General features: G+C 38.3%; 2 long non-coding RNA genes and 1 other non-coding gene across 7 annotated transcripts; all 3 read left to right on the top strand.

The window, feature by feature from the left end:
- The first annotated feature begins 18,858 nt into the window (after positions 1–18,858).
- Positions 18,859–21,705, top strand: LOC118492290. The gene is made up of 3 exons (XR_004893041.1): positions 18,859–19,245; positions 21,065–21,131; positions 21,666–21,705. It is a non-coding gene; the product is annotated as an uncharacterized LOC118492290 (long non-coding RNA).
- Positions 21,706–31,926: 10,221 nt separating this feature from the next.
- Positions 31,927–50,646, top strand: LOC118492289. Of its 5 annotated transcripts, none has more exons than XR_004893038.1 (4): positions 31,927–32,068; positions 33,226–38,237; positions 45,240–47,427; positions 50,190–50,646. It is a non-coding gene; the product is annotated as an uncharacterized LOC118492289 (long non-coding RNA). The 5 variants fall into 5 exon arrangements; XR_004893040.1 differs by lacking the exon at positions 50,190–50,646 and having other exon boundaries at positions 33,246–33,309; positions 34,688–38,237; positions 45,240–50,170; XR_004893039.1 differs by lacking the exon at positions 50,190–50,646 and having other exon boundaries at positions 33,226–33,309; positions 34,688–38,237; positions 45,240–50,170.
- A 13,186-nt stretch (positions 50,647–63,832) lies between these two features.
- On the top strand, positions 63,833–63,939 carry LOC118492838. The gene has a single exon (XR_004894839.1). It is a non-coding gene; the product is annotated as a small nucleolar RNA R71 (small nucleolar RNA).
- The last annotated feature ends 8,150 nt before the right edge of the window (positions 63,940–72,089 follow it).

The following is a 72,089-nucleotide window of genomic DNA, read 5'->3' as shown; positions in this document are numbered from 1 at the left end:
TCGGACCATGCTTATTCACAAAACTCGGACATTACATAATAACTAAAGCTCGGATCCAAACATCCTCATAAAGTTCGGACCATGTGTTACATTATCAAAAATTCGGACTATGTGTTTCTTTAACAAAAACCCGGACTTGTGCCTCACAAAACCCTGACACAATCCCCGGACTAACAATCATGCGAATATTCAAAACCAATTCACAGTTTTCAATGGAACAGTTACGTTTGCAGGTTACGATCAAAAACCCTAATCTTCATACTTTGGCAATGCTGTAATCTAATCAACAATCAAACAATTCTAACATATCAGGCATCCTATTGTCAGGCATTTGATTACACAACTATCCACAAACCGTTGCAAAAACAATCAGGATTTTCAATAAACATAGAGTCATTGTTTGGAGAACTAGGGTTTTGCATGAATCAAATAATCAAGGATTAGCAAAAAATAATCATTAAACGTTTACCTTAGATTGATTCTAGATGAAGAGAGAGATCAAAAGTGATGGTTGAGAGCTTGTGCCACCAAGAATGATGAAGAAGATGATTGTAGGAGATGATTGTAGAGAAAGGTTGAAAATGCGTATGATGATTTGTGAGAGAGGTTAGGGTTAAGAGTTATTAAGATTTCACTAACTACTCTACTCACCCCTAAGTATCATCTTTTACATAAAACACACACATCACAATATAATTTACAATCAAGGCACAAAGTTCTCACGTAAGTCAAATAATGCATAAAGTAATGTATAGTTCCATGCAATGCTAAAGATTGTGAAACTAACTTAATTGTGTTAAGTTAAAGCATTAACCTGAAGTTACGAGTTGTCACATTATCCCCAACTTGAAAGAAATTTCGTCCCGAAATTTAGCATGCGGTTACTGAGGAAGCTAGTTAAGTTGTATCGTTTACTGTTTTCCCTGGGGTGTCACATCATCCCCCCGTTGATATGGAATTTCGTCCCGAAATTCTGTAGTAGCTTCAGCCTCAGTAGTGGTTGCACGGTTTTTTAATAACTGGGGATACTTGAGTTTCATTTGGTCTTCTCGTTCCCAGGTGAACTCTGGGCCACGGCGGGAGTTCCAACGAACTCGTACAAGAGGTATTCTAGTGTGCTTGAGGACCTTAACATCCCGGTCTGTGATTTCTACTTGTTCCTCGACGAATCACAACTGCTCGTCGATAGTGAGCTCCTTCAAAGGAACTATGAGGGTCTCATCTGACAGACACTTCTTCAGATTCGACACGTGGAATACGTTGTGAATTGCACCGAGTTCAGCTGGTAGGTTTAGTCTGTAGGCTACTTTGCCTATTCTTTCAGTGATTTCGAACGGTCCAACATACCGCGGATTAAGTTTGCCCCGTTTACCAAAACGAACTACACCCTTCCAGGGTGAGACTTTGAGTAGCACTCGATCCCCAACTTGGAACTCGAGCGGTTTCCTGCGCTTATCAGCGTAACTTTTCTGATGGTCGCGAGCTGCCGCCATGCGTTGTCGTATCTGTGCAATTCGTTCAGTAGCATCAACTACAAGTTCTGGACCTGTTATGTGACTATCCCCCACCTCTGCCCAACAGAGAGGTGACCGGCGTTTACGTCCGTACAATGCCTCGAATGGAGCAGCTTGAATGCTGGTGTGGTAACTGTTATTGTACGAAAACTCCACTAAAGGGAGATGCTTTTCCCAGCTGTTGCCGAAATCAATAACGCATGCCCGAAGCATGTCTTCTAGAGTTTGAATCGTGCGCTCAGACTGCCCATCCGTCTGAGGATGATAAGCTGTGCTCATGTCTAGCCGTGAGCCAAAAGCTTTGTGCATTGCTTGCCATAGTTCTGAAGTAAATCGTGCATCACGATCCGAAATAATGGAGGTTGGCACTCCGTGCCTTGAGACAACTTCCTTGAGATATATGTCTGCTAGAGTGGAGAAATTATCCGTTTTCTTAATAGCCAGGAAGTGTGCAGACTTTGTGAGTCGATCCACGATCACCCAAATGGTATCGTTCCCACGCTGAGATCTAGGTAGGCCAGTGACAAAATCCATGGAAATTTCCTCCCATTTCCATTGCGGTATCTTTGGTTGCTGAAGTAGGCCCGATGGTTTCTGGTATTCTGTCTTGACCCTCGCGCAAGTCAAACATTTGCCGACGTAAGTTGCAATGTGGGCCTTCATACTAGGCCACCAATACATAGTTCTGATGTCGTGGTACATTTTATCCGAACCTGGATGTACAGAGTAGCAAGACTTGTGTGCTTCATCCATCACAAGTTCTCGTAAACCGCCATATAGTGGGACCCAAATACGCCTCGTTACATAGTAGGCACCGTCTTCCTTTTGTTCTAATCGCTGCCTTGAACCGAGTAAGGCTTCAGCCTTGACATTTTCTGGTTTCAATGCTTCTACCTGAGCATCTCGTATCTGAGCAGGAAGACTGGACTGGATAGTGAGCTGTAATGCTCGCACGCGTCTAGGTACAGTATCCTTTCGACTGAGAGCGTCAGCCACAACATTGGCTTTGCCTGGATGGTACTTGATAGCGCATTCGTAATCATTAAGTAGCTCGACTCATCGATGTTGCCGCATGTTCAATTCCTTCTGCTTGAATATATGCTCGAGACTCCTGTGATCGGTGTAGATAGTGCACTTGGTACCGTACAGGTAGTGTCGCCATATCTTGAGCGCGAAAACAACAGCTCCAAGCTCTAAATCATGTGTAGTGTAGTTCCGCTCGTGAACTTTAAGTTGCCGCGAAGCGTAGGCAATGACTTTATCTCTTTGCATCAATACACAACCAAGACCCTGAATCGACGAATTGCAGTAGACCACAAAATCGTCTGTGCCCTCTGGCAATGAAAGAATAGGTGCGCTGTATAACCTATCCTTTAAGTGTTGGAAAGCTGTTTCCTATGTACTACCCCAACGATAAGTAACACCTTTCTGTGTCAGTAATGTAAGCGGTTGCGCGATCTTTGAGAAGTCTTTGATGAATCGTTTGTAATAACCCGCCAAACCCAAGAATTGACGTATTTCCGTTGGTGTACGCGGTGCAGGCCAGTTCTTGATCGAATCTACCTTGGATGGATCAACATGGATCCCATCCTTGTTTACCACATGGCCTAGAAAGTGGACTTCACGAAGCCAGGAGTCGCATTTTGAATACTTGGCGTACAGTTGTTCCTTTCGAAGAAGTTCCAAGATAAGTCGTAGATGCTGCTCGTGTTCCTCCTGACTCTTGGAGTAGATCAGGATGTCGTCAATGAAAACAATCACAAACTTGTCTAAATAAGGCTTACACACCCCGTTCATAAGATCCATGAAAACTGCCGGTGCGTTCGTTAACCCGAATGGCATGACAAGAAACTCGTAGTGGCCATAACGAGTTCTAAATGCTGTTTTGGAGACGTCCTCATCCCGGACTCTCAGCTGATGGTAACCCGACCTCAGATCTATCTTGGAGTAGTAGCTCGACCCTTGCAGCTGGTCGAATAAGTCGTCAATACGAGGAAGAGGATAGCGGTTCTTCACTGTCACCTTGTTCAGTTCACGGTAATCAATGCACATCCTGAAAGTACCGTCCTTCTTCTTCACAAATAGTACTGGAGCTCCCCAAGGCGAAGAGCTTGGACGAATAAAGCCCTTATCCAAGAGCTCTTGTAGTTGCTTAGACAGTTCTTCTAGTTCTGTTGGAGCTAGTCGATACGGTGCGCGAGCTATGGGTGCTGCTCCAGGAGTTAGTTCGATCTGGAATTCGACTTGGCGATGAGGCGGTAGCCCAGGTAAATCTTCTGGAAACACTTGAGGAAAATCGCGTACAACTGGGATATCCTCTATTCTTTTCTCTTTCGTTGATGCATCAGTAACTAGTGCCAAAATGGCAGTGTGACCCTTTCATAAACATTTCTGAGCCTTCAGGAAGGAGATGATGCCAACCACAGCACCACTCTTGTCGCCTTGAACTTCGAGAGGTTCTTTGCCAGAACGGGGAATGCGAACTATATTTTCCTTGCATAAGATCTCTGCTTGCTGTTGGGATAACCAATCCATACCAATAACGATGTCGAAACTACCCAGAACTATAGGGATAAGATCGATAGAGAAAGTTTGACCAGCGAGGATAAGATTATAACCTTGAACTATGTGTGTGGCCTCTAAATTTTTACGGTTAGCTAACTCTACAACATGTTTGGTGTTTAAGGGAGTTGGTGCACGTTTCAACATTTGACTAACTTTCAAGGACATATAACTGGTATCCGCACCCGAATCAAACAATACAGTAACATAAAAGTCGTCAAGAAGAAACTTACCCATAACTACGTTGGGATCATTCCTGGCATCACCCTGCCCCAGCACAAATGCACGACCCCTAGCGCCGTTGTTCCCATCATTGTTGTTTCCCCCGTTGTTGTTTCCGTTGCTTTGGTTATTGTTGTTGTTGTTCTGGTTTCGGTTTAACTGAGGGCAGTGTCGCTTGAAGTGACCTTCCGCACCACAATGAAAACATCCTTTGTTGCCCTGTTGTTGGTTCTGCTGTGCTTGCTGTTGCTGCTGATTCTGAGTTACAGGTCGTGGGCTCCTACAATCCTTGGCCTCATGACCCATCTGGAGACACCTCTGACAACGACCCTTGTTGCACTGGCCACTGTGGTGTCTGTTACAGTTGTTGCACTTGGGGTGATTTCCGCGATAAACTCTCTGCCCGCGACTACCAGAAGACTGCTGACTAGGGCTCTGGTAGTGGTCAGTCTTTTGCTGCTGAACCTGAGACTGAACTGTAGCTGAACCCTTGCTGGAATCCCCCTCCCATTTTCTCTTGTTGTCATTGGGAGTAGCAGAAGTAGCTGAAGTGGTAGCGGTAGTACTAACACTGATGCGCTTAGGCAACCTGTTCTGATCCACTGCCTGATCCGTGAGGCGATGAGCAAGACGTTGAATATCCTGGATATTATCAAGGTTAGCCGATGTCACATGGCTTTGGATTTCTGGCGCTAGACCCTTGAGATACAACTCAATGCGCTTGATTGGAGGGTCCACCATAGTTGGACACAAGATGGCCAGCTCGTTTGACCGTTTAGTATAGGCTTCAATTTCTGATCCAGTCATTTTCAAATGGTAAAGCTCCACTTCCAACTTGTGGATGTCATCACGTGTGCAGTATTCCCGTTTGATGAGTTCCTTAAAATCATTCCAAGGGGTGGCGTTAGCAGCTGCCAGCCCTAAAACTGAACTTGCGCGTTCCACCAAGTCAGCGCAATTCCTTCTAAAGTACCAGTGGCGTATTTCACCCTGCGAGCCTCAGGGCATTCACACATCTCAAATACCAACTCGAGCTTTTCGAACCAATGGAGGAGTCTAACCGCTCCTTCAGTTTCACTAAACGTGCTAGGACGACAATCCATGAAGTTCTTGAAAGTGCAAATAGATTGCTGAGCGTGTTGACCTAGTGTGTAAGAATAGGACAAGGTTAAACACAAGAGTTGGTTTAGGAATGTAGGATCTAAAGATCCTAGTGTGAGTCACAACTGCAGGGTATACTACCTGCTTGTGCAGCTGCAAGTGCCGTAGCAACTTGTTCGTTGATGAGAGCCGTCAACTGGGCTTGTGTCAAGTTAATGCGTCCAGCCATGTTCTTCATAGCAAAGGTAATATAAGTGAGAGAGCGTTCGCGAATAGTGCGATGACAGAAGAGAGTAAGCACACAAGTGTTCTCAAGCGATAACGAATAGTAGGCAATGTAATCTAAGCATACCACGAGCAAAGTTCTACGTAATTCTAGCATGTAGGCAAGAAACATAAACCATATTACCTAGGATGTTGAGTCTTGCACGTGGAGCGAGGCGTCGTTGTGGATCGTTGAGCACTGTACTGGTTATAGTCTGGTTTTAATAAAAACGTTTTCCCCATATTAAAACCAAGTTCTCTATAACCAATGGCTCTGATACCAATCTGTCACACCCCAAAAATCCACACGCGGAGTACCACCGCTTGGAGGCGTGACATGACCAGGATCAAGCCACCAATAAAGTAAATGTAATTTAACCAAACCAATCCATATGAAAGGTGTTCAAAACATAAGTATAAATTCAACGTTTAGCGGAAGCATATGAGTAAAAGCCCAACATAAGTAAAGTACGAAATGTCAAATGTTTAATCAAAGCATTCACGATCCTTGTCCACAACGACCGCGCCTCCCAGTGCAAGCTCCATGAATACCTAACAACCTGCAAGGCATGTAACAGAGTGTCAACAACTAGTTGAGCGAGTTCACAGTAAGTAAGTTCGTAATAGTAAGTTTGTTTCGTAACATGTGGCTCTACTAGGCCGATAGTATGTTCTATTAGTGGGGGCTTCCCACAGTTGCATATACACTAGACTATTTGTAACCATAAGTGTTCTTCTTAACCCGAGAACAGTAGTACGTACAAGGTTTACGTAGGTTTTACGTAAGTGTCCTTCTCAACCCGAGGACAGTGGTACGCGGGGGTTTACGTAGGTTTTACGTAAGTGCCTGTCACAACCCGAGGCAGTAGTGAGTATAAGTTTACGTAGGTTTTACGTAAGTGTCCTTCGCAACCTGAGGACAGTGATGAGTACATGTATACGTAGGTTTTACGTATGTATCCTTCGCATCCGAGGACGATGGTAGATAGTCTAGTAACAGTGTAAGTACAATCCCATTCCTTCAATCCCATTCCCAACCCCGGGAATCCCATGCCTTGGTAAGAGTGTGAACTCACCTTGGTTTTCTCGGTTTGTTATTGTGCTTCTAGTGCTAATTAATGGTTAGGTCCGTACACACGACCTAAGGTACATTGCACATAAACTCAATGTGAGTGTTTAAGTTCAAATAAGGTTTACAATTCCTTGGTGTCCAAACAACTGTGTGCCATGTGATAATTGTTTACAGAATGACATGACATGGATTGCACATACATACAGTATCATACAGTAACATATACAGTAACATACAATAACATGCAGTGGCGTATAGTGATATATACAGTAACACTTATGAACCAAACAACAGCCTCGGACCCCTTTAATGATTGAAAACTCAGACCACGTGTGTTGTTTATAAAAACTCGGACCTTACAACATCATTAAAGTTCGGACCATGCATCATTACTAGAAATTCGGATCATGTGCTCAATCAAAAACTCAGACAATACATTATTCATGAAATTCGGACCTTATGGCATTCCATAAAACTCAGACATGTTGTGCATCAATAAAACTCAGACATGTTGTGCATCAATAAAACTCAGACCATACAAGCAACACAAAACTCGGATCACACATATTACTAAAATTCGGACCCAAACATCCTCTTAAAACTCGGACCCATATATCACCTCTTAAAAATTCGGACCACACATCACCTCTTAAAAATTCGGACCATGTTTCAACATAAAACTCAGACTAGAAAATCAACTAAAAACTCGGACCATGCTTATTCACAAAACTCGGACATTACATAATAACTAAAGCTCGGATCCAAACATCCTCATATAGTTCGGACCATGTGTTACATTATCAAAAATTCGGACTATGTGTTTCTTTAACAAAAACCCGGACTTGTGCCTTCACAAAACCCTGACACAATCCCCGGACTAACAATCATGCGAATATTCAAAACCAATTCACAGTTTTCAATGGAACAGTTACGTTTGCAGGTTACGATCAAAAACCCTAATTTTCATACTTTGGCAATGCTGTAATCTAATCAACAATCAAACAATTCTAACATATCAGGCATCCTATTGTCAGGCATTTGATTACACAACTATCCACAAACCGTTGCAAAAACAATCAGGATTTTCAATAAACATGTGACAACTGCCACTTTACGGTAACTTTTCACACTTAAAATACTCATTTTAGCTACATTTTTAGCTACATTTTTTATTCATTTTGAACATCCGAACTGCTTATTTCGTGACATACACATAGAATACTCAAGGAATCTTACTTAGGATGCATATGACTCATTTTTAATTAAGTACATTTGGAACAGTTTAAAACAATGCATCGAAACTAACTAGAAAAGCACCTAATAAACTAGTATTCTGACGAAAAAGCAGAATCCGCAGAAAATCATCTAAAACGACATCTTTAGGACTTAGACGAAAGTCCAACATCTTATATATATTAAACCCTAACTAGGAATACAAGGGTTTGATTTAAAATCCTTTCCGAAGTCCGATAACACTAAAAATTGCCCGAAAGCACTAAAAGCGACGAATTTCAACTTTTTTCCGCAGAAATTCTGGCTGAAATCAGCTTTCTAATATTTTTACGACATGTAAAAATATTATTTGACATATAATTCATGTGAGGATACATTCGGGTAATATCCGAGCCAATAACTACATCAATTCACACATGTTTCGCAACTTAGCGTTCAAATAACATCTAACCGAAACAATTCGAAACAAATGTCCGAACGATATCAAATCTTTTTTTTAATGGTCATCTAGTGTTAATCGGATCATTTTGGTCTAGTAATGATCATTTAACACCCTTTAAACACACTTAAACACTTATATTATATAAACTACCTAAAACATCTAACTAAGAACTCTAGCATTTTTACTAAGTAATTCAAGAAGGAAAAGCAAAGGGAACCCCCCCCCATTCACGGTTGCAACAGACCCCTTGTGGCCCCAACTTTTCTTTCACTTGTTACCGAATAATATCTAGATATTTACTTCATGTTGCAACTTGATACAAGTGGTGAAATGTGATCATTGTAGCAACTAGTTACCTTCTTTTTCTACCCTTTCATTCATGCATTTCAGCCTCCTATCTTCACAACACCAAAAAGCTCCCAACAACACCCCATTTTCGGTCAAGAAACACCCTCCCCCATCTTCATTTTCAAGCCACTTTCATGATGATCAAGATGCATTTTTCATGGAACTTAGGAGGATCTAAGACAACCACAAGTTGAAGCAAGCATTCCATTCATCTAAGAGCTTTCAACCATCAAATCTTCATCTTCTTTGCTTCTTATTTTCACCTAGATCATCCCTAGCCAAGAGCTAGAAGTGAGACTTCTAAATCCTTTATTTTTCATACTTGTTTATGTATTTATTGTTAAAAAAACAACTTATAACTAAAACAACAATACAAAACAAGATGAAAATATAAAGAAGCAAAATAATAATCATGATATAAAAAGTGTGTTTATGTTGTGAGTTAAAGATGATTACTTGCATATTTGATCTAGTTTTGATGATTAGCATAAAAATAACTTGTTTAGATGATGTTTAAAAACATAATCTAACAAGTGTACATGAAAATGTTTAAAGGTTTTGTTAAACATAAATGTTTAGATGGAGGATCATTATCTTTGATTTTGTTAAAGTATATAAGGTTGTTAACAAAAAAATAATGCTTTTACAAGTTATAAAAGAAAACATACAAGATGGGTTTTTATGAAAGCTTGTTAAACTAGAAGTAAAATATGATTTTTGGACTAGTAAACATATGTAAAGATCATACCAAAACCCTAAACATGATTATGAGTTCATCTTGATAAGTTATGTTATAAATCTCATATGTTTTTAATTAAGAAAAATATGAGAAGATTAGTGGTGATTTTATAAAGAAAAGATGTGTTTTTATTAAAACATGGCAAAGTCCATATTTCTAATAAAATATGGCCAAGTTTTTTCTTAAAATCATAAGTTACAAAAACTATTATTTTGACAAATCTTTATTAGATTAAAAGATTTTAAAAGAATAGTTTTTATAAAAGCAAAGTTTGATATAAATATATATTTTTGAGAAAATATATATTTAGTTAACTTAACAACTTATGTGCTATGTGTCATTTGTTTGTATTAGGTTAATATTTATGATAACTAGGAACTTGAATACAATGATACAAATGAACACAATGTACATTTCGACGTAAAGTCTTACAAGACTACATTTAAAATACATCTTATAAACACCTTACGGACATTCCGAGCTTTCAAACACAACTTATGGTCAAAACGGACGACGGGCGAATTATCCGAGGGCATTACCATGTTGGTAAAAGTCCTAAGGTTCATAAAAACCAAGTTTGGGGGTTTACGGGTCGAGAAAAGTAGCCGAAACGGCACGTTCAAGCTCAGGGACCAATTCTGTCAATACACGAAAGTTGTTTGGCTGAACCAGAGGCCAGGCGACCCGCCTGGGAAAGCCCAAGCGGGCCGCATGGGGCTGCCAGCGACCAGATTGTGAGATTGGGTCATTTTGAGTCCGATTCCAAGTGCATAACAGCTGGTCTTGCCTCCAATTAAGCCAATAAACTTTCATGCAAGCCTACCATCAACAGTAACCTCAAATCCCTGCTTTAAATCAGATTGAAGGGCCAATTCTTGATCATATTTCATAGTAACCAAAGTGCTCAAGAACACATTCTCTCAAGAACTCTCAAGGCAAGCTTTCTGGAGCATTTCTGAAGATCAAGGCCGACTCCTAGTTATCATATAACATCTATAGGACTATTGTAAGCCTTCAATTCGTTATTTAATCCATTCATGTTGTGTTAATTGCTAGAAGTCAAACTGGGGGTTCATAACCTTTGACTTTCTGATTAAACGAGTTTCTTTCAGTAATTTCTCGAATTGAAACTTGTTATAGATTAATATTTATGTGGGAAACAAACCCTCTAAAGGGTACTAACTGATTCCCACTACATGCATGCTTAATGTCGAGTCAAACATGGTTCTAAAAAGTCAACAGAAACGATTTTGGTGAAAAATAACATGATTAATGATATAGTTGACATGCAACCTGGTTGATCATTAAAAATGACTTGTAATAAATATAAGAATATGTTCTAAACATCATCCACTCGACAATCTATAGTATAGACACGAATCGGAACCGAAAGTCTTGTAAAACGATTAATTCGTGGACTATCGACTCGGATTCATACATGCATGTACAAGATCTGTATTGGGAAGTATTTTTGACTACTTTTATTATAGTTAAACTTTCTGGAATTTTCGTTGATTGAGTCTATGTTTAGCCTATTCGAATGCTTGTTTCCGGTTTATGCATAAAGTTGACTATTTTGCCCTTTTTGATTTAAAACGGGATTTTTGGAAAAGTGAAAGGATAGAAATCTTTATTTTTATTATATAAACTTGCACCGAAAGTTTCGGATCAGTTGGTGGTCCAGATTGTGAGTTATGGCCATTAGCGTAAACTATGTTATAAATTTACATAAACGGTCCTTTTTGCGTAGAACCCGTTTCTGGCCACGTTTTGGTACAAAACTTTTTACCAACTGATTATATATAATATTCTGGGAATTTTGATGATTTTTAAGTAATTTTTGGCTGAACGGATCCTCGATCACCTAGCCATTTCGGCTTATGTCGGTTTTGACCGTTTTCGCCATAAAATGAGTTTTACACATCCTTTTGACCCGAAACCTTTTTCTACTGATTTTGTATGATGAATAAATTATTATAAGACTTCTGGAAATATAAAAATCTCAGATTTATTGTGAAAACCCGAAAACGCCCTTAAAATCGTATTTTAGCGTTTTAAGCGCATAAGTAAGCGTTGTACTTGTTTTAAACCTACAAGACTTATACCTACTGATGTAAATCACATATTTTCATATAATAACAGTAAGTATGATATTTTGAACTCAGGTTTCCAGTTTTGGCATTTTTAGCCCTTGTGAAATTACTAAATTACCCCTATGGTGCATAGTTTGGTTTTAAATGATATATTTGACATATGGGTCATACCCTACTGATATAATATGTTATATTAAGTATATTTACTGTATGAACCAGACCCGAAACTCAGATTTCTAATTTTACCCTTTTATTATCTTTTAAATGACCAAAATGCCCTTCTAAGGCATAAATTGAGTTTAAAATTATCCCGGGCAATATAGGACATAACTTACTGATATAATATCATATTCTAAGCATATTAATTCAGGAAACTTGCATTTGAATCTTTTGGCTACCCGTATCGCCCTTATCGCGTTCGGTTCGGTTTACGTAACTAGTTTGCGTAAATTGACCGAAACGGGTCAAACGATATCATTTTTACTTCAAAATCCAGAATGTATTTAGTATACCCATATTATACAAGTATTCAAACTTGTCGGGTCTAAATCACATTCTATCCGGTCTTTCGCTTAATCGTGCGTAAACCGTATCACTCCTAAAACTAACCGGTCAAAGCTTAAGCTTAAATAAAAGGCCGTTAGGAATCTAATAGGTTAATTATAAACCTTTGTTCCAGATTAGGAAGCCCGGTAAAAGCTACCACCACTTATCGTTTGTGACTTATACTTGCTCAGGTAAATACATTTTGACTTATTTTCCCTATACGGGCTTGGGGTACGGTATTTAAAATACCGCTTGATCGGGCGCACAAGTCCTGCTCCCTATGGGTGTTCAGTCTTGAATAGCTTGTGTGATTTCGTTTAAACAGTCTTGTCTTACTTAAAGGCTTTGGGGGGTTATTGACCATGTCCCGGATATCCTTGGCATTATCTTACGAGATGGCCACGACCAGAGCACGGGGTGTAGGCGTACACCCGTCGTGTATAACTCTTTGATGTGGTGTGTCAATTAAATCTCTAGCCCGGACAGTAGATCCCGGGCCACCAGAGATATAAGTGCATGTAATTCGTTCACAAGTTCATATTAAATGATTATCCCAAGTTAATAAAATATTTATGCCTGGTGCATTTAAATAAATTTTAAATCATTTTCAAAATGAGTCAGTCGATTTGTATTTACCAGTGTAAACTGACGTATTTTTCTCAAAAGATTAAGTGCAGGTACTATACGGAAATAGGCTGGCTGTTTCCTAGAGAGCGTCCACAATAGTCTCGCAAACTCGGACGACATTTATCTGTTGAACTATTTATCTCTGTTTTATTGATCCGCCTGTGGATCCATTTCAACGACTGTGATATTTATTATTGCATTTTAATTAAAGTTGAAATGTTTCTATTCTGCTTCCGCTGTGCATTATTATTTGTGTTGATTGTCTATGACGATGCCAACTACGTCACTGTACCCCACACCGGGCCCACCGGTGACACGTGGAAATTCGGGGTGTGACAACAATAGTGTTCTCTCTCTTACTGATCGGCTGCTTCGTACGAGAGAACGCTAGGGTGACCATGCAAGGCAATTTATTATTACGGTGGCCAACGTAATAACAACTTGTAGTGCATGGGAATTCTGGTGGACTCTGCGGGCCAAGCTAATGATCACTATTCATTCAAAATTCTTAAGTTATTACTTGAGATTCAATTTTTCTTATCTATTAGAACACGAACTGAGGTGGTTAGTATAACACCCTACAATACAGTACAGTGCAGTACAATACAATACAATACAATACAATAGAGGAAGACGACACGTATTCGTTCACACCTAACATTCGATCTATATCACGATTCAGTTGAGACTAGTCATTTAAACAAACAAAACTTGTTAGCCACTCATGGAGGATTTTCCTCAACATTCTCGAAATTCTTGAACATGGGTTGGTTCCATGGTGTCTATGACACTTTACCCTACTTTACCTTATCTTACCTTATCATATTCCACCTTATCATATTTATTGGAAATGATACAATAAATTCCGTTGCTTGACATTTGTCTTTTCCTAAGGAAGGGTATGGCATGAAACATGCTGCAACTCCCTCATTGCATTCTATTCGACATTTTTGGAGATTCTAATAATCTTGCTAGAGCTCGTGAAACTCAAGCACTATTACCATAATTGTCACATGGACATGTAAGACAAAGGATTTTCTCTACTTAGGACGATCAAGGTCCATAGAGTAGGGAATACATATTATATGAACGAAGACCATTGGTTGGTTTCCCCTCCTCAACGAATTATTTTTTTTAGACATATGACCAATACACGCAAGAGGCATTAAACCTTTTGGTTATGGTTATCTACATTATCATTTATTCAAACATGTATGAACAATGTGGTCTTGAGGTTTCCATGACCGATTGATTGCATTCTTCATTCTTGGGCACATGATAGACAATATTTATCCAAATATATGTCTAGATTCTTTTAATAGTGTGTATTAAAAGGATCACGGCGCCAAAAGAATCAAATGTTTAAGTTAAAAGTTATGTGTTGAAAATCATTGCTTTTACACAAGATGTGGTTTATACATGACACTGTTAAGCAAGACATTATTACACATGACATTTGATGTTAGTATATACAAGACATTTTCGTAAATAACGAGACGTGTGTAATATGATAAAAGCATGGTGGATACGCCGCTGGTACTTCCTATATATAAGTGCTTATATTATATTGCATATCGTGGTGTTATTCAAACCTATTCGACAAAGACAAGACATGACATTTTGCATAAGACGCGACATCTTCTACACAAGACAAAATATTCTATTTCAAGACATGATATATTTATACACTACATTTCTGTTGGTTATTTATTTAACCATACATCATTCTTTTATATCATCTGATTTTCATATCTATTTTCATATGATTTTATAAAAGAACTCGATCATAACTGGAGCCAATATTGTTGGTTACACTTGATGCTTTCACGATCTCTCAAGGGTTGTTCCATACTGGGTAACACCCGAATTCAAACACACTGAGTGTTACATGTTGGGTTTAGCCTCGAAGATCCGAAGCATGACCGCATCATCCCACCCTACCTCAATCACTCAAACAATAGTTACTCGACACGTTTCCAATCAACCAACATTTCACATCCATGTTATTTGTTACTGGTGCCAATTTTAGCTTCATCTAAACATATGGTTGGGTTGTCCTACATCTAAACATATGGATTGGGTTATCCTACATCTAAACATATGGATTTGGGTTATCCTACATTTAAACATAGGGTTCCTAAAACTATACTGTGAAGTCCTCGCCACATAAAATTCAAAATGTACTTGGCCTAGAGTCAAGTAAGCTAGACATCCCCTCATGCTATAGAATTGGCATACGGTAAACTACCCTAGTCAGGGGAAGTTGTTAGAGGATGTTCCTAGGAACTTGGCGAGCGAAAATTCAGTATCGATCTCTTACCCATTGAGTTGGGTAGTTTCGATGTAGTGGTTGGCATGGATTGGTTGTCTGATAACCAAGTCGAAGTTTTTGTCATGAAAAGGTCATTCGCCTACCACTACTGAACAAAGGGACACTTATTAATCATGGAGAGAATCACGATACACCATTGTGGATTAACCAATTGCATGAAGGCAAAGAAGTGCTTACAGAAAGGTTGTGTTGCCTTTCTGGCACATGTTGTCGACAAGAAGGCCGTTGGGCCGAAGTTGACAGATAATCCAGTGGTAAAAGGGTTTCCCGAAGTCTTTCCTGAAGACTTGCCGGGACTATAACCATAACGACAAATCGAGTTACATATCGACTTGGTATCGTGAACCGCACCCATAGCCAAATCCCCATATCGATTAGCACCTTCTGAACCTTGTAGTTGACCGAACAAGGATATTGTGAATTCATAACCCCCACTCTTTACCAATATACATCTTTATAAAGGTTTTGGGGGTGGAAAGACATACAAGTTTGCAAAAGTGCACAACATTTCGATGAATGGAAATTCATATTTCTAAACCATGTTGCAAATGAATTTCCAACTAACTCAAATGGTTTATTAAAGGTTCAAGCTTCTACTCTAAGATAGACTTACGATCGGAGTATCATCAGTTACGAATTCAAGAGGAAAGCACACCGAAAGCGGCTTTTAAAAACTCGTTATGGTTATTACGAGTTTCTCATTATGATTTTGGTTTAACGAACGCACTAGCGGTCTTCATGGATTTAATGAACCACGTGTGCAAGTCGTATCTCGACAAATTCGTCATAGTGTTCATTGATGACATTTTGATATACTTGCGATCAGCAGCTGAGCATGGCAACATTTGAGGACCATTTTAGAACTACTCAAGAAGGAGACACAAATGTGAGTTTTGGATCCGTGAAGTACAATTTCTCGGGCAGATAGTGAACAAGAAAGGCATTCAAGTAGACACCTCCAAGATCGAAGCAATTAAGAACTGGGGAGCGCCCAAGACTCCAACTGAAGTCCGATAATTCTTGGGATTAGCAGGGTACTATCGGAGATTTATAGAGAATTTTTCTAAAGTTTTCTCAACCGCTAACCTCCCTCACCTAAATCGAGAAACAAGAAGAATCATGTCAACTTCTCAAGGATAAGTTGTGCGATGCACCAATCTTATCACTACCCGATGGTACCGATGACTTCGTAGTTTACTGTGATGCTTCGCATCAAGGATTGGGTTGCGTACTTATGCAACGGGATAAAGTTATCGCGTACGCATCACGTCAACTGAAAGTTCATGAAAATAACTATACCACTCACGACCTCGAGTTAGGTACGGTGGTATTCGCTTTCAAAATATGACGACATTATTTATATGGTACTCAATGCATTATTTTTCACGGATCATAAAAATCTTCAACACATATTCAACCAAAGAGAATTAAATATGCGTCAACGATATTGGGTTGAATTGTTGAACGACTACGATTGTGAAATAAAGTACCATCCGGGCAAGGCAAACGTTGTAGCTGACGCCTTGCGCCGCAAGGAGCGAGTTAGAACACTGAGAGTTCAAGCATTAGAGAAGATGATTCACAAGCGCTCAAGGAAGAGCATGTTCAAGCAGAAACACTTCAAGGCATGAAGGAACAATTAGTGCCGAAAGAAGATGGAACTTTATACCTTATGGGTCGAAATTGGGTTCCATTCTTTGGCAGCCTTCGAGATGATATGTTGAGGAAGCACATAGGCCTAAGTATTGAAAGAATACTATTGGTGGTCTAACCTCAAAAGTGATATCGCGACTTATGTCGGAGAATGCTTGACTTGCGCGAAAGTCAAAGTCGAATAGCAAAATCCCTCAGACTTGTTACAACAACCCGAGATTCCTGTTTGGTAATGGGAACAAATATCGATGGACTTCATTACGAAGTTATCCAGGACTTCATGCAGTCATGACATGATTGAGTAATCATCGATAGACTTTGTATCTCAAGGAAATAGTGGCTCGTCATAGAGTGCCTATTTCAATCATCTCAGACCGAGACGATCGCTTTGTGTCAAGAATTTGGAAGTCATTCCAACAGGCCTTTGGATCTCATTTAAATCTAAGTACGACTTTTCATCCACAAACTGACGGCCAGAGTGAACGGACAATCCAAACACTCGAAGATATGCTTCGTGCGTGTGTTATGGATTTGGGCGGCAATTGGGATACTAATTTTCCTTTGGTTGAGTTTTCCTACAACAACAGCTACCATACAAGTATACAAGCTGCACCGTTTGAAGCTCTCTATGGTCGAAAGTGTCGCTCTCCGCTATGTTGGGCGGAAGCGGGCGATAAACAACTAATCAGATCGGATTTAGTCCAAAAGACTACGGATAAAATCTTTAGATCAGAGACAGTATCAAGGCGGCTCGCGATCGATAAAAGAGCTACGCAGACAGGAGACAGAAGCCATTATCTTTCGAGGTCGGAGATAAGGCCTTGTTGAAAGTCTCACCTTGGAAGGGCGTAGCAAGTTTCGGCAAATGTGGAAAGCTTAACCCCCGTTATGTAGGACCCTTTGAAATCTTAGAAAAGATTGGCACCGTTTCCTACAAACTGAAGTTACTAGAAGAACTAAGTAGTGTACACGACATATTTCATGTGTTGAATCTTAAGTAGAGTCCAACACAAGAAACGGTTATCATCCCGGCGGATGAAGTTCACATTGATGACAAACTCCAATTCATAAAGCACCTGTTAAGGTCATGGACCGGGAGGTCCAGAAAATACGAAGGAGTCGTAACATATTAGTTAAAATTCGTTGGAACTCTCGACACGGACCCGTATATATTTGGGAACGTACAGATCAAATCAAAACCAAAATACCCCTGCCTGTTCGAGAATACTCCTGCAAAGGATGACTCAGCTTGAATTTCGGGACGAAATTCTTAATAACAGGGGGAGAATGTGACAACTGCCACTTTACGGTAACTTTTCACACTTAAAATACTCATTTTAGCTACATTTTTAGCTACATTTTTTATTCATTTTGAACATCCGAACTGCTTATTTCGTGACATACACATAGAATACTCAAGGAATACTTACTTAGGATGCATATGACTCATTTTTATTAAGTACATTTGGAACAGTTTAAACAATGCATCGAAACTACTAGAAAAGCACCTAATAAACTAGTATTCTGACGAAAAAGCAGAATCCGCAGAAAATCATCTAAACGACATCTTTAGGACTTAGACGAAAGTCCAACATCTTATATATATTAAACCCTAACTAGGAATACAAGGGTTTGATTTAAATCCTTTCCGAAGTCCGATAACACTAAAAATTGCCCGAAAAGCACTAAAAGCGATGATTTCAACATTTTTCCGCAGAAATTCTGCTGAAATCAGCTTTCTAATATTTTTACGACATGTAAAAATATTATTTGACATATAATTCATGTGAGGATACATTCGGGTAATATCCGAGCCAATAACTACATCAATTCACACATGTTTCGCAACTTAGCGTTCAAATAACATCTAACCGAAACAATTCGAAACAAATGTCCGAACGATATCAAATCTTTTTTTTAATGGTCATCTAGTGTTAATCGGATCATTTTGGTCTAGTAATGATCATTTAACACCCTTTAAACACTTAAACACTTATACTTATAAACTACCTAAAACATCTAACTAAGAACTCTAGCATTTTTACTAAGTAATTCAAGAAGGAAAAGCAAAGGGAACCCCCCCCCCATTCACGGTTGCAACACCCCTTGTGGGCCCCACTTTTCTTTCAACTTGTTACCAATAATATCTAGATATTTACTTCATGTTGCAACTTGATACAAGTGGTGAAATGTGATCATTGTAGCAACTAGTTACCTTCTTTTTCTAACCCTTTCATTCATGCATTTCACCTCCTATCTTCACAACACCAAAAGCTCCCAACAACACCCCATTTTCGGTCAAGAACACCCCTCCCCCATCTTCATTTTCAAGCCACTTTCATGATGATCAAGATGCATTTTCATGGAACTTAGGAGGATCTAAGACAACCACAAGTTGAAGCAAGCATTTCCATTCATCTAAGAGCTTTCAACCATCAAATCTTCATCTTCTTTGCTTCTTATTTTCACCTAGATCATCCCTAGCCAAGAGCTAGAAGTGAGACTTCTAAATCCTTTATTTTCATACTTGTTTATGTATTTATTGTTAAAAAAACAACTTATAACTAAAACAACAATACAAAACAAGATGAAAATATAAAGAAGCAAAATAATAATCATGATATAAAAGTGTGTTTATGTTGTGAGTTAAAGATGATTACTTGCATATTTGATCTAGTTTTGATGATTAGCATAAAAATAACTTGTTAGATGATGTTTAAAAACATAATCTAACAAGTGTACATGAAAATGTTTAAGGGTTTTGTTAAACATAAATGTTTAGATGGAGGATCATGATCTTTGATTTTGTTAAAGTATATAAGGTTGTTAACAAAAAAAATAATGCTTTTACAAGTTATAAAAAGAAAACATACAAGATGGGTTTTTATGAAAAGCTTGTTAAAACTAGAAGTAAAATATGATTTTTGGACTAGTAAACATATGTAAAGATCATACCAAAACCCTACATGATTATGAGTTCATCTTGATAAGTTATGTTATAAATCTCATATGTTTTTATTAAGAAAAATATGAGAAGATTAGTGGTGATTTTATAAGAAAAAGATGTGTTTTTATTAAACATGGCAAAGTCCATATTTCTAATAAAATATGGCCAAGTTTTTCTTAAAAATCATAAGTTACAAAAACTATTATTTTTGACAAAATCTTTATTAGATTAAAAAGATTTTAAAGAATAGTTTTTATAAAAGCAAAGTTTGATATAAATATATATTTTTGAGAAAATATATATTTAGTTAACTTAACAACTTATGTGCTATGTGTCATTTGTTTGTATTAGTTATATTTATGATAACTAGGAACTTGAATACAATGATACAAATGAACACAATGTACATTTCGACTAAAGTCTTACAAGACTACATTTAAATACATCTTATAAACACCTTACGGACATTCCGAGCTTTCAAACACAACTTATGGTCAAAACGGACGACGGGCGAATCTATGAACATCTCGCCATTCCGAGGAAGTTACTACGACGTTTAGGCGATCTTTCGACACGAATACATACACATCACCGAAAACAATATCCGAATGTTTTGAAACTTATAAAAACTATTGTGTATTCTTTTAACTAAAAAGCCTATACTTAGTAATTTTTATAAAAATGAAAGAATATATTTTTAACAAATGGGCTTCTCTTATAACAAATGGGCTATTTTACGAATGGGCTTATTTTTAACAAATGGGCTTATTTTATAACAAATGGGCAATTTTTACAAATGGGCTTATCATCCTAAATGGGCTTAACATAAATACATGGGCTAAGCCCAATACCAAAACTTATGGGCTAAGCCCAATACCCAACATATGGGCCAAGGCCCAATAACATAAAGCCCAATAACATTTGGGCCCAACACTATTGAGGCCCAACACTATTTAGGCCCAACACTATTGAGGCCCAACACTATTTAAGCCCAACACTATTGAGGCCCAACACTATTTAGGCCCAACACTATTTAGGCCCAACACTATTGAAGCCCAACACTATTTTGGCCCAACAACATGAATTCTTGGGCTAAGCCCAATGACATATAAATTGGTAAAAATACAATTATACAATTTATTCATACAAGACATGAAATCCAGAGGACAAGACCCGATGATACAACTCACGAGATACAAGAATATATATTTGGCGAAATATATACACTAAACAGTTATCAATTAATACATCTAAGACACAGTTCAATGAATAACAAAGACATACAATTCTTAACACATATTCAAGATAAAAGACTTGTACTCAAGTCATTACAAGACCGAAGTGTCTAACAAATATAGAACGTTTGTAGGTGGTGATACTATTCAGGACGACCGTACGTCAGATCACAGTTACTTACCATTCACGGACGCAATTCTGTGAGTTCATGTCCCCTGTTCATTTAAATGTTTTACAACTTTACAACTATCGGGGAAAATACATGTTCAACGTATGTTAAAGTTAGGGAATGAAACACCTTAGATCATGTGCGAATTAGGGTTATACATCTAAGCACCATTAATCCAGTTTGGACCTAGGTACAAGTGGTTAGATCTAATGGGTTTTGGCGAGCCCCACTCTTGGTCGTGGACCCACACGGAAGAGTGCTTTTGTGTCCCAGTCGATAGGAATCGGCATAAAATCGTCTAGGGTTGGATTGCTTCCTTTTTCGTCACACATATTAATGTCCTCGCGAAACATTAATGATCAACGATTTCATTGACTCTTTACATACTACATCATTACATACAGATACATTTTATACAACTCACATTTTATGGATACATTTTATACAACTCACATTTTATGGATACATTTTATACAACTCACATTTTACAGATACATCTCATCCAACTAAACTGCATGAACTCGCCAACTTTTGTTGATGTTTTCAAACTTAACATGTATTTCAGGGAATTAGTGGACCATGCAGACATTTCAGTCAAGGAAAGCAAGTATCAAGACTCCATGCCACCATTTAAAGGGTTTGCCCGTTATATACCGCCTCTTTGCGGTGATATAGTGGTCAAAGCCTTGACATTTTAAGACTTACATTTCGAAGTATAAAACAATGACAACTTATTTTCATTTGATGGTTTGTAACCAATACATTTAACTTATTTGCGTTCTTTTGAAACGATTATGACAATGGCATTGGAGCTTGTTTTTATTCATTTAGTATGTTCACTTATATTGTTATGCAATGAGAACCGATCAGATCACACCTCGCGCTTCCGCTACGAGCGGGTGTGACAAAACACAGAGTCATTGTTTGGAGAACTAGGGTTTTGCATGAATCAAATAATCAAGGATTAACAACAAATAATCATTAAACGTTTACCTTAGATTGATTCTAGATGAAGAGAGAGATCAAAAGTGATGGTTGAGAGCTTGTGCCACCAAGAATGATGAAGAAGATGATTGTAGGAGATGATTGTAGAGAAAGGTTGAAAATGCGTATGATGATTTGTGAGAGAGGTTAGGGTTAAGAGTTATTATGATTTCACTAACTACTCTACTCACCCCTAAGTATCATCTTTTACATAAAACACACACATCACAATATAATTTACAATCAAGGCACAAAGTTCTCACGTAAGTCAAATAATGCATAAAGTAATGTATAGTTCCATGCAATGCTAAAGATTGTGAAACTAACTTAATTGTGTTAAGTTAAAGCATTAACCTGAAGTTACGAGTTGTCACAGTGATTGTTTAGTTCAAGAGTATAATCACGGAGAACAGAACTAACGGTGACGGTTCTTCCGGTGGCAATTTCTACGTCGAACATCGTTGGGAGGTTAGCGTGTTTATGGTTTAGGAGTTTTTCGAATTCTAATGACACAAAACACTTATCAGCTCTAGTATCAAATAAACACGAAGCATATATACCGTTGACAAGAAACGTACCATTGACAACATTGTTGTAAGTTTGCGCCTGGCGGACATTGATGTTGAATGCTCTTCCGCGAGCTGCTTATTGAGCTGGCTGCTGATGCTGCTGTTGATGTTGTTGCTGCGCTGGTTGCTGTTGTGGCTCTTGCTTCACCACTCGGTTCGGGCAGACGTTTGCGAAGTGGTTAGGATCACCACATGCGAAGTAGGCTCGTGCGTGAGCAAGTGTGACACCCGGCTATTTAGGTTGTACTATACAAATGTAACACGTGTTATGAATAAATAAAAAAGGCTGTATGTGACTGATTTTGATATTTCTATGTGATATTTAATGGTTGGTGAATCCAAACATTGATAAAAATTATGTTGGCAACAATAAAATTAACACTTATCGCGTAACGATTAAAATGTGAAACGAACGTCGGTGACCACCCGATCAGTGTTAAAATCCTAAAAATAGTCTGTTATGATTAGAATAGTAATTTTAATCTGTTCGTGAGGAAAAAAAATTAAAACGTTAAGAAACTCTATTTTTCGAGTTTGACAAAATATTGTCAACGCAGTCAATCAAGACAACTGGTAATTATTTCAGTAATAATTTAGTGTGATTATTTTAATATAATGATAAAAATAATTTAAAACGCACTAAAACGGGATTAAAACGCTAGATAAAATACCCGGTATCCAGTAAAATACCAGTTTTTGGTCTAGATTGTATATATATATGTATATATATACGATATATGTGTGTGTTTATGAGAGAGAATGATTTGTTGGCAGCCATGCATGATGTTCTCTCTCCTCTCTCATGCTCCTATTGGCCCTAAAAGAGGTGCATGATGACAATTCTCATCAAATCTCTCAATATCTTGCACCATCCAAGAGATATATCTCCAACACAATCAAAACTCTCTCTCTCTCTCTCTCTCATAACAAATCAGTCGAACACCCCCTCTAACTCATCCATTTCAAAAATTTTAACTTGTTCATGAAGATTAAAGTTAAATCCAAGAAGATTTCAAGGTGTTTTAAGGATCTAAAGGAGGTTTCACGGTGGAACAAGCTTTCAAACATCAAATATCTTGTCAAAACCCACTAAAATCTTGAAAGGTATAAACTTGTTTTTAAAATCATATTCTTGATTTTTAATGATGATAGAGATGTTGGAAAGTTTCTCTAGAACTTGGAATTAAACATAAACTTGAAACTAACAAAGGATGATATTTTAAACAAAATAAAAGTGGGAGTGTATGTATATGTATGTATGGTCGTAGGGTGTGTGTGGTGTGTATATAGTTGTGTTTTGATATTGTGGAATGATTTTTGCTTTAATCTTGTATGATAAGATGTTGAAAAGTGATATGCATGTGTCTTGCATTTATGATGAATAATTGAAAAATGATCATATAAAGATGATGATGTTCTTGAATACTTGAACATGACTTAAATATATGTTGGATATATATTTTAGTTCATATAAAATGATGATGATGATGATATATGGATGCATTAGATGCATTTACTTGAACATGCATGATGATTTATGGTCATGAAGTGATGATTTAGATATGATTTGATAAAAATAAATTTTAATCAGATTCCAAACACTAAAAATGTAAATATTTGAAGTGTTAAATGGTATATAACCTTGTCATAATGTTTAATAGTTTTGCATGTTGTACTTGGTGCATTAGAAGTTGTAAAATACGTGAAATCGCATGATTTATGTGACTTACATAAAAAATGCACTAACCTGATTATAATCACTATTTTAATCAGTAAATAACATGTATTGTGTTAAAATATCAAGTCATTTCGAGTTGGGATGATTATAGTAACGTTTAACGCAAAACTATGCGTTAAAACGGTCAAAATCGGCTTTTTGAATGATTTTTATGAAACTGATTTAGATCAGTAAGTAAACTGATATTTTTAGTATAAAAATAAGTATTTAACTAATTTTAAGTTTACTTGGTGTTTGGTTGGTCATATGTGACTTCCGACGCCCGAAAACGTTACCGAATCGCTAAAATACGCGTTTTTCAATGAACATTAGTATGGGTAATTTTTGGGTGAACCTTATGTGTTAAGATGTGTTATGTGATTTAAAAATATGAATGTGAAAATATGTTAAGTTGTAACATGATAGTGAGAAATTTAGACTATGCATGTATACTTGTGCGTTTTATGTGGTAGAAACGGTAAAATCGCGTTAAACGTGTAACTTGTTTGTCGAGCATGAAATTTGATACATATAAGATATTTTATGTATGCTTGCCTTAAAAATGACAAAATAGATAAGTTAGCGAGATTATGCGTGTTACGATGTTGATTTATGTGTGCGTTTATGTATATATATTACGACGCGCAAATCATAGATATATTACGTATAAACAGGTGTGTTAATGGATTTATATGATAACGGTCACCAATAAAATCGTTCAAGTCGCAAAAACATATATATATATATATATATATATATTAACGTGCCAACATAATCTAAAACGATAACTTTTCAAGAAAATCTCAAAGTTATGTGAAAATTCTAAGAAACAGAGAAACTTAGGATTTTTGTGATATATTGATTTATAAATCATTCCTACATATAATAGGACGTATAGAAATCAATCTGTGGGATTGCGCTATTTAAAAATAAGCACCCAAGGTGAGTGTCACTAAACCCCTCTTTTTACTGTTTTGTATATGTTTTGGGGGTAGAACACGCCAAAAAGGGTTTAATAATGTTTTTGGATTAAAACATACCTTTTAATATAAATTATATATTTTCGTTGAAAATATATGGAGTTTTGATAAATTATACGTTTCGAGATAAAACGTTTTTGATGAATATATGTTTGGGGGAAAACAACCGTATAGTTGGAACGAATTTGCTTGATCTCAAGAGAGTAAGTATCGGCATAGGCTTACATTTCAGTGGGGATTTCAGGGGATTCGTACAACATCATATATTAAATTTGTCATATTAGTAGGATATATATATTGTACGTGAGGCAGGCATCATATATGGTCTTAATATGGACCATGCGCCAGTGATGTCGTTTAACCATTTAAGTATTGCACGCGATGAATTGTTGGTAGATCTATCGGGTTGACAATCCCGTCGTGACCGGTCGCCCCGTGTTAAGTCAAACGACAAATTTAAATTTTGTTTATTGTCTAGCATTGATTATCCCTACATGGTAAATATATAGTTCTGTTTATTGTCTAGCATTGATTATCCCTACATACCACCGGTATTGAACTGATGTGCAACAAGTGTAATGCACCTCACCAAGCTTACCTGTAGTGTCGTCTGTGTGCATCATGTGGACGACTCGGTCACCTGGCAAATGCTTGTCAATTCAACCCAATCCAAGGTGGTCCAAACCAACCCCAAGTCAGCCCTGCTCAAGCTCGTTATCCGTCTGGTACTTGGTACAACTACGGCGAGATGGGCTATTTCAGGAACAAGTGACCAAGGGTTGTCAATGCAAGTCTGACCCACAGATGAGTAGATGGCTGATTAGAAGATGTTGCTACTTTGAATAATTTGTATCTGTTATTTTTGTTTCTTTTGTTGAACTCGGAAACAATGTGTTCAGTTTATAAATAAATCATTGTTCGCAAATTCTGATATACAAGTGTAGTTACATATGTGTATGGCATTTCTCTATAATACCTACCTCAAGGAACTATGTTCTTTACAAACTACTCTTGTGATTCTCCCTTTCAAGTGATCGCTCATGATTTCCTCGAAAATCTTAAGTACTCGTTTCATTCTAGGAGACGAAGTACAGAAAATGAAGTGAAATTGTGAGTAATCCTGCTTTTTGCGCATCTGTATCTCTAAATCCTTGGTTTATAACTAAGGGTATTCCTCAATCTCATACCCATATCATTACATTCTGGTTTTCATAACAATATACATAGTATAAGTTTTCAAAACAACCTTCATGATTTCAAAAACATTGTCTATGTTTTCAAAAACAACCTTCATAATTTCAAAATATTTCATATAGTTTGAAAACAATTTTAACACAGTATACTTATATAATATATCAAGTGCATGATTTCGAAAAAAAAAGCATTATTCATATTTTCAAAAAAAAAAAACCTTATACATAATTTCAAAATCTCATCTCGCATGATTTTAAAACATTTTATAAATATACTTAACTAATACACCTACTTTATGATTTCAAAAATATTATGTTTCAAAAACATTAAACACATTTCTAAAAGAAACCCATGCATAGTTTTCAAAAACATTTTTCTCATACATTGACCTAACCTTCAAATTCTGCTTCGTATGTCTTCTTGGCATATCTAGCATCTCAACTTCATGATCTTTTTGCCTCATGTTTTGACTTAAGCACGTCCAGTGCAAGGTTTCGGAACATCTTCAAATTCCAAAATCCATATGGGATCTCCTTGTCTTCACAATTAGATCCTTGTGGATGATTATCATTCTAATCGGAGTCCTTAATTGGATTCTTTGTATACCTTAATTCGAATGCTACGATTCCTTGTAATCGAAATCGAATTTTCTTTCTAAGATCTTCCTGTGTTAGATTCTTGAAGATGTTTAAAGTGCCAAATGAAATCCACGGATTGGATTCCTGGTGTGCTTTGAATACATGTGCACAATTAACAAATAAATTAACAAAATGATAAAAAATTGAAAATCAAGTTGAACAATTATGTGATTATGTGTTTATGTGTTTTCTTTTATGCATCTTGTATTTTTGAGTAATCTGGATATTCGTTATCCAAATCCTCATAGAATCTTCCATATCTTCATATGAGGAATTCATAGTAGGATATTCAAAAAGGTACTACCTTAAATCTTTATTGGGCTTCTACGTGATAGTTAAGACCCATGGATTATATAGTACCATTCCATGATTCAAAAAGAGACCCTTTGAGTGGTCTAGTCAAAAAGATTGATTCAGAATCTGGTTAAGAATGACATGTGATGATATAAGCTGAAAAGACTCCTTGGTGGTCCAGTTAAAGAGATCATTTATTGATTCAATTAAAAAGGACCCTAGGATGGTCTAGTCACCCTCATCACAGGTTTATTCATTTGGTTTTCCCCTACACGTTATAAAATGCACTGTGCGGACTATGCAAGGAATTACGTAATTATGGACGCGTACATAATTATGAAATTCAGTGCACAGGAACCCCAGTAAGATTTATCATGTGTAAGAACCTATAGTGGCAACAATAACGAAACGTGAACAATGTAATGAAGGTACGGTGGACGCACCAATAACACTTTATATACTTGTATATAAGTGTCCCTCTTACATTGCAAGCATGATGTTATTTAAAGTTACTAGAAGTTCAGGACTCTAACCAGTGTTGTTTGATCTTTTCAACTTCATGTTTCAAGCTTTCACAAGTTTCCTCTAAATAAATTTCGGGACGAAATTTCCTGAAGTATGGGAGACTATGACACCTGTGCCTCCACGGCCATCAAACAGATACCAAATCAATGAAATATTGTATTTCATACTTGGGATTTGTATAAATATGTGTATCATTTGCACGTATCAATTCTTGTTCGATTTCGAGCTCTAAATCGCTTTCTAGGAAGTTATACGCGAACTGATGCGTAAACGTAATTAGTTTAACGTGACAAACACTCTGGAACAGGGACATGGGCTTAACATACCTTAAATAACCTTTACATAACTTAGAAATAAGTTTTGAAGGCTTTGGTATGGCAAAATCAAGTTTATTCGCTTACAAGGACTAATTTCGACAAACTGCGAAAGTATGTCGATTCGTACTATAACGAACATTCCGGAACCTGATCATAAGTTAATCATACCCTAAATATCCTTTACATAGCTTAGAAATAGGCTTTGAGGGGTTCAGTATGCTAAAATAAACTTTTTGGTCATTCAGGGACTAAAAGCGTCAAAAAGTGCATAAGTTTGCAGAATACATCCGGACATCCAAAAATTTATGTAATCAGTAAAATATTTTAATTTAGTGATTGGCTTGATAAAATTCCATTCATCGCGTAACTTGGATCGTTTTTCGCGTCTGTTCGTGTTTCGTCGTAATTAACCGAATAACGTGATCGTACGACCAAACGAACCGACATCTGACATATTTTTGAGCATGTTTCATGTTCCCTGTACTTAGGCATCATTGTAGAGCCTTAAAGTTGGTTTAACGGGATTTAGACTTGTCGAAAATGGGCCTAAACAACTGCAGGGACCAAAACAGCAACATTTGAAACTTGTTGCTGAACTGTGCAGCCCAGGCGGGCCGCGTAGGCCTTCCTTGGGTCTTACGCGGTGCAGAAAGTTGTTTACAGCCATTTCCAGCCTGTTCCAGCTATTTCCAGCACTTGCAAATGGTTTTTATGCATTTTAGGGGCTATTTTGGGGTGCCCATGGTATTCTAAAACCATGGGCACACATGTAAGGTCAAGATCGAAGCTCGGTTTTCGATGAACGATCTTAATGGCTCTCCGAAAACTATAAATACCCCCACCCATTTGCCTTCAAACTCACACTTGATCTGATTTGTTCTCTAAGTTGGAGTGATTTCACTTCATACCTGAGAATAATTGGATCAAACTTCCATTCTTGGACCTTTTGTAAGTATTCTTTCGTTCTTTTACGCATTTTAGCACGAAAGTCAAACTGTGTTTGACTTTATGCATTTACCAATTTATGGTCAACATGAAGTTCGTTTGAACTTCCTAACGTGAGCGTAATCACGATGGTTATAGTCCCTTGTGACTATACCTACTGATTACCACGTTATCTAGGCATAGTGACGAGTTGTAGTTTCGGTCAAAATGCGTATTCTTGCGTATTTTGCAACCAAACTACTTTTAGGTATCAAAACCATTTGTTTTGATACCAAACCTGTTTTCAAACTTCATTAAACATGTTTAGCTCGTCACTTTAGGTTTAGTGCTTATATAGGGTCGTAAGGTAAGCGGTCTAAACAACCGCTTAGACTTTCGAACCCGACCCGTTTGGTCGATCATTAGGATCCGACCAAACACATTAGGTGACCATAGTTGTATAGGGAATAACCTTCCGAGGTTATACCTTATGGACACTACGTTTAGTTAGTTGTATGATAGGTAGTTTATATGCCTTAGGAAAATTACCAAAATGCCCTTTTTGCGCATAAATTCATTTTAAGCATATGTAACCTAAATTTTGACATCTAAACTGATTAGGCAACATTATTAGACATGTTAAGGCATATAATATTTGTCATAGGACTAGTTAGGCGGTCCAAACGCGTTTTATGCAAACGACGCGTTAAAGTAGCGTAAGCTACCTAAACGGGTCGTTATGGGTCGTAAGCACTTAGGTTAGGTTTCATTTTAGAATGTAGGCTTTGTTAAACCATATTACATGAGTCGCTACACTCATTTGGTTTATGAAACCTCATTCTATCCGATCTTCTGATTTAGGTCCGGTTTATTTACATAGTTACCTATATTAGGTGCCGTTTGATTCCGTGATCCCTCTAGCGTTGCTTGGTTGTTATTCAAGACTTCTAAGCACCCTCAAGTGAGTACATAGTTCCCCTCTTTTACTGTTTTCAAACATTTTGGGGTGAAACACATGTGCCTACTTGTTACTTTCGTGCTTTTCATGTTTTTATATCATATGCTTGTTATGTTCATTAGTACACTTATAGTACATGATTTCATTATGTTTTTGCTATGTATGTCCATTTAGTGCATACTTGTACATCGTTTTACATTACATTTTATGCTATGTATGTCCATTTAGTGCATACGTAGTACATTGTTTTACATTACATTTTATGCTATGTATGTTCATTTGTTGCATACTTAGTACATTGTTTTACATTGCATTTCTGTTGCATATGTTCTCGTAACATATGGACACATTGTTTTACATTTCTACCTTGTATGTTCACTTAGCATACTAGGTACATTATTTTCATAAAACATGCTTACATTTTGGTATGACATTTGGTTTGTTTAAATGGGATAAAAATACATTCATTAACATTGATCACGCCGTTCGTTAGTAGGTAGTGGTACCATAGGAATTGACGACTCCCGTTCCTGAAATCCTAGGTTTGTTTGGATGGATGGAATGACCGAATTCGATACACATAATTTAGATAAACCTTTAACTTCGGTTAAGGGTTTATCGCCACAGTCTCAAGGCTTGGATGTATGCATTTTCACAATACCGTATAGATGTTTGTATCAGTAAAGCATGCATTATTTTACAAAACATAACTTTTGATCATAATTTATCAAATGCATTGTTTTGTACATTTCTTTCTTATAGGGTTGAGTAAATGCTTTTAATCAATAAATGCTTTTATTCACTATACATTACATTTGTTTACACAATAACATTTCAACATTTATTTGACATTACATTTTGGGTGGTTTGTTTGGTAAGTGATTTAAATAACAAGGCGTGTGTAATAAGATAAAAGCATGGTGGATACGCCGCTGGTACTTCCTATATATAAGTGCTTTTATGGTATTACATATAGTAGCGTTATTTAAACCATTTCAAGTTAGACATAATACATTTTACACTTATATCATATCTTCATAAAGCATTGTTTTACAAACAACATATTTTATACAAACTCATTTTTACTTAGTTATTCATCTCATTATGCATTGTTCTTTTATATCATCTGATTTCTTATCACTTATGTATAATTTATAAAAGAAAACATTTTACAAGGATCATGACTAACTTTTGTTAAACATTTTCTTTAAACTTATAAGTCATGAATCCTAAATCAATAAAACATATGTATCTCACAGACATTTTTATGCTGACGTACCTATTTTCACATGTGTTTCAGTAAATGATGCATAGGATTGATCAAGATACACATAGGCAGACTCGGGCCTTAGTGACAATAAAAGATGGAAGACTAGTTAATTATGTTATGATTCCTTGTTATTAAGACATTGTAACTTCTTTTAATCAATAAAACAACATTTAATTTTCCATGTGTTATGAAACAATGATTCTGTTACAACACTCCCCGACGATTCCGCCATGATTTGTTGTTTTACGTGGTCGGGGTGTGACATATGTAAATAAACATTTACGGGGTTAAATAATGGTGGATAAAACACTTAACTCTTGGTTAATATTAAGGGTTAAAATTTGATTTGGGGTTAAATCTATATGTATATATAAAGGCTTAGATGAGGGACCTTTCTTGTAAATATGAGACTAAACAAAAGCAAAAAAAAGACCAGGAATCCCATTTTGGGTGGTCACGTGAGTTCAGCCCAAGGGATGGCACTCCTAAGTTGATTCAACACTAAAAACCCCAAATTGGTGATGAAATTCATCAAATTGAAGGTAGCAAAGAGGAAATGTGTGACCAGGAGGGTTCAACTTCATAGTTTAAGCATTTGGTAAGAACCCTAACACCAATCTCTTCTAAATTCCGTAATCCACAAGTGGTTTTGACTAATTAAGTTAAATTCATGGAATGGAATGATTATATGTCCTACATTGAACATGTCTAATAGTGTTGTGATAGTTTCATACTTGAAATTGGTTAATGTCAATAGATGATGATTTTGGTTTTTATTAGTAGCTTGATGTTACTAGAATGATTGTACTTCTATGTTATTAGCATGGATTGTATGAGAATTATACCCTATGTATTATGCATGATGCTTATTAGTTAAGTTGATTTGCAAGTTGATTACAAAGATAGCCTAATTTGGTGGTTAGGATGAGTAAAAGTGATAAGTTCATGAATTGGTTACTTGCTAGATGTATAGTGAATGAAATAACCATGTATGATGTAGTATGCACACTAGGTGTTTGTGAAAATGCCTAAGGGAAGTGTAGATAAATAGAATGGATCACGAACTTTATAATACTGTATAAAATGACGTAGTCGTCTAATGTGAGTATATTATAGTTGGTTGGAAAGGTTTGAGGTATACTTCAACTCGCTTTAAGTATACAAAACTGAATTTAAGGTCAAACGGGTCAAAATTGTCGATTTCAGTAGCTAAGTGGGAAGTTATTACACAAAAATAAGTTGTTGTCCAGATTTTTGAAAAATTGTATAAAATCACAGAAAAATCGTTAGAGGGTGTGCCATATATGCTTGGAAAGGTATTCGAGTCCTCTACAATATATCTTTGAACATGAAAAGCTGATTCAATTGTTAAAGATGTCAAAATGTGTCACGAACAGCTGATGCGCAAAAGTGCAACACTAAGATTGTGGTTTTTATAAAAGTTTAACTAAAGGCCATTGTTGGTCTAGATATAAATATGACTTTTGATGAATAATTCACACTAAATATAGTGTGGTTATGATTCTAAGGTACTTGCATATAGACTAATGCAAGTAGTTTTAACGGGAACAAAAGAGATAAATTGTTAATGTGTATATATATATATATATATGTGAATCGGCAGTTTGACTTCTAAAAGTCAAACTGAACTATAATATAATTGAATGAAAATATGTTATTAAAGTCCATATGTTTGATGGTCATAGTATATGATGACTAATCTAATTATCTTGTGGATTTTACGTTATATGATAGTTTAACTCTTAACAAGCCAGGTGGAGCTTGGAACGGAATGGGTCAAGCGGGTCAAACACGCGAAAAGGCATGATCGGACGCAAGGTAAGTAAAGCTTATACCTCTTAAATAAAACCCAACTTATGTAATAAGTTAAGAACAAGACGAACAAAGAATCGGATGAGTATTTGGTGTAAATACTTGTTGACGCGAACCAAAACGGGTCAAACAAGTAAAAAGGAGTTTTTGGTGTAAATACTTGCTGACGCGAACCAAAACGGGTCAAACGGGTAAAAATAAGTTTCTGATATAAAACACTTGCTGACGCGAACCGAAATGGGTCGAGCAAGTAAAAATATAGTTTTTGGTATAAACACTTGCTGATGCGAAATAAAACAGGTCAAACGAGTAAAAATAAGTTTTTGATATAAAACACTTGCTGACGCGAACCGAAATGGGTCGAGCAAGTAAAAATATAGTTTTTGGTATAAACACTTGTTGATGCGAAATAAAACGGGTCAACGAGTAAAAATAAGTTTTTGATATAAAACACTTGCTGGTGCGAACCGAAATGGGTCGAGCGAGTAAAAATAAGTTTTTCTATAAACACTCGCTGACGCGAACCAAAATGGGTCGAGCGAGTAAAAAGATAAGTAAATCATATGTTAATGATTAAACTAGTGATCGTAAAAAAAGAGAAAAAAAAGACCCGATGACGTAAGTCATAATGGGTCAAATAAGTGATATCGCAATTAATTCCCATGTTAGTGATTTAAACGATATAAGGACTTGTCTAGTTATCTAAAGAATAAATTAATAATGGTTCAAAGACTGAACGGGTCATACGAGTCAAATGGTAATGATATCACCAATTGAGCGTAATATTTAACGTGTGTTATTGTTAAGTGTTATACTCACAGGTAAGGTTACTATACGGACAAGTATTGTCATGACTAGTGAAAATAAATTTTCAAGGTACTGAAAACGGGTCATTGCATTGACCCGCGCCAGGTATGTCTAACCAGTCGTTTGAGGTAAACCGCCATACCGGAATTAAAAAAATGAAAAAAAATGAAAAGTTAAGGTTTGTCTAAAGTAACCAACCATAATTCGAGTTGCGGTTGGTAGAAACAAGTAGAATATTGATAAGAAAGTTGAAGGCATAAACTAGAATGCAGAATGCCTCCTAACAGGTCGGTTGGGTAACTAACTTCGAACCGAAAAAGTAATTTGAAATGAAAACACGTTTTTAGCTGGCATGGTCGGGTGGAAACCTGATCCGGCCGGGTGGAAACCTGATCCGGCCGGGTAAGGGTGCTGAGAAAAAAGGCATGTTTCAGCTGGACACAGCCGGACGGAAACCTGAACCGCCCGGGAAATAAAAAAAACATGTTTAGATGAAATTTATTGCGTTTAGTATTTTCGTTCAAATGTTTGATTGCAAATCATTCGACAGTTTAATTTAAACACAAATTATTTTTAGTGTTTGTGATAGGCTATCTCAAGGACGGGAACTGGACGGACGACCAAGCACACGCAGAACCGAACACTATTAAACCAATATCTCCTTGGAGAAGTTTCACGAGAAAGTTGAAGCATGATCATGCGTTTCAAAGTTCTCAAAATTAAAAACTTGACTATTGCATAATACAAATCAAGTGTAATAATTTGTTATGTCTATCGTCTGGTTTGTCGGTTAACACAGACGTATAAGTTCTATGTAAAAAGAAAAAACTGGGACCTAATTTTCTGAGTTTATTAAGATATTATTCAAAACAGGTTAGAGTGTTACAAGTGGTATTCAGAGCTCATGGTTTAAAGGGTTAAAGTGTTCGGTTTGAGACTTGGTTGCGTGATCCGGTAAGTTTTTATGAATAATAACGGTCTACCATGGTTGAATGTTGTTGTAAACACAATATAGGGCTATCGTGTGAACGCACATTACTCCAAAAGAAAAGATATGGTAAAAGACAAGTATGGTTAGCGAATTACTTGTCTTAACAAGTATTATAGGATGCCTTGATTATAGTACGAGTGCTTATTAATTTTAAAGTTACTAATCCTTTGTGACGTTTCAGTAACATAATGCTCACATTTGAAGATGGCAAGAGTCTAATGATCTACCGATCTGATGATGACTGCTCTGAAGTATGACAAGTATAGCATGCTCTCCAAGGACCGAAATCAAGTAATCGAATAAAGGTCGAACGACAATGAAAGCCCATTAGGGTGAGTATCTCCCAGGTGCACGCGTTAAATTATTGTATAAATGGTAGTATGCAACATATACGTAGTGGATGACGGTTAAATACGGGATTAAGGTATGGGAAAATCGGATGGGATACCATCCATGATGATGTTTCCAAGAGAAATTGGGCCGGTAATACGCATCATTCACAATCGTGAATAATAAAAATATAAGAGTGAAGATTTTAAAACTTAGATAGGGTGACCATCCAAGTTAACATTATCAGTAAGATCCTATTGAGGAAAAGTAACGATCACGTGAATAAATATGGTTGCATAAAAGTTTATAAATTCAAAACATTCTATATGTTTTAGATGAAAATGAGTAAAACTAATAATTGTTAAATAACAATAAGAATAGGTTTTACCAAATAAAATCGGAGATACGGATATGAACCAAGAATTTACTTACATGGGAGGTAATGCGTTAGTTATAATAAGGTCATATGTACCATGTGTTAACTTCTTTCCTTGGCCAAGTAACTAGTAAACACATGATGCCTTAAACTTCTTATAATAAACGCATATACGTCCGATGTAGTAAAAGCGAGGTTAATGGAAAGGGAATAATCTCATGAAGAGAATGTGGATGGTTTAAGCTTAACTGCTTAAACAACATAATGAGTCAAATAAATGTAAACGCAAACCGGGTAACGGGAGTGTGAAACACAAGGTTAATGAGCCCGGGTAATGGGTTGTAGTTGAAAGGGAAATCCTTGGATTAATTCATTATGGACTAAAGAGCCATGGTTGACAAAAAGGGCAAGTAAAATCGACGTATAAATGACCCGCGGGGTCATAGAAGCAGAGGTATTGCCTGAATAGAAAACGATCATAGTTATGAACTACGGTCGGTGTAAGAAAATAATAGTGATAAAAGGATTTATAGATCCGGCAAGTAAAACCAATGCATAAATGACCCACGGGGCTATAGAAGCAGAGGTGTTGCCAATACGGATCAAACATGGTCATGGGTCATGGTTGCTATAAAAAGAAATTTGCCTTTCATGGTCTAAAGGGCCATGATTGGTGGAAAAAAATGAATGAAGAGAAAATGATTTTTATAATCATAAAATGGGTGTGTTAACACCAAACACACTTAAAGAATGACACGGGTAAATGTTGGCCTACGAGATCATCACGACCTTCGGGTCGTGAAGGTCGTGAATAATGATAAATGTCTACGGACCAAGGTGTCCCTCGGGTCACTAATAAAAGGGAATGGACCTTAGAGGTCTTACCTTAAAAGGGTAAAATCTTAATGAAATAGCCTATGATGTAAAGAAAGAGGGGCATATTGGCCAATTGAGATAAGCCGTGGGAACCAGTTACGGTTCCCCGTGTAAAACTAAAACGGTAAAAAGAATTGTTTGGTTGTCAATTTCTTGATGCAAGTAATTGACACAAGTTAAAGAGAAAACGTTGAACTAAAATTCGGTTTCAGTTAGAAACAATGTTTTAACAAACCTAAATAATATGGGATGGATTGGGAAACAGTTAATATTAAAAAGAAACGAGTTTTGGCACCAATAGGTGCAAGGCCATGTTTTCGAAAAGAAAATTTTGAAAAGGATGAAATGTTGAAAGAAACTTGGACATGACGTGCTACGATCATGGTCAAGGTTATGAGTTAGGAATGATTACATTGTAGCATAAGTTATGAGACTTGGGGCTACTAACGCATATAAGGTCTTTGGGAAGTAACGAGAGTATACCCGAATAACAGGGTATAATGTCACCTATGACTGAGGAGTCTAACCGGAAAGTCCGGTCAAGGTCAATATTTTGCTTATAACTTAATCTTGCGCTTGTCTTAATAGGATTAGAGCGGAATAAACATGTTGACAGATTCATATGATCGAGTGGCCAGAGGGTAACTCGCCAAGATAGATAATAAAGAGAATAAGTACAAGATAAAAGTAACGACCCATGAGTCCTTACACATGAAAGGTGCATGTGGCAAGGCGTATGATAGTTCTTGACTGAACGGATGGACGCCTTGAGAACAAAGGTGACGATCAAGAAAAAGAGCAAGAAAAGAACATCGGAAGGAGGTCGGCCACCACTTTAGAGTCCAAAAAAAAACACTACCATACCTTCCTAGTAAGCTTATTGAATGATTAAAATGTGAGCAACGCTCAAACGAAAACCAAAACTAAGTTCATTGGGTTTAACCCAAGGAACTACGTAAGAAAGGTTTCAGGACGAAACCTCGTTAAGTGGGGTAGACTTGTAACACCCCAAAAGAGGCTTGGCAATTAAACCAAATTAACCGCGGATGAGAGGGTAAAATATCGTTGGTGGTAAAAGTTAACCTGTAAACATTAGGATTTAAATAAATAAATCTAATGTTTAATTAATGGAAAATGAATGCCTTTCTCGGAAGATAAAGTTTATCAAAAGACTCGGACTACCGGAACTTAAATTAAACCGGGTCCGTCGAACCAGGACCCGAAACAGTGGGGACTAGGTTTGTCCACAAAAAGATTGAGATGTAACGTTTATAAAATGTGGACTTTAGAGTTTATTGTGTTGAAAACCTATAAAAAACACGATTAGTCCATTTATGTGATAAATTGATGTATATAAAGGCTTAGATGAGGGACCTTTCTTGTAAATATGAGACTAAACAAAAGAAAAAAAAAGACCAGGAATCCCATTTTGGGTGGTCACGTGAGTTCAGCCCAAGGGATGGCACTCCAATTGGTGATGAAATTCATCAAATTGAAGGTAGCAAAGAGGAAACGTGTGACCAGGAGGGTTCATCTTCATGGTTTAAGCATTTGGTAAGAACCTTAACACCAATCTCTTCTAAATTCCGTAATCCACAAGTGGGGTTTGACTAAATTAAGTTAATTTCATGGAATGGAATGATTATATATCCTACCTTGAACATGTGTAATAGTGTTGTGATAGTTTCATACTTGAAATTGGTTAATGTCAATAGATGATGATTTTGGTTTTTATTAGTAGCTTGATGTTACTAGAATGATTGTACTTCTATGTTATTAGCATGGATTGTATGAGAATTATACCCTATGTGTTATGCATGATGCTTATTAGTTAAGTTGATTTGCAAGTTGATTACAAAGATAGCCTAATTTGGTGGTTAGGATGAGTAAAAGTGATAAGTTCATGAATTGGTTACTTGCTAGATGTATAGTGAATGAAATAACCATGTATGATGTAGTATGCACACTAGGTGTTTGTGAAAATGCCTAAGGGAAGTGTAGATAAATAGAATGGATCACGAACTTTATAATACTGTATAAAATGACGTAATCGTCTAATGTGAGTATATTATAGTTGGTTGGAAAGGTTTGAGGTATACTTCAACTCGCTTTAAGTATACAAAACTGAATTTAAGGTTAAACGGGTCAAAATTGTCGATTTCAGTAGCTAAGTGGGAAGTTATTACACAAAAATAAGTTGCTGTCCAGATTTTTGAAAAATTGTATAAAATCACAGAAAAATCGTTAGAGGGTGTGCCATATATGCTTGGAAAGGTATTCGAGTCCTCTACAATATATCTTTGAACATGAAAAGCTGATTCAATTGTTAAAGATGTCAAAATGTGTCACGAACAGCTGATGCGCAAAAGTGCAACACTAAGATTGTGGTTTTTATAAAAGTTTAACTAAAGGCCACTGTTGGTCTAGATATAAATATGACTTTTGATGAATAATTCACACTAAATATAGTGTGATTATGATTCTAAGGTACTTGCATATAGACTAATGCAAGTAGTTTTAACAGGAACAAAAGAGATAAATTGTTAATGTGTATATATATATATATATGTGTGAATCGGCAGTTTGACTTCTAAAAGTCAAACTGAACTATAATATAATTGATTTTGTTTTATTTGATCGGCTGTCGCAAGAAGAAAAAGAACAGGAGGAACAATTTACAAACAAATCATTTGGACGAATCGATTGAGGAAGTACGGTTAGTGAGATGAGATGGCTTCTCTGGGCGATTTGGCGATCCTGTGAAAACCCTAGTTCTTGTTCATTCTAATCTTATTCTTGATCGATTTGGGTTAGCAATTGTGGTGTTGTCGATCCTTCTGAGTAAGGTTTCTAGACTTCTACCGTGGTTTCTAATCTTTTGAAGTCAGGTTTAGGGTTTGTTTCGTTTCGTTTTCTTGCTAGGGTTTTGTTGCCAATTCGTTTGAGTTTTTTTTTTCTTGGTTGGTCTTCTAGTTCGTTGCAGACTTTCTTGATTCTCGTGTTGTTGAGGTTAAAGGGTTCTTGACGACTGATTAGGGTTTCTGCCGAAATCTCTAGTTACTGTTTGATACTCTTTAGTTCTTGCATGCATGGAGGGAAATAGTGATGGGATCAAAGCTTTGGATCATGGTACACCAGGGAACGATGATAACACACCACCGGTGCGTGGGATTGGACTGCGAGTAACCAATATTGAGGGTAATCCTTTGTTGCCGAGACGTGGTATGTTCTCTACTAACAATGTGTCGGTCATTGATGGTTTGTTTGATATTTCAAAACCTGTGGAAGTGGATACTACGTGGGGATATGGGGGTGACTATACGGCAGCCAAAAACGATATCCCTGCAAACCCTAGTTCGGGTAAGGGTGCTACGATTCAGGACAAGGGTTTCTGGGATCCTACTAATAAAGATAGCAACAGTTCGTATGCTGACAAACTCCAGTCCAAGAGTCGGATCAAAAGGGAGGTTAATTTCAGATTCATGCAGCCGGCTGAGATACGTGATGATGCTGACATTGTTATTCCTAAAGAGGTGGTCCAACAGGTACAGGATAAATTTGAGAACGTTCTATATGGTTATTTTCTAGGGAATAGATTGCCTTTCCCGATGGTAGAGTATTATGCCAAAAACGTTTGGTCGAAGTTTGGGTTTTCGAAGCTAATGATGAACTCAGCGGGTTTCTTTTTCTTCAAGTTTGAGGAGAAGGAGGGTATGATGAAAGTGCTGGAAGGGGGTCCGTGGTTGATAAGGAAAATTCCATTATTTCTTAATGTTTGGTCGCCGAAGGTCAGCTTAAAAAAAGATGGCATTAAAACGCTTCCTCTTTGGGTCAAAATGCATAATGTCCCGATTGCAGTTTATTCGGATGATGGTTTAAGCTTGTTGGCTTCTAAGTTGGGGGTGCCTAAAAGACTGGATTCTTACACAGCGGATATGTGTGCAGAGAATTGGGGTAGAAGTAGCTATGCCCGTGCTATGATAGAGGTAAATGCTGATACTGAGCTCAAAGATTATATTTCTATTGCTATTCCTAAGATGGACGAGGAGGGCTATATTTTGGAACGAATCAAAGTTGAATATGAATGGAGGCCGCTTCGATGTGCAACATGTTGTTTGTTTGGTCATGATGAGAAAACATGTAGTAAGATTGACAAAGGGAAGGCAAAACAGGTTTCGGTAGATGAGGAAGGGTTTGTAACTGATAGAAGACGGGTGGCGAGACAAACGTTTCCCCAAAGGAAACAACAACGTCCGAAGGTGATATATAGACCTAAAGTTAATAATTCTGGAGCGAGTACATCCGGAACTAAAGCAAACAATGATCAGCCAACTATGCAGGTGTCGAACTCCTTTTAGGTTTTAACTCCGGTTGAAGATGGTGAACAACCTAAGGCTGATAATGAGCATACTCGCCGTGTGAGTCCTGAGAAGCTAGCAGGTTTACAAAATGAGGAGGTTCTGGAACGGGTACCAACTGAAATGTCTAAATTCATGGGTAATAATGTTAACAGTACTCAGTCTGAGGGGGCAAGCACTCCCGGTGCAAGCGGTTTTAATGGGTAGTGTAGCTGCCTGGAATATAATGGGTTTAAATCGTCCCCTGAAACAAAACGAAGTTCGTACTCTTATTGATGAAAACCAGTTGAGTATTTGTGCGGTTCTGGAGACTCATGTAGATGTTAATAACCTTGATAAGGTTTGTAAGGGGGTCTTTCGTAGGTGGAATTGGACATCGAATGGCGGATTATGTCAAAGAGGAACCAGAATTATTTTGGGGTGGAATACAGAGGATGTTGATCTCATGGTGCTTTCACAATCTGACCAGGTTATTCACACTCAAGTTATGTTTAAAGCTGAATCCAAAAGATTTCTTTGTTCCTTTGTCTATGCGGAAAATAAATATCAAGATCGTAGATCCCTTTGGGAGGATATCTGTAAGCATTCCAGATTAGCTCACGATCAACCTTGGGTAGTGTTAGGGGATTTTAACTCAGCTCTCAATATGGAGGATTGTCTATACGGTCCCTCGAGTCACACCATTAGTATGAGAGAATTTTTTGATTGCATCCAAGTTGCTGAACTTGTGGATGTTCGGAGTCATGGGCTCCATTACACCTGGAACCAAAAGCCTAGAAAAGGGATTGGAGTTCTCAAAAAGTTAGATCGGATCATGAGTAATATTAAATTTATGGATTTATTTCCTGATGTTTACGCTTTGTTTAAGCCGGCTCGGGTCTCTGATCACTCCCCCTGTATTTTAAAATTACCATGTCTTACCCGTAAAAAGCAGAAACCATTTAAATTTCCGAATTTCTTGACTGCTAAGCCGGAGTTCAGGCAGTATGTTGTTCGTGAATGGGCCAAGGATATTCAAGGTTATGCTATGTTCTCGGTGACTAGGAAAATGAGTAATCTGAAACCTTGTTTTCGCAAACTATTACACCAACAGGGGAACCTTCATGAAAAGGTTAAAAGGCTGCGTATTGAGCTGGATTCGGCCCAACAATTAGTTGATACTAATCCCCTAGACGTAGAAGCTCGTGACTGGGCTGCCAAGTGTCTTCATGACTTTCAGGAGGCGGCATATGATGAAGAATGTTTCCTAAAGCAAAAATCAAAGGTTCAATGGCTGTGTGCTGGTGACTCGAATACGGCTTATTTTCATAATGTGGTGAAAAGCAGAAATTTCAGAAACAAAATTAGTTGTATTCATGATATCCATGGGAATCGATTTGAAGGTGAGGATGTTACTACTGCCCTTGTGGAGCATTATTCGAATTTTTTGGGTACTGATCAGATAGTTCAGAATTTTGATGATGAGGATCTCTTTATTAATACCCTTAGCCAAGTATCGGCTGATAACATGGTCAGACAAGTGACTCGAGAGCAGGTTAAAGCAGCCATGTTTAGTATTGGTGAAAATAAAGCCCCGGGCCCTGATGGATTCACATCGGCTTTCTTTAAACAATCGTGGGATATAGTAGGAGATGAGGTAACGAATGCGGTTCTTGATTTCTTTCAAAATGGTAAACTTCTGAAACAAGTCAACCATACGATCTTGGCTCTAGTTCCTAAAAAGGATACTCCAAACTCTGTTATTGACTATCGTCCTATTTCTTGCTGTAATGTGCTCTTTAAATGCATCAGTAAGATCATCACAGATAGGATTAAAGGGAGTTTGGAAAGTTTGGTCAGCATTAATCAGTCGGCGTTTGTCCCAGGTAGGAAAATCACTGATAATATTCTCCTGACGCAGGAACTGATGCATAATTATCATCTTAGTAGAGGCCCGGCTAGATGTGCTTTTAAAATTGATATCCAAAAGGCATACGATACAGTCAACTGGTCTTTTCTAGAGACAATCCTCAACCGATTTGGGTTTCATAGTAAAATGGTGAACTGGATCATGTCATGTGTTTCAACGGTGACTTACTCGCTGAATATTAATGGGGAACTTCATGGTTATTTTGCGGGAAAACGTGGCCTTCGACAAGGAGACCCTTTGTCTCCGTATTTATTCACTCTAGTGATGGAAGTCTTGACCCTTCTTTTGCAACAAGCAGCCTCGCAGACGTCATTTAAATTTCATGCTCGTTGCTCAAAACAAAAGATAGTAAGTGTCTCATTTGCTGATGATTTGTTTGTTTTCTCTCATGGAGATTGTGTTTCGGTTAAACATCTAAGAGATGCTCTTGGAAAGTTCACCAATATCTCGGGTCTGGTCCCTAGTCCTTCTAAAAGTACGGCTTTCTTCAGTAATGTTCCTCGGCACATTAAGAATTTAATTCTTGAAGTCATGCCCTTCCAAGAAGGCTCCTTACCGGTTCGGTATCTTGGAGTTCCTTTGATATCAACTAGACTCGCGGCCAGTGATTACAAAATTCTTTTGGAACGTGTTGATAGAAGAATAGATAACTGGGTATCCAAATCATTGTCTTTTGCTGGAAGACTCCAGCTTATTAACTCGGTATTGGCAGCCATGTATTCTTATTGGACTTCGGTCTTTATGCTTCCTCATGGTGTTATTAAAGATTTGGAGAAAAAATTGCGCTCTTTTTTATGGAATGGGGGTTTGCAAGGTTCGGCTCGGGCAAAAGTGGCTTGGAAACATGTTTGTACTCCTAAAGATGAGGGGGGTTTAGGCATTAGAAGCATCATGGATGTGAATAAAGCAATGTTGACGTCTCACGTTTGGAGCATAATAACGAATCGCAAATCGTTGTGGGTTCAATGGATTCACTCTTATAAGCTGAAAGGTAAAAGTTTCTGGGAGATTCAATGTAAAGGTAATATTACTTGGGGATGGAGGAAACTCTTGGCTATTCGGTCTAGTATTCGGTCATCTATATGGCTAACTGTTCGAAGTGGGCGGCAAACTAATGCTTGGAGTGATAATTGGTGTCCATACAGCCCTCTTCGCTCTTTTATCTCCCCTAGGGCGATAGCGAATGCTGGTTTTTCTATTAACTCTATGGTTGCTGACATCATTTCTGAGACTGGACAATGGTTGTGGCCTGAAGCTTGGTATGATATTTACCCAGTCCTTATAAATGTTGATATTCCACAACTTTTACCGGACGTGGAAGATCGGTTCGGCTGGATAGATTTAGAAGGCAAAACTCAGCATTTTGGATCTTCGGAGGTTTGGAACAAATTGCGGTATAGAGATGATAAGGTTACTTGGGCTAATGCGGTGTGGTTTACTCAATGCATTCCTCGTCACTCTTTTCATCTTTGGCTGGTTATCAAGAATAAACTCAAGACACAAGATAGGATGTCGGTGTGGGAAGCGGGCAGCGCTACTAATTTGCAGCTCATGTGCTGTCCTTTATGCAAGTACGATCGTGATTCTAGAGACCATCTATTTTTCCAATGCACTTATGCGTCTGAGGTATGGGGTCTGGTTAGAAACATGGTAGATATGGAGAATGTAACGAACACCTGGTCTTCGATTATGCAATGGCTGGAAACCAATTCAAATTCAAGGAATCTGGAGCATATTATTTGCAAAATCATGGTAGCAGCATCCACGTATTATATATGGCAGGAACGGAACAAGCGCTTATTCTCTTCTCTTCAACGAAGTGCGGAGGTTCTCTCAAAAACAATCACTAATACGGTTCGGCTTAGGATTATGGGTCTCAAAATTGGTGGGCAACCGAATCATAAGAAGATAATGGAAAGGTGGCCGATCTCGAAGAACTTGGAGATAGATCCGGGTTAAAGAGTCGCTAGTGTGTTTTCTCATTGTTTAGTTTTGTGGGTTGTGTTTCTCTAGTTTAGCGGTTTGGCTTGGCTGTGTCGTTTGTTGGGTTTTGTTTTGTTTCTTGTTTCCTAGCCTTGGTTTGTCAAGACTAGTAGTGTGTGTTGATGTCACAGCACACCCTGTTTCTTTTATTGGTTGATATAAAATTTAACCGGGGTAACCCTTTACCCAAAAAAAAAAAACTATAATATAATTGAATGAAAATATGCTATTAAAGTCCATAAGTTTGATGGTCATAGTATATGATGACTAATCTAATTATCTTATGGATTTTACGTTATATGATAGTTTAACTCTTAACAAGCTAGGTGGAGCTTGGAACGGAATGGGTCAAGCGGGTCAAACACGCGAAAAGGCATGATCGAACGCAAGGTAAGTAAAGCTTATACCTCTTAAATAAAACCCAACTTATGTAATAAGTTAAGAACAAGACGAACAAAGAATCGGATGAGTATTTGGTGTAAATACTTGTTGACGCGAACCAAAACGGGTCAAACAAGTAAAAAGGAGTTTTTGGTGTAAATACTTGCTGACGCTAACCAAAACGGGTCAAACGGGTAAAAATAAGTTTCTGATATAAAACACTTGCTGACGCGAACCAAAATGGGTCGAGCAAGTAAAAATATAGTTTTTGGTATAAACACTTGCTGATGCGAAATAAAACAGGTCAAACGAGTAAAAATAAGTTTTTGATATAAAACACTTGCTGACGCGAACCGAAATGGGTCGAGCAAGTAAAAATATAGTTTTTAGTATAAACACTTGTTGATGCGAAATAAAACAGGTCAAACGAGTAAAAATAAGTTTTTGATATAAAACACTTGCTGGTGCGAACCGAAATGGGTCGAGCGAGTAAAAATAAGTTTTTCTATAAACACTCGCTGACGCGAACCAAAATGGGTCGAGCGAGTAAAAAGATAAGTAAATCATATGTTATTGATTAAACTAGTGATCGTAAAAAAAGAGAAAAAAAAGACCCGATGACGTAAGTCATAATGGGTCAAATAAGTGATATCGCAATTAATTCCTAAGTTAGTGATTTAAACGATATAAGGACTTGTCTGGTTATCTAAAGAATAAATTAATAGTGGTTCAAAGACTGAACGGGTCATACGAGTCAAATGGTAATGATATCACCAATTGAGCGTAATATTTAACGTGTGTTATTGTTAAGTGTTATACTCACAGGTAAGATTATTATACGGACAAGTATTGTCATGACTAGTGAAAATAAATTTTCAAGGTACTGAAAACGGGTCATTGCATTGACCCGCGCCAGGTATGTCTAACCAGTCGTTTGAGGTAAACCGCCATACCGGAATTAAAAAAATGAAAAAAAATGAAAAGTTAAGGTTTGTCTAAAGTAATCAACCATAATTCGAGTTGCGGTTGGTAGAAACAAGTAGAATATTGATAAGAAAGTTGAAGGCATAAACTAGAATGCAGAATGCCTCCTAACAGGTCGGTTGGGTAACTAACTTCGAACCGAAAAAGTAATTTGAAATGAAAACACGTTTTTAGCTGACATCGCCGGGTGGAAACCTGATCCGGCCGGGTAAGGGTGCTGAGAAAAAAGGCATGTTTCAGCTGGACACAGCCGGACGGAAACCTGAACCGCCCGGGAAATAAAAAAAACATGTTTAGATGAAATTTATTGCGTTTAATATTTTCGTTCAAATGTTTGATTGCAAATCATTCGACAGTTTAATTTAAACACAAATTATTTTTAGTGTTTGTGATAGGCTATCTCAAGGACGGGAACTGGACGGACGACCAAGCACACGCAGAACCGAACACTATTAAACCAATATCTCCTTGGAGAAGTTTCACGAGAAAGTTGAAGCATGATCATGCGTTTCAAAGTTCTCAAAATTAAAAACTTGACTATTGCATAATACAAATCAAGTGTAATAATTTGTTATGTCTATCGTCTGGTTTGTCGGTTAACCCAGACGTATAAGTTCTATGTAAAAAGAAAAAACTGGGACCTAATTTTCTGAGTTTATTAAGATATTATTCAAAACAGGTTAGAGTGTTACAAGTGGTATTCAGAGCTCATGGTTTAAAGGATTAAAGTGTTCGGTTTGAGACTTGGTCGCGTGATCCGGTAAGTTTTTATGAATAATAACGGTCTACCATGGTTGAATGTTGTTGTAAACACAATATAGGGCTATCGTGTGAACGCACATTACTCCAAAAGAAAAGATATGGTAAAAGACAAGTATGGTTAGCGAATTACTTGTCTTAACAAGTATTATAGGATGCCTTGATTATAGTACGAGTGCTTATTAATTTTAAAGTTACTAATCCTTTGTGACGTTTCAGTAACATAATGCTCACATTTGAAGATGGCAAGAGTCTAATGATCTACTGATCTGATGATGACTGGTCTGAAGTATGACAAGTATAGCATGCTCTCCAAGGACCGAAATCAAGTAATCGAATAAAGGTCGAACGACAATGAAAGCCCATTAGGGTGAGTATCTCCCAGGTGCACGCGTTAAATTATTGTATAAATGGTAGTATGCAACATATACGTAGTGGATGACGGTTAAATACGGGATTAAGGTATGGGAAAACCGGATGGGATACCATCCATGATGATGTTTCCAAGAGAAATTGGGCCGGTAATACGCATCATTCACAATCGTGAATAATAAAAATATAAGAGTGAAGATTTTAAAACTTAGATAGGGTGACCATCCAAGTTAACATTATCAGTAAGATCCTATTGAGGAAAAGTAACGATCACGTGAATAAATATGGTTGCATAAAAGTTTATAAATTCAAAACATTCTATATGTTTTAGATGAAAATGAGTAAAACTAATAATTGTTAAATAACAATAAGAATAGCTTTTACCAAATAAAATCGGAGATACGGATATGAACCAAGAATTTACTTACATGGGAGGTAATGCGTTAGTTATAATAAGGTCATATGTACCATGTGTTAACTGCTTTCCTTGGCCAAGTAACTAGTAAACACATGATGCCTTAAACTTCTTATAATAAACGCATATACGTCCGATGTAGTAAAAGCGAGGTTAATGGAAAGGGAATAATCTCATGAAGAGAATGTGGATGGTTTAAGCTTAACTGCTTAAACAACATAATGAGTCAAATAAATGTAAACGCAAACCGGGTAACGGGAGTGTGAAACACAAGGTTAATGAGCCCGGGTAATGGGTTGTAGTTGAAAGGGAAATCCTTGGATTAATTCATTATGGACTAAAGAGCCATGGTTGACAAAAAGGGCAAGTAAAATCGACGTATAAATGACCCGCGGGGTCATAGAAGCAGAGGTATTGCCTGAATAGAAAACGATCATAGTTATGAACTACGGTCGGTGTAAGAAAATAATAGTGATAAAAGGATTTATAGATCCGGCAAGTAAAACCAATGCATAAATGATCCACGGGGCTATAGAAGCAGAGGTGTTGCCAATACGGATCAAACATGGTCATGGGTCATGGTTGCTATAAAAAGAAATTTGCCTTTCATGGTCTAAAGGGCCATGATTGGTGGAAAAAAATGAATGAAGAGAAAATGATTTTTATAATCATAAAATGGGTGTGTTAACACCAAACACACTTAAAGAATGACACGGGTAAATGTTGGCCTACGAGATCATCACGACCTTCGGGTCGTGAAGGTCGTGAATAATGATAAATGTCTACGGACCAAGGTGTCCCTCGGGTTACTAATAAAAGGGAATGGACCTTAGAGGTCTTACCTTAAAAAGGTAAAATCTTAATGAAATAGCCTATGATGTAAAGAAAGAGGGGCATATTGGCCAATTGAGATAAGCCGTGGGAACCATTTACGGTTCCCCGTGTAAAACTAAAACGGTAAAAAGAATTGTTTGGTTGTCAATTTCTTGATGCAAGTAATTGACACAAGTTAAAGAGAAAACATTGAACTAAAATTCGGTTTTAGTTAGAAACAATGTTTTAACAAACCTAAATAATATGGGATGGATTGGGAAACAGTTAATATTAAAAAGAAACGAGTTTTGGCACCAATATGTGCAAGGCCATGTTTTCGAAAAGAAAATTTTGAAAAGGATGAAATGTTGAAAGAAACTTGGACATGACGTGCTACGATCATGGTCAAGGTTATGAGTTAGGAATGATTACATTGTAGCATAAGTTATGAGACTTGGGGCTACTAACGCATATAAGGTCTTTGGGAAGTAACGAGAGTATACCCGAATAACAGGGTATAATGTCACCTATGACTGAGGAGTCTAACCGGAAAGTCCGGTCAAGGTCAATATTTTTGTATAAACACTCGCTGACGCGAACCAAAATGGGTCGAGCGAGTAAAAATAAGTTTTTGTATAAACACTCGCTGACGCGAACCAAAATGGGTCGAGCGAGTAAAAAGACAAGTAAATCATATGTTAATGATTAAACTAGTGATCGTAAAAAAAAAGAGAAAAAAAAGAGATCCGATGACGTAAGTCATAATGGGTCAAATAAGTGATATCGCAATTAAATCCCATGTTAGTGATTTAAACGATATAAGGACTTGTGTAGTTGTCTAAAGAATAAACTAATAATGGTTCAAAGACTTAACGGGTCATACGAGTCAAATGGTAATGATATCACCAATTGAGCGTAATATTTAACGTGTGTTATTGTTAAGTGTTATACTCATAGGTAAGCTTATTATACGGACAAGTATTGTCATGACTAGTGAAAATAAATTTTCAAAGTACTGAAAACGGGTCATTGCATTGACCCGCGCCAGGTACGTCTAACCGGTTGTTTTAGGTAAAACGCCAGTTGTTTGAGGTAAACCGCCATACCGGAATTAAAAAAATGAAAAAAAATGAAAAGTTAAGGTTTGTCTAAAGTAATCAACCATAATTCGAGTTGTGGTTGGTAGAAACAAGTAGAATATTGATAAGAAAGTTGAAGGCATAAACTAGAATGCAGAATGCCTCCTAACAGGTCGGTTGGGTAACTAACTTCTAACCGAAAAAGTAATTTGAAATGAAAACACGTTTTTGGCTGACATGGCCGGGTGGAAACCTGATCCGGTCAGGTAAGGGTGCTGAGAAAAAGGCATGTTTCAGCTGGACACAGCCGGACGGAAACCTGAACCGCCCGGGAAATAAAAAAAAACATGTTTAGATGAAATTTATTGCCTTTAATATTTTCGTTCAAATGTTTGATTGCAAATCATTTGACAGTTTAATTTAAACACTACTTATTTTTAGTGTTTATGATAGGCTATCTCAAGGACAGGAACTGGACGGACGACCAAGCACACGCAGAACCGAATAGTATTAAACCAATATCTCCTTGGAGAAGTTTCACGAGAAAGTTGAAGCATGATCATGCGTTTCAAAGTTCTTGAAATTAAAAACTTGACTATTGCATAATACAAATCAAGTGTAATAATTTGTTGTTAGGATTTAGATCACACACACACGATCAATAAACGAAAGTAATAAGAAAAGTAGATACGAGATTTACGTGGTTCGGTCACAGTTTGTAACCTACGTCCACGTGGGCAACTAGGGTTTGTATTTTATTGAGTGATAATGATTACAAGTACAAGAGATATATTTATAGGCTAGAATTAGGGTTAGTCCCTTGCTAAACAAGTAACTAAACAACTGGACCTAAAACACTTAAAGCCCATTAGGGTTTAATGGGCTGGGCTGAAGACAACATCTCCAACAATCTCCCACTTGGTGTCTTCGGACCTCGAACTGCACCATCTCTTCTGTACTTCTGTAAATGAAAATCCCCCTTGATCTTCAAAACTCCCTAGTTACCCCGCCTTCTAAACATTATTCCTGAAGGCCAGCTGAAGCTATAGCTTCAGCTTATCCAGCACCACAACCTTGGTAAACATATCTGCTGGATTCCTAGCACCTGGGACATTCTTCAAACTGATTAATCCTTCACTGATCAATCCTCTGACAAAATGATACCTCATCCCTATGTGCTTCGTCTTCCTATGATAAACGGGTTTCTTTGCAAGTTTCAGTGCACTTTCATTGTCACAATATAATGGGTAGTCAGCTTGATTCTTCCCTAACTCTTTCATAAAAGCTTTCAACCATACAAGTTCTTTACTGGCCTCAGCTGCTACCATGTATTCAGCTTCTGTAGTAGATAAAGCCACACTTTTCTGAAGTCTGGACATCCAACTCACTGCTGTTCCTCCCACTGTAAAGACATATGTCACACCCCCAAAATCCACACGCGGAGTTAGCGCTGGCAATTGGGTACCTGTTAAGACACGATTAGACCTGTTTGACTGAAAAATACATCCTTTGACTTTTTTAATTTTTAAAATAATTAAAATTACAATGTTAGGATCTATTATTTATTCATCTTTGTACATAAAACATAAAACTGTTTTATAAACATGAGGTAGAAAGTAGTTAAACGAGTCGTAATCATGTTTGAAACTTATGTTGTGCGCGCCGTCAGAAACCTGTTAAACCTGTTAAGACACGATTTGCCAGCCTTACGCGGAGTATCACCGCCTGGAGGCGTGACATGATCAGGATCAAGCCACCAATCATATTGAACATAACAAGTAATAAGTAAAATTCAACCACACAATATGAAAGGTGTTTCAAATAAAAAATGTAGTTAAGTGTTTAGCAAAAGCATAATTATAAAACCCAATGTAAGTATTAAATATGAAATAAAGTAATGTTTTTAGCATAGCACACACTGCCATGTCCCACAACGTCCGCGCCTCCCTCTGCAAGCTCCATGAGTACCTAACGGCCTGCAAGGCATGTAACAACGAGTCAACAACAAAGTTGAGCGAGTTCACAGTTGGTTGTTTAGTTAGAGTATTCGTTTCATAAATCATATGCTCGTTTTGTAAACCATGTATCGTATTAATTCGTATCGCGGTCTCCCAGACATGTGTGCGAAGATTAGTGGGGGCTTCCCATGTGTTACTAGACCGTGTGTATCGACTGCCACGAAAATGTAAGAGGTGCCCTAAGTTAATGTCTATCAGCATTGACCCTTTGCCCATAGTCCATAAGTACACGCTCGTTCGAACGACACGGTGTGAGGTTTGTTAAACCTAATAGCGCTATTAACTAATGACGTGCTCGCCATAGGCCTCGGCGATTAAGTCGATATAAATGAGGGACTTCATGATAGAGGCTTGGTCCAGTGTGTATACTTGGCATCCTACCCACAGAGGATGGTCGTAATTACCGTTTAGTTCATTTACCCATTCCCAACCCTTGGGAATCCCATGCCTTGGAAAGAGTGTGAACCCACCTTGGTTTGCTCAGTATGCTAAAGTATGTGCTCACAGTTAATCAATCAAGGCCTATAGTACGCACGTATACATAATCAGTTGACATTCACAAAGTTGAACTAGCAGTTAAGATCATCACGTTCATACAAGTAATCACTAACACATAGCATTTATCAGTTATACGAGTTCATGCAAGTCATCATCAATAACAGTTAACTAACCCAGTTAACTCTTAACAGACCTAACCAAGTTAATGTGTAGTTTACCCTCTTGACGAAACACACTTGTTTTCGTCATACAACCCTTCGACGAAACACCCTCTGTTTCGTCGTGATCCCTTCGGCGAAACACCCTCCGTTTCGTCATGTTTACTCTCGGCGAACACCCCCTGTTTCGCCGTGATTTGCGTTTCGTCCAAGATGTCAGTTACGTCGCATATCAGTTACACACAGAAACCCTAACAGCCGTCATCATACGGAAATCATGAAATCATACCGAGATCGTTCATACTCATTCATCAGGGCACACAACATCTAGCATAAACCCTAATCATGCCATAACAATATGCTACATGTCATCTGAATCTCATAACTATCGACATCGATCATGAACAGTGGGCACAAACCATATCATTCATAACATTCAATCAAATCTGAATGGTTTATGATGGAACATCAAATCAAATCATGGACAGTGAACAAAATCAATCCAACCATATACAACCGAATCGTCCAACTCTCAAGAATAACATCAATCATAGTCAAAACCATTATAATCAAAACCATTATAATCAAAACCATTCAGACGTCATTGTTTTACTATAATATCTATTTACACATAAGGTTACAAGTAGATCGAATCAATGAATGAGACTAACCGGCTAAGATAGAACACAAGAATCTCCTAAAGGGATGATGGTAAGGGGGTGATGGCTGCCGCAGGAGAGTGGAGAGGTTCTAAGTTTTTCAATTCTGCTAAAGTGTCACGAGTGGAATCGTTCCGTGTAAGTTATACGCACATAAGTGTACTGGGCCCTTGCTGGGCCTCGGTGAATCTCTGAGCCGGCGAAACAACTTGTTTCGTCGTGGACAGGATGACGAAACACATCACCGTTTCGTCGAGATGTCTGTGACGAAACAACTCTCCGTTTCGTCGGAGTGTTGATGATGAAACACTTCTGTTTCATCAAGGTCACACAAGGTATAAATGGTTTAAGTTTTTCAAACAGGTTTCATGTTAAACACCTTAACCACATTACATAGATAACACATCAAACAAACTTCTCAATATATAGTCCAACATGTACAATTACAAGGCAAACAAGCAAACAACTAAACAGTTAACGTGCAATTAATGCGAAGATAGAATCTTGGAAACTCGAGTTGTCACATTATCCCCAACTTAAATGAAATTTTGTCCCGAAATTTAGCATGCGGTTACTGAGGAAGCTAGTTGTGTTGTTTAGTTTACTAGTTTTCCTGGGGTGTCACACCATTGTGACACCTGTGTCACCACGAACACCAAACAAATGCCAAAGCTATGAAACATTGTGTTTCATACCTGGGATTTGTATAAATATGTGTATCCTTTGCACATATCAATTCTTGTTCAATTCCGAGCTTTAAATCGCTTTCTGGAAAGTTATATGCGCACTGGTGCGTAAACATAATCAGTTTAGTGCGACAAACACTCCGGAATAGTGAAATAGGCTTAACATACTTTAAATGACCTTTACATAACTTAAAAATAAGTTTTGGAAGGTTTGGTATGGCAAAAACAAGTTTATTCAATCGCAAGGACTATTTGCGTCAAACTGCGAAACTATACCAATTCGTAAGGTAACGAATAGTCCGGAACTTGATCATAAGCTAAACATACCATATATAACCTAAACATAGCTTAGAAATAAGCTTTGATAGGTTCGGTGTGCGAAAACATGCTTATATGATCTTACAGGGGCTAAAAGTGTCAAAAATGGCGTAAGTTTGCATTTTCACGCATATCTTACATTCTGACCACATCTGGACATCCAAAATTTTTATACACACATTTTTATTTTAGTGATCGGCATGCAAAAATTCCATTCGTCGCTTAATTTGGATCGATTTTGCGTTCGTTACGACTTCCGTCGTAATTAACCGAACAGCGCGATTGTACGATCAAACGAACCGACATCCGAGATATTTTTGAGCATGTTTTGAGTCCCCTATACTTTAACTTCATTTTAGAGCCTTGAAATGAGGTTAACGGGGTTTAAACGCATCGAAAAAGGCTTTAAACACGTGCAGGGACCAAAACTGTAATTATTTGAAACTTGCTGAATCAGACACATGGTAGCGTAGCGCGACCATCCTCTGCCTATGCCGTCGCGCTACGCGACGATCACATCTGGGCAGAAAGTCTGTTTTCAGCAACAGTTTGCAAATTCAGGGGTTGTTTTGGTAAATTCTTGGTGTGTTAAGCAAGTTTAAGTGGTCACCAAGGCTTTGTACCTGCTTGTGACAATTGGAGGGTCAAGATTTCTTGCTTAATGGCTAAACAAACCACTTGGAATGATGCTAGAGCCTCACCACAACTATAAATAGCCCACTCCTCTCATTGTTTCATTGCTCATTCTCATTTCTCTCCTTCTCATCTGCTTGGAAGCTCTCTAAGCTGAATTGGGACTTTGTCTTCTTTGTTGAAAAGATAGCAAGGACCCTAAGTGCCACTTGATTCCTTGATTTCCCGAGCTTTGTTAGGACACTTAATCAAGGATACTTGCAATCTCAAGTGAGTACATAGTCCCCTCTTTTACTGTTTTCAATTGTTTTGGGGTGAAACATATATGCCTATCTGTTATTTTCCTGATTTTAAACTATATGATTACACATGCTTAATACATATTCTTTTGACAAATTAAACAATTACCTATGGTTTAAACACTGATTTTCCAAAACTTAATAAACAAATTGTTGGATTGTACCATTTTTATACATTCACCCAGCCGATTGGTAGTATGATATAGCGCTATAGGACTAGACACCCCATTCCTGTTGTATGGAATGCCAGAAACCAAATTTTAACCAAATAGAAATTGCCTTCGTGGTATTTCTATAGTCTCCAAAGTGTAGTTTGATACACTAAGGCTTGAATGAATACCAAATCACACTTTCTTTGTATATGTTGATATACTACAAAAGTACAGTCTGATGTACTCTCAAATGTGATCTACCAAAGTATATTTTGATATACTAAGTACAAAATCCAACATGTGTTTTAATATACCACTTTTACCAAAGCATAGTTTGATATGCTACTGTTTTCCAAAGTATAGTTTGATATACTACCGACTTTGTTATTTCATAAACCAAAGTATAATCTGATATACTACCAAAGCATAGTTGATATGCTATTTTTAAACCAAAGCATAGTTGATATGCTATTTTTAAACCAAAGCATAATTGATATGCTATATTCAAACCAAAGTATAAATTGATATACTACCGATGCTTTTATCCTTAAACCAAAGTATATTTGAGATATACTACCAAAGCTATTATTTTATTTACCAAAGTATATTTTGATATACTATCCAAAGCATAGTTTGATATGCTACTGTTTACTAAAGTATAATTTGATATACTACCTACTTTGTTATTTCATAAACCAAAGTATAATTTGATATACTACCAATACTTTTATCCTTAAACTAAAGTATACTTGAGATATACTACCTAATCTAATATTTTAATTACTAAAGTATATTTCGATATACTACCTATTAACTATTTCAAAACTAAAGTATACTTTGTTATACTATTTATACAAACTTTCCAAAACCAAAGTATATTTTGTATATACTATAAACCCTTTTACAAAACGACACGTTTTCAGAAACAAAACTTTTTACATTGGATTCATGGCTATTTTGAAAATATAAAACCTTTTCCTCCTTTATCCAAAGCCATGAATCTAATTCATAAAATCCTATGTTACTCACAGGCATTTTTATGCTGACGTACCTATTTTCATATATGTTTCAGGTACTGCTTTGTGATGATTGTTGATGCATGCTACACATAGGATGGACTTGTGCCTTAGCGACTTTAAAACTGAGAAACAATTATTTGTATTTTTCTAAATTGTATCAAAACATTGAGTTCAATAATTCAATAAAACAAAACTATTTGATCCATGGTTGTGAAACAATGATTCTGTTACAACACTCCCCGACGTTTCCGCCACGATTTGTTGTTTTACGTGGTCTGGGTGTGACAACCATCCCCCCGTTGATTTGGAATTTCGTCCCGAAATTTTGTAGTAGCTTCAGCCTCTGCAGTGGTTGCATAGTTCTTGAACAACTGCGGATACTTGAGTTTCATCTGATCTTCTCATTCCCAGGTAAACTCTGGGCCACGACGGGAGTTTCAACGAACTCGAACAAGAGGTATTCTGGTGTGCTTGAGGACCTTAACGTCTCTGTCTGTGATTTCAACTGGTTCCTTGACGAATCGCAACTGATCGTCGATCGTGAGCTCCTTCAAAGGAACTATGAGGGTCTCATCTGACAGACACTTCTTCAGATTTGACACGTGAAAAACGTTGTGAACTCCACCGAGTTCTACTGGTAGGTTCAGTTTGTAGGCCACCTTGCCTATTTTCTCAATGATTTCGAACGGTCCGACATATCGCGGATTGAGTTTGCCTCGTTTACCAAAACGAACTACACCTTTCCATGGTGAGACTTTGAGTAGCACTCGATCCCCAACCTGAAACTCGAGTGGTTTCCTGCGCTTATCAGCGTAGCTTTTCTGACGGTCACGAGCTGCCGCCATTCGTTGTTGTATCTGAGCAATTATTTCCGTTGCGTCTACTATAATTTCTGGACCCGTGATCTGACTATCACCCACCTCTGCCCAACAAAGAGGTGATCGGCATTTACGCCCGTACAATGCCTCAAATGGAGCGGCTTGAATGCTGGTGTGGTAACTGTTGTTATACGAAAACTCCACCAAAGGGAGATGTTTTTCCCAGCCGTTTCCAAAATCGATTAAACATGCACGTAGCATGTCTTCTAGAGTTTGAATAGTGTGCTCAGACTGCCCATCCGTCTGAGGGTGAAAAGTTGTGCTCATGTCTAATCGAGAGCCAAAAGATTTGTGCATTGCTTGCCACAGTTCCGAAGTAAAACATGCATCACGATCGGAAATAATAGAGGTTGGCACCCCGTACCTCGAAACCACTTCCTTTAGGTAAATGTCTGCTAATGTAGAGAACTTGTTTGTTTCCTTGATAGCCAGGAAGTGTGCAGACTTTGTGAGTCGATCCATGATCACCCAAATAGTATCATTCCCACGTTGAGATCTAGGCAGGCCAGTAACAAAATCCATGGAAATTTCCTCCCATTTCCATTGTGGTATCTTTGGTTGCTGGAGTAGGCCTGATGGTTTCTGATATTCCGTCTTGACTCTCGCATAAGTCAAACATTTGCTAACGTAAGTTGCTATGTGAGCTTTCATGCTAGGCCACCAATACGTAGTTCTGAGGTCGTGGTACATCTTATCCGAAGCTGGATGTACTAAGTAGCGAGACTTATGTGCTTCATCCATCACCAGCTCGCGTAAGTTTCCATAATGTGGGACCCAAATGCGTCCTGTTACATAGTAGGCGCCGTCTTCCTTTTGTTCTAACCGTTTCCTTGAGCCGCGTAAGGCTTCAGCCTTGACGTTTTCTGGTTTCAATGCTTCTACCTGAGCATCTCGTATCTGTGCCGGAAGACTAGACTGAATAGTGAGTTGCAACGCTCGTACACGCCTAGGTGTAGTATCCTTTCGACTGAGGGCATCGACCACAACATTGGCTTTTCCTGGATGGTACTTTATTGCTCATTCGTAATCGTTCAAAAGCTCGACCCATCATCGTTGACGCATGTTTAGTTCCTTCTGTTTGAAGATATGCTCGAGACTCCTGTGATCGGTGTAGATGGGGCACTTGGTACCGTACAGGTAATGTCTCCATATCTTGAGCGCGAAAACTACAGCTCCCAGCTCTAGATCATGTGTAGTGTAATTCCTTTCGTGAATCTTAAGTTGGCGCGAGGCGTAAGCAATGACTTTATCCTGTTGCATCAACACACAACCAAGACCCTGAATCGATGCGTCGCAGTAAACCACAAAGTCGTATGTGCCCTCTGGCAATGAAAGAATAGGTGCACTGCAAAGTCTATCCTTTAAGTGCTGAAATGCTGATTCCTGATGCGTGTGTAGTGTAATATATTTTAGATATATATTTTAAGCCCTTTTTACACTTTTTAGCCAAGTTTTAAATTTATAAAACACGATATTTACTAACACTAAACACACATATGAGCAAGTGCACCCATCGTGGACGTAGTATAGTGTTGGTAAGATACCGAGGTCGTCCAAGGACACAAGAGCTTTTAGTATCGGTTTATCCTCAACGTCTAATCAAATCAAAATGTTAGAAAAAGATTTTTAAACTAAGAAAATAAAACTAACTAAATGCTGAAAAGTAAAATAAAAATAAAAACAGATAGACAAGATGAATCACTTGGATCCGACTCGTGTGTTAGTATAACCTTTGATTATTTTCGCACTTTTGCACTTGTTTAAGAGATTATGGGGCTGTTTGGTAGCCTCTTAATGACCATTTAGATGCTACCTCTTAATGGTTTAAAACCTCTGAATGAATAAGAGGTAACCTCAAGTCTGAATGGTTAAGAGGTAACCTCTGAATGGTAAATCATCACATGTCACATTCTTCTACCTTCTCATTGGTAAAATTCTTAATGGTTCCATTAAGAGGTAGCCTCTTAATGACCATCCAGAGGCTACCAAACAGCCCCTATCTTAGTTATTGTAGTAGGCCCCTCTTTTGAAGGCGACGTTACCCTTAACCCAGTAGTTTGAGTCAGCAATGACACAATCCTAAAGGGTCGGATTATTGAAAGATAATTAATTAAGTTATTAATGCAAATTATGGTAGGCCCCTCTTTTGGAGGTGACGTTACCCTCGACTAAGTAGTCTAAGTCAGCAGGGATACGGTCCTAAATAGTCGGGTTATAGTATTAGTAGTAGTTAACTTATGAGGGGATCAAAGAGTTTGGACCCCCGCCATCCAATACCTTTGGGTATTGAAGGAGGTCCTACTAAATTTGACCCAGGTCCCTTGCAGGACCTCTAAACGCTGAACAAGGGCAAGACCCTTACCAAACCGTTCCCTTAACCCCCAACCAGGTAGCCAACATACTTCCATATAGACCGTGGAGATATGAATGGTGAAAATCTTTTATTTTATATAGACAGTAAAATAATGCCAAGACACCACGGACAAACGATAAGGAAGATTCACCTTCAACATAAGCAACTAGTTATTAAAGTCATTAATACAAAACCAATTAAGAAGTGCAAAAGATTAAAAATAAAAAGTATTATACTAAACACTTGTCTTCACCAAGTGATGTAAGAGACTTAGGCATACATGGCCTTGATTGTCAAGAACTCTTACGATCAATCTTGGATCCCGAGACGACTCACACACTCTATGATGGACAATGGATGATGGTGGTGGATGATGGTGTTGTGATGGTGGTGGGTGGTGGATGAAGTGTGAGAGAGGTGGTGTGCCAAGGGATGAGTTGCAATGAATCCAAGCACTCCTATTTATAGGCTGGACAGAGGCCTGGGCACGGCCCCGTGTCCGCTGGGCACGACCCCGTGCCTGTCTGACACTATCTCTCTTCATTAATTGTAATTCGCAATTACAATTAATGCGCCTGCAGTACTTTGGGCACACCCCCGTGTTCACTAGCCACGGCCCCGTGGTGAGCAATAGAAGCTTCTACAGGTTTGTCGTTTCTGCTGCTTCTTGGGCACGGCCTCGTGCTCGCTGAGCACGGGGCGTGTTCAGCCTTCTGTCTTCCTTGTTTTGCTTGGGAGGATGCTGTCGAGGGGTCGGGCAATCCACTCTTGTCCCTTTTCTTGTATTTGTGTTAGATTTAGCTGTCTTTTTGCTTCTTTTGTTAATTTGAGCTCATTTAATCCTGAAAATACAAAAGGAAGACAAAAACACACTTTTTCCAACATTAGTACTTAAAAAGGGTTAGTTTTATGCCTCATTTGATGTAATTTATATGTTGCATTTTACACACATCAAATATCCCCACACTTGAATTTTTGCTTGTCCTCAAGTAAAACTCTTTAATATGTGGCTTACACTCCCAAATGGAATGGGTAGAAGAGAAGGTTTTGGGCTTGTCATAGAGTGTCGGGATTTTCCAAGATTGTTTAGGTTTTATTTTTACTTATTTACAATCCTATTCGTCATGATTTATTAAAAACTTTTCATAAGGTAAATCATTTATTAAGGCATAACATACTGTTCTAAAATTCCATTTATATACAAGTTCACATACCTCACGGGAGAAATCACTCACACTCGGCCGAAGGTGTATTTTTAGTGAATCACTCAAGAGCGGCATGGAACTTATTCCTACCATAAGCTTGTCAAGCAATCAATCCTCCTCCTTTTTAACTTTATACCTTTGTAAATATCAAGAGGACTTTTTAGGTGAAGGGTTAGGCTTGGGCTAAAGGTGGGTGGTTAGTTAGTGGTTAGTAGAAAAAGGGTGAAAATCGTAAAAAGTGTCGGTTTTCGTAAAACATTTTGTTTTCGTGACTTTTTATTTTCAATGAAGTATTTATTCAAACAAGCTTTTGTTTGATGAGCTTTGTTTGTTTATTTCTAACTTCATTGAAAAATATATATATATATATATATATATATATATATATATATATATATATATATATATATATATATATTATTTTTTTCGGTCACACGAAGACCGAGCTTGTTACTAAAATAAAAGGTAAAAAAGGGTTTTTGGTGGGTAAAAAGGGTTTTGGGTTAAGAAATGAAAAGGTTTAGGCTCAAAGGGGCTAACTAGGGGGAATTTTTGGGTGTGTGAAAAGAAAAATAAAAATAATGGTGTTGAAAGAAAAAGGGTTAGTCCTAATGCCTCCATCATTTACTTACTTAGGTTTAAGTTGGTAAGGACCGGGAATGAATTGTCGTGGCAAGTTCTAGAGTCGTAAGAACCAAGCGGCTATTCACACAAGAAACGAAAAATGAGCATTTAGCGTAAAGATGTATATTTGTATGCTCAATAAAGGCTCAAAACTCACTTTTGTGGGAATGGGTTTTTATGTGATCAAGTATATATAATCGAATTTTAACTAAGCTTGTCATGTCGTTTCATAATTTTCTTATGTTGGTTCTTTTTATCACGACGCTATCAGTTGTAAACTTATAAAAATATAACCTTGTTAGTCTTAGAATTCCCAACTTAAACTTAGACAAGTAAAAAAAATGAAAATTTTTTGAAAAAATTTTGGGGTGATTAGCGGTTCCAATAGAGTTTTGTGTAAGGCTTGTTATTAGGACTTGCAAAATTCAAGGTTTTAGCATCCCCCCCCACCCACACACTTAAATTACACATTGTCCTCAATGTGTCCCAAAAATAAATTTTTAGGTTGATTGAATGTGCAAAATGGTGTTAAAAGCAAAATTTTTGCGTTACTGGCAGTCTGGACACGGCCCCGTGGTGACCGGGCACGGCCCCGTGTTCAGGTGCTAGTAACAATAATTAAAGAAAAGAAACAAAAGCCTGGACACGGGGGCGTGCTAGGTGAACACGGCCCGCGTCCAGTTACCTGAACTGGGCATTTGTCTGCAGGATGTTCAGCACGGGGCCGTGTTGGCTGGGCACAGCCCGTGCTGAACTTACTGTAATGGAGAAATTGTTGTCAGATGCCTTGTTTTCGTGCATGGGGTTATGTTTCGCGTTTCCCTTGTCATCCTTGACCACCATGAGTGTGTTTTATTCTTGCAAATTAAAACTAAAAGATTAAACTTAAACTAAGGATAGTTCCGCGGATTGCCTCCGTGGTGCGCCACGTTTATAAGGGTCCTTGGCTAGACCCAAGGCAAGGTTATATGTTTTCTGAGCGGGATGTTTTGCATCCCATGTTGCACCGTCGGAGAGTATCATCCAAACTTGAATCAATAACCTTCATGTAATTGACCGGGTCATCGTCCTCTATTCTCTTCCCAACCCCGAACTTTACTTCATCATCCCCATATTTCAAAGTGAGTGTTCCGTCATTCATGTCTACCACTGCTTGTGCGGTGGCGAGAAATGGTCTCCCTAGTATGAGGGGGACTTCGGTATCTTCTTCCATATCAAGTATGACAAAGTCGGCCGGGTAGACGAAAATGTCGACCTTGACTAGGAGATTTTCAATGACACCTTGTGGGAATTTGACGGATCGATCAGCAAGTTGTATGCTCATTTTTGTAGGACTCGTTTTTCCTAGGCCGAGTCTTTTGAACATTGATAAGGGCATGAGGTTAATGCTAGCCCCAAGGTCGGCTAGTGCATTACGAACAGGGGAGTCCCCGATCGAGCAAGGAATTGTGAAGCTTCCGTGATCGATTTTCTTTTGGGGGAGTTTGTTGAGTACGAGGGCAGAGCATTCTTCGCCTAAGTTAACTAATTGCAATATTTCAATTTTCCTTTTATGAGTGAGGAAGTCCCTCATGAACTTAGAGTATTTAGGCATTTGGGTTAGGGCGTCAATGAAAGGAATGTTGACATGCAATTGTTTTAGTAGACTTTCGAATTTTGTGAATTGCTCATTGGTCTTTTGACAGATTAACCTACCGGGGTACGGAACTCGAGGAGCCTTGGTAGGCTCTGATGAGGGAGGGGAACCCTTCTCTGGTGTTACGGTCTCCTCGGTAGGCGGCGGGCCTTCCGTAGGACCCATGGTGCGGTTCTGTAGTGTTATGAGATGAACTTGCGCCTTTGGGTTTGTTTCGGTATTGCTTGGTAACGCGCCTTGTGGTCTCTCGGAGAAATTTTGTGCTAGTTGACTTATTTGTTTTTCGATGTTTTGAATACTAGCTTGTTGATTTCTAAAATTTGATTCTAATTGTAGAACCCTATCCGAGTTTTTCTTTTCAATGTCGGAGATGAGGCGAGATATAGTATCTTCAAGCCTTTCTCGTCCACCTTATTGTTGAGGGAAATTTTGTGACTCATTTCTTGGTTGTTGAAAGTTTGTTCGTTGGTTTACGCTTTGTTGGTTACTACCATTGCCGGGTTCTCTCCAACCAAGGTTTGGGTGATTTCGCCATCCTTGGTTGTAGGTGCCCGTTGGAGGACCCGACGGCCTAGGTCTATTATCAATGTAGTTTACCGATTCTTGTTGATCGTCTGTTTCTTTCATACAACTCCAATTTTCATGTGGCCCACCACGCCCTTCACAAGCCATAACCGAGACCGTTTTTGTCATTTCCAATTTTTTTTATTTTTGAAGAAAGGGCCTCGATTTGGGCTTGTAAAGAAGTGCTTTCATCAACCTTATGGGCGCCCGGGGGCAATGGATTTATTGCCTCGGGGAGTGTGCCACTAAAAATTGGTTTGAGCAATTTCCTCAATTTGATTATATATTTCATGCGGGCAGCGATTACCAAAAAGTCCCCCGGAGCTAGAGTCAAGTGTTTGCCTTGTGTGTGGCAACTGCCCATTATAGAAAGTGGATACTTGTTGCCATATCGCAAGGCCGTGATGTGGACACTTTCGCAATAGCTCCTTGAACCTTTCCCAAGTTTCATATAAGGATTCCCCGTCCTCTTGTGAATATGTATTAATTTCAGCCATTAATTTAGCCGTTTTAGCGGGAGGGAAATACTTATATAGAAATTTTTGGGCTAGTTCATCCCAGGTGTTTACCGATCCAGCTGGGAGGGCGTTAAGCCAAGCTTTTGCTCGGTCTTTTAGTGAAAAAGGGAACATTCAGAGGCGGATGGCGTCATTTGATGCTCCATTGATCCAAAAGGTATCACATATTTCTAAGAAGTTAGTAATATGTAGATGGGGATCCTCGTCCGCAAGCCCATGGAAGGTTGCAGAGTTTTGAAGCATCTGTATCAAATGCGGCCGAAGTTCGAAGTTATTGGCTTCAACATTCGGTGCATTGATAGCGGCGCCAAGATTACCTACGGTGGGTCGTAGATAATCCATGAGGGTACGTTGGTCCGCCATTGGAAGTGGGTTCCCCGAAACCTTCTCTTGGCTTTTAGCTTTTAGTCTTTTTCTGAGAAAGCGTTCGGGTTCTTCTAGAGGTTCTTTTATGTCTTTATTAGAACTGGAGCTCATACACCACGTAGAGGTGGCGTCTGGTTCCAAGTCCTGCAACAAAAACAAAAAAGACTGTTGGTCAGAAGGTTCACCACGGCCCCGTGCTCAGTGAACACGGCCCGTGGTCGGAGTTACAGTGATTGTTTTCCAGATCCCAGTTACTAGAGAGTTTGGACACGGCCCCGTGTTGCACCGACACGGCCCCGTGGTCAGCGTTCTGTAACTTGGAAAACTAAAAACTGTCAGTAACAATGCTGGGCACGGCCCGTGTCCGACCAGGCACGGCCCGTGCTGAGCTCTGCAGAAGCTTGAAAAACTAAGAAAATCCTAAAAAATTAAAAGAAAATAAAAAAATGATTAGGCCGTTGATTCCTAACTTTCTTAAAATCCTTGTGTCCCCGGCAACGGCGCTAAAAACTTGATGCGTGTGTAGTGTAATATATTTTAGATATATATTTTAAGCCCTTTTTACACTTTTTAGCCAAGTTTTAAATTTATAAAACACGATATTTACTAACACTAAACACACATATGGGCAAGTGCACCCATCGTGGACGTAGTATAGTGTTGGTAAGATACCGAGGTCGTCCAAGGATACAAGAGCTTTTAGTACCGGTTTATCCTCAACGTCTAATCAAATCAAAATGTTAGAAAAAGATTTTTAAACTAAGAAAATAAAACTAACTAAATGCTGAAAAGTAAAATAAAAATAAAAACAAATAGACAAGATGAATCACTTGGATCCGACTCGTGTGTTAGTATAACCTTTGATTATTTTCGCACTTTTGCACTTGTTTAAGAGATTATCTTAGTTATTGTAGTAGGCCCCTCTTTTGAAGGCGACGTTACCCTCAACCCAGTAGTTTGAGTCAGCAAGGATACAATCCTAAAGGGTCGGATTATTGAAAGATAATTAATTAAGTTATTAATGCAAATTATGGTAGGCCCCTCTTTTGGAGGTGACGTTACCCTCGACTAAGTAGTCTGAGTCAGCAGGGATACAGTCCTAAATAGTCGGGTTATAGTATTAATAGTAGTTAACTTATGAGGGGATCAAAGAGTTTGGACCCCCGCCATCCAATACCTTTGGGTATTGAAGGAGGACCTACTAAATTTGACCCAGGTCCCTTGCAGGACCTCTAAACGCTGAACAAGGGCAAGACCCTTACCAAACCGTTCCCTTAACCCCTGACCAGGTAGCCAACATACCTCCATATAGACCGTGGAGATATGAATGATGAAAATCTTTTATTTTATATAGACAGTAAAATAATGCCAAGACACCACGGACAAACGATAAGGAAGAATCACCTTCAACATAAGCAACTAGTTATTAAAGTCATTAATACAAAACCAATTAAGAAGTGCAAAAGATTAAAAATAAAAAGTATTATACTAAACACTTGTCTTCACCAAGTGATGTAAGAGACTTAGGCAAACATGGCCTTGATTGTCAAGAACTCTTACGATCAATCTTGGATCCTGAGACGACTCACACACTCTATGATGGACAATGGATGATGGTGGTGGATGATGTTGTTGTGATGGTGGTGGGTGGTGGATGAAGTGTGAGAGAGGTGGTGTGCCAAGGGATGAGTTGCAATGAATCCAAGCACTCCTATTTATAGGCTGAACAGAGGCCTGGGCACGGCCCCGTGCCTGTCTGACACTATCTCTCTTCATTAATTGTAATTCGCAATTACAATTAATGCGCCTGCAGTACTTTGGGCACGCCCCCGTGTTCACTGGCCACGGCCCCGTGGTGAGCAATAGAAGCTTCTACAGGTTTGTCGTTTCTGCTGCTTCTTGGGCACGGCCCCGTGCTCGCTGAGCACGGGGCGTGTTCAGCCTTTTGTCTTCCTTGTTTTGCTTGGGAGGATGCTGTCGAGGGGTCGGGCAATCCACTCTTGTCCCTTTTCTTGTATTTGTGTTAGATTTAGCTGTCTTTTTGCTTCTTTTGTTAATTTAAGCTCATTTAATCCTGAAAATACAAAAGGAAGACAAAAACACACTTTTTCCAACATTAGTACATAAAAAGGGTTAGTTTTATGCCTCATTTGATGTAATTTATATGTTGCATTTTACACACATCAATTCCTGTGCATTACCCCAACGATAAGTAACGCCCTTCTGCGTTAGTAAGTTGAGAGGTTGCGCAATCTTGGAAAAATCCTTGATAAACCTCCTGTAGTAACCTGCCAAACCTAAAAATTGGCGAATTTCCGTTGGTGTGCGAGGTACAGGCCAGTTCTTAATCGAGTCTACCTTGGATGGATCAACATGAATTCCGTCCTTGTTCACCACATGGCCTAGAAAGTGGACTTCACGAAGCCAGAAGTCGCATTTTGAAAACTTGGCATACAGCTGTTCTGCTCGAAGGAGTTCCAAAATAAGCCGTAGATGGTGCTCGTGTTCCTCCTGACTCTTAGAGTAGATCAGAATATCGTCGATGAATACAATAACAAACTTATCCAAGTAAGGCTTGCACACTCTGTTCATAAGATCCATGAAGACTGCAGGCGCGTTTGTTAACCCGAATAGCATGACCAGAAACTCGTAGTGGCCGTAGCGAGTTCTGAATGCTGTTTTGGAGACGTCCTCATCCCGGACTCTCAGTTGATGGTAACCTGACCTCAGATCAATCTTTGAGTAGTAACTCAACCCTTGCAGCTGGTCGAACAAATCATCGATGCGTGGAAGAGGATAGCGATTCTTCACGGTCACCTTGTTGAGTTCGCGGTAATCTATGCACATACGGAAGGTACCGTCTTTCTTCTTCACAAATAATACTGGAGCTCCCCAAGGCGAAGAGCTAGGATGAATGAAACCCTTATCCAAGAGTTCTTGCAATTGCTTGGACAGTTCATCTAGTTCTGATGGAGCTAAACGATACGGTGCTCGAGTTTTGGGTGCTGCTCCAGAAGCTAGCTCGATCTGAAATTCGACATGGCGATGAGGCGGTAGCCCAGGTAATTCCTCAGGAAACACTCGAGGAAAGTCACGCACTACTGGAATATCCTCTAATCTCTTCTCTTTCGTCGATGCATCAGTAACAAGTGCTAAAATAGCGGTGTGACCCTTTCGCAAACACTTCTGGGCCTTAAGAAAGGAGATGATGCCCACCACAGCACCACTCTTGTCGCCTTGAATTTCGAGAGGTTCTTTACCGGAACGGGGAATACGAATGATCTTTTCCTTACACAGAATCTCTGCTTGCTATTGGGATAACCAATCCATCCCAATGACGATGTCGAAACTACCCAGAACTATAGGAATGAGATCGATGGAGAACGTCTGACCAGCTAAGATGATGTTACAACCCTTGACTATGTGTGTGGCCTCTAAACTTTTACCATTGGCTAACTCTACGACATGTTTGGTGTTTAAAGGAGTTGGTGTACGTTTAAGCATTTGACTAACTTTTAGAGACACATAATTGGTATCGGCACCCGAATCAAATAAAACAGTAACATAAAAGTCATCCAATAGAAACTTACCCATCACGACGTTGGGATCATTCCTTGCATCACCCTGACCCAGCACAAACGCTCGACCCCTGGTGCCATTATTTCCATCATTGTTTCCCCCGTTGTTGTTCCCATTGCCCTGATTATTGTTGTTGTTGTTGTTCTGATTCTGATTTAACTGGGGGCAGTCCCGCTTGAAGTGGCCTTCAGCACCACACTGAAAGCATCCCCTGTTCCCTCGCTGCTGTTGCTGCTACTGGTTATGTGGAGCTGGTGGTTGGTGTTGATGGTTCTGGTTCGCAGGTTGTGAGCTTCTGCAATCCTTAGCTTCATGACTCATCTTGAGACATCTCTGACAACGACCCCTGTTGCACTGACCATTGTGGTGCCTGCTGCATGTGTTGCACTTCGGGAGGTTTCCTCGATATCCACCCTACCTTTGACTACCAGAAGATTGCCGACCAGGGCTCTGATAGTCATCCATCTTTCGCTGCTATGTCTGGGACTGTACTGAAGTCGAACCCTTGCTGGAGGCTCCATCCCATTTTCACTTGTTATCACTGGGAGTAGCAGAAGTAGTAGTAGTAGTAGCACCAATACGCTTGGGCAGCTTGTTCTGTTCCACTGCCTGATCTGTGAGGCGATGAGCAAGACGAGTAATATCCTGGATGGTAGCAAGGTTGGACGATGTCACATGACTTTGAATTTCGGGTACTAAGCCTCTGAGGTACAGCTCAATACGCTTGATGGGAGGATCCACCATAGTTGGACACAAGATGACCATGTCATCTTCAGGTTAAAGAACTCCACTTCCAACTTGTGGATGTCATCACGAGTGCAGTATTCCTGCTTGATCAATTCTTTGAAATCATTCCATGGGGTGGCATTAGCAGCCGCCAACCCCAGCATCTGAACTTGCGCATTCCACCAAGTCAGCGCAATGCCTTTGAGAGTACCAGTGGCATACTTCACCCTGCGAGCCTCAGGGCATTCACACATCTCAAAGACGGACTCGAGCTTCTCAAACCAATGGAGGAGTCCAACGGCTCCTTCAGTGCCACTGAATGTGCTAGGACGACAGTCCATGAAAGTCTTGAAGGTGCATACAGGTGGCTGAGCGTGTTGACCTGTTGTGTATAAGAACAGGACAAGGTTAAACACAAGAGTTGGTTTAGGAGTGTAGGATCTAAAGATCCTAGAGTGAGTTACGACTGCAGGGTATACCTCCTGCTTGTGCGGCTGCAAGTGCCGCAGCAACTTGTTGGTTAATCAGAGCCGTCAGCTGGGCTTGTGTCATGTTAACGCATCCACTCATGATCTTCACAAGTAAGAGAACACAAGTGAGAAGTGCGTCGTATCAATACGCAAGTGTGGAATGATAGAAGAGTGTGAGCAAATAAGGTTTTCAAATAGTAGTTGCTACGTTATCTAAGCATACCATAAGCAATGTAGTATGTATCTAACAAGTAGGTAATGTAAACATGAATAGTATCACCTATGGTGTTGAGTCTTACACGTGGAGCGAAGCGTCGTTGTGGATCATTGAGCACTGTACAGGTTATAGTCTGATTTTAATAAAATCTTTTCCCCTTATTAAAACCAAGTTCACTATAACCAATGGCTCTGATACCAATCTGTCACACCCCCAAAATCCACATGCGGAGTATCACCGCCTGGAGGCGTGACATGACCAGGATCAAGCCACCAATCATATTGAACATAACAAGTAATAAGTAAAATTCAACCACACAATATGAAAGGTGTTTCAAATCAAAAACGTAGTTAAGTGTTTAGCGGAAGCATGATTGTAAAACCCAATGTAAGTATTAAATATGAAATAAAGTAATGTTTTTAGCATAGCACACACTGCCATGTCCCACAACGTCCGCGCCTCCCTGTGCAAGCTCCATGAGTACCTAACGACCTGCAAGGCATGTAACAACGAGTCAACAACAAAGTTGAGCGAGTTCACAGTTGGTTGTTTAGTTATAGTATTCGTTTCATAAATCATATGCTCGTTTTGTAAACCATGTATCGTATTAATTCGTATCACGGTCTCCCAGACATGTGTGCGAAGATTAGTGGGGGCTTCCCATGTGTTACTAGACCGTGTGTATCGACTGCTATGAAAATGTAAGAGGTGCCCTAAGTCAATGTCTATCAGCATTGACCCTTTGCCCATAGTCCATTAGTACACGCCTGTTCGAACGACACGGTGTGAGGTTGTTAAACCTAATAGCGCTATTAACTAATGACCCGCTCGCCATAGGCCTCGGCGACTTAGTCGATATAAATGAGGGACTTCATGATAGAGGTTTGGTCTAGTGTGTATACTTGGCATCCTATCCACGGAGGATGGTCATAATTACCGTTTAGTTCATTTACCCATTCCCAACCCTTGGTAATCCCATGCCTTGGAAAGAGTGTGAACTCACCTTGGTTTGCTCGGTATGCTAAAGTATGTGCTCACATTTAATCAATCAAGGCCTATAGTACGCACGTATACATAATCAGTTGACATTCACAAAGTTCAACTAGCAGTCAAGATCATCATGTTCAGTCAAGTAATCACTAACACATAGCATTTATCAGTTATACAAGTTCATGCAAGTCATCATCAATAACAGTTAACTAACCTAGTTAACTCTTAACAGACCTAACCAAGTTACTATGCAGTTTACCCTCTTGACGAAACACACTTGTTTTCGTCGTACAACCCTTCGACGAAACACCCTCTGTTTCGTCGTGATCCCTTCGGCGAAACACCCTCCGTTTCATCGTGTTTACTCTCGGCGAATCTCTGAGCCGGCGAATCGTCCAACTCTCAAGAATAACATCAATCATAGTCAAAACCATTATAATCAAAACCATTCAGAGGTCATTGTTTTACTATAATATCTATTTACACATAAGGTTACAAGTAGATCGAATCAATGAATGAGACTAACCGGTTAAGATGGAACACAAGAATCTCCTAAAGGGATGATGATAAGGGGGTGATTGTAATATTTGTGCTTGTAATCATTATGAACAGTTCTATTATCAATAAAACAATGTTATTTGATCCCAATGTTTGTTTGATTGTGTTTTACATTTTTCATGTTTTGACTTTTGTTCAATTTCAAACTCTACATCGCTTCTGGAGAATTATACGCAAACTGGTGCGTAAACGTACTCAGTCTAATGCGACAAATACTCCGGAACATCAACATATACTCAACATACCTTACATAACCTTTACATAACTTAGAAATAAGTTTTGAAGGCTTTGGTATGGCAAAAACAAGTTAATTCGCTTACAGGGACTAAACTTGACAAACTGCGAAAGTATGCCAATTTGAACTATAACAAACATTCCGCAACATGTCCATAAGTTAAACATACCATAAATATCCTTTACATAGCTTAGAAATAGGCTTTGAGGGGTTTGGTATGCTAAAATAAACTTTTGAATCATTCAGGGACTAAAAGTGTCAAAAAGTGCACAAGTTTGCACTTTCGCGCATAACTTACGTTCTGAATACATCCGGACATCCAAAAATTTATGTAAGCATCCTTATATAATGCCTTAGTGTTTGGCATGAGAAAAATCCATTCGTCGCGCAATTTGGATCGTCTTTCGCGCTTATGCGCATTCCGTCGTAATTAACCGAACATCGTGACCGTACGGCCAAACGAACCGACATCCGAGATATTTTTGAGCACATTTTAAGTTCTCTATACTTTAACTTCATTTTAGAGCTTTGAAATGGGGTTAACGAGGCTTAAACGTGTCAAAAATGCAGCAAATACCAAGTTTTGGGGCTGCAGGGACCAAAACTGTAAATCTGCCAAACTAAGGGCTTACGGACCGTAAGCCATAACCCATACGGTCCGTAAAGCATCCCCAGCACAGCAGATTCAGTTTTAAATGCTGTTGCCTCTTCATGTAGTGAAAGGGCAAGCTGGCCCTTGTCTCTTCCAGCCAATAAGGGGCAAGATCTGATGTACCACAATAATTCGACAAGTGTACGGGCGAGATCGTGGCACGTTATTCAAGAAACGATCCTAACGGTTATGCTTTTCCTATAAATACCCCCCCCCCATTCTTGCAAAAACCCACAACAATCTGATCTAAAAGCTCTAAGTTGAAGTATTGCTTCATACCTGAGTTTCTTTGATCAAGATTAGCTTTCGGGGATCCTTTGTAAGTGTTCCTTCGTTGTTTTA

The sequence above is a fragment of the Helianthus annuus genome, chromosome 5, assembly GCF_002127325.2.
Source record: "Helianthus annuus cultivar XRQ/B chromosome 5, HanXRQr2.0-SUNRISE, whole genome shotgun sequence".
Taxonomy (NCBI): Eukaryota; Viridiplantae; Streptophyta; class Magnoliopsida; order Asterales; family Asteraceae; genus Helianthus; species Helianthus annuus.
The sequence above is the reverse complement of the archived record's forward strand: the minus strand, read 5'-3'. Positions and strand labels throughout refer to the sequence as shown.